Below are 71,506 nucleotides of genomic sequence, written 5' to 3'. Positions count from 1 at the left end.
GTTTCTAGAAAGCAGCCTTGATCAATGAGATCAGAATTCGATGTACACAATTTCGGCACCGGGACACCACGGCGGATATGCGCTACTGCAGCTAGCAGTCCGAAGATGACGGCTGTAAAGCAAGATATGAATCATCATGCTATCGAATTCCGTTTTCATACCCAAATTATTATTTTGTGATCCCGAGAGCTAAAGAGAATAATACAGTTTGAATACGCACAAAAAGCATGAGACAAGTAAAGCAGAGCCCTAGCTTTGTAAATTACTACGTAAGGAATTGTTGCTCCAGGGCAACGCCGGGTACAGCTCAGAACAGCCACGGGATGGGGAGGCAGATCACGGTATCTGTGATAGACACGTCACTCTGCTGCCAAATCCAAGCAGGCTTTCCTGTGTGAGAGCTCGCCTCCTCTAGCATTCCTTCACTTACATATTACCCACATTCATCAACACTGTTTGTACATCGTCCGTTATGAAACCCTACTTTTATCTTCCTCTATACCGCACACGAAGGTTGCACACAGACATTACTTGCAAAAAAGCGCCCAGTTCAGAAAAAAAATTGCTGAGGCTCAGCTTGGCTAAGCCTGGGGAATGCGAAGCATATTAGTGGCTAGGTTTGGTAATACATGGCTTTCCTTGGTTGAATACTTGGTCATTTTAATACAACCACTAGAAGCCTTCGTCGTGGGGGAAGACAACGGCATGGCTACAGCGGAACGCCGACTAACCCCGAGACGCGCGTTGGGTGAGCGCCTGGATTGCCACGGAAGCCGCGTCTGCCTGCCCGGTGGAGCGAGCGTTTCACCTACACCTAGTGTGAACGCGCGTTCGAAATGCGCGGGAATGCGCGGGTGTGACGGCTAGGGGTCCCACGGCGACGGCGCGAGGTGGAGGCCGGCTCTCTCATCCGATGTCACGTTGTGTGACGTCACGGTGTCACGTGGCGTGACGGCTAGGGGTCCCACAGACGGCGCGAGGTGGAGGCCTGCTCTCTCATCCGATGTCACGTGGTGTGACGTCACGGTGTCACGTGGTGTGACGTCATGGTGTCACGTGGTGTCACGGCTAGGGGTCCCACGGCGACGGCGTGAGTGGTAGCTCTTGCAATATGCTTGGCATAAAAGCACATAAATGCCACGATACACTTCGTAGTCATACGTGATCTCTTAGGGGCTTCGCGCATCGAAGCAAAGCCGCGCAGGCGCACAGGGGCCCGGGGGAGAAGCGCTGCGTTCAAAGGGCAAGGCATCGCGCCGAACGGGTGGTGGCGTTCCTCCCTTCCTTTACGGTGCGGTTTGGGTGTCCACCGAGATGGCAGAGAATTACTGCGCCATTTCCTTTCCTCAAGAAACCTTGGGTTCAAATGGCAAGGCATCGCGCTGAACGGGTGGTGGCGTTCCTCCCTTCCTGTACGGTGCGGTTCGGGTGTCCTCCGAGATGACATTAGGCCCGTAAACATTTCATGCTTACTGTACTCTCGGTTACGGGAGAGGCAGAGATTTTTGTCCTGATCGTTTGGAAGTCAATAAACTTCTCTTTATAGTATGAGACACAAGGACATTCAAGTGGTTGTATTAGAAACAACGCTCTTCCAGCCGGTGCTCTCGTTCTTCGGAGGATTCCATGGCGCGCCTTTGTCGTCTATAGGCATTCCAACGCTCCAAACGAGTCGACATACTACTACACTCACTACCGTCCACACTGATTGAAGCATAGTTTAACTCTTGCACCAGAGTCGATACACCACTGTCCGCACTGGTTGAAACACAGTTCGACGGCGCGAGGTGGAGGCCGGCTCTCTCATCCGATGTCACGTGGTGTGACGTCACGGTGTCGCGTGGTGTGACGGCTAGGAGTCCCGCGGCGACGGCGCGAGGTGGAGGCCGGCTCTCTCATCCGATGTCACGTGGTGTGACGTCATGGTGTCAAGTGGTGTGACGTCACGGTGTCACGTGGTATAACGTCACGGTGTCACGTGGTGTGACGTCACGGTGTCACGTGGTGTGACGTCACGGTGTCACGTGGTGTGACGTCACGGTGTCACGTGGGGGTCCCACGGCGACGGCGTGAGTGGTAGCTCTAGCAATATGCTTCGCATAAAACTCACCTAGTGTAGCAGCATGCCCGTTTAAAAAGCTAAGGTGCTTAAAGCGTCACGATAGTTTATTCACCTTCATGGCTCTACCAATACCTGCGAAACACAATGGCCATGAAGAATTAGGTAGCATGAGTATGGTGAAATATGACCCGAACTCGGAGAGTCAGAAATCCTTCGTATCACCATCCCCTTTGCCACTCTCGAGAAGCCCGGTCGGCAACACCTCATGCCGAAGTCAGAGTGCAAAAAGGGTGACGGAGAACACACAGAAGTACGAAGTGAAAAAACAGAATTAGTTTATTAACAATGCTACAGACTAAGCAAGACTGAGACGACTTCTGCACGAAGACTTCGACTGCCCACCAGGCGAGAAAACCTCCAGGCTTTGCCACCCGCTTCAATCACGCAGGGAGAAGCACAAAATGCGGCTGTAATAGAAAAAGAATGATAAAAAAGTGGATTAGCATTAAATAAGAAGCACAGGAGCTGAAATAGATGAACCCACATTGAGCATGCTTTCACCGAGGGTATTCTTATTCCTATCAGGCTAACGATAAAGCGCACTTCGCTACAATTGTCTTTCATTAAGCCGACATCACAAAGGAAAATAATAATAAAGCAGCACATGTACATAGCCAAGCCATCGACAGAGAATATCTGCAAGCATTAAATACGCTGAAGTCGAGGGATGGACGGAAACCCATTGTCGGGAGTGTACATGAAGCAGGCAGAACACTGACCAAAATAAAAATGAACACTTAAGCGACGTTTCGGCTCCCACGCGGGAGCCTTGTTCGCAAACATGTACGGACGTGAACAGACTGCCTATTTAAGCTTCAAAATGGGCCCTAGGTAGCGGGCTATGCACTAGGCATTCTAGTGCATACGCCCGGTGCCTAGGGCCCATTTTCAAGCTTAAATAACCAGTCTTTTTACGTCCGTATCTCTTTGTGAACAAGGCTCCCGTATGGGAGCCGAAACGTCGCTTAAGTGTTCATTTTTCTTTTGGTCGGTGTTCTGCCTTATTCTTCATTAAATATGCTACGGAACTGCGGTGCACCTACCATGCGAATGCCAATCAATCCGAGGATTCCCAGCTCTGGTCGCTGCTTCCGAAGATTCCAGAAGTGAGGTGTAGCTCGACAGACGTGTCTGCGAGCTCCAGCGCTCGTATGATCCGTTCGCGCTTCAACTGGCGGAGCTGCCTTTCACAGCAAACTGCACAGTCAGTACCGTTGACAGCGAAGCGCTGTAAGAGCGCAGGCAGCCCGTCGGAGTCGTTCTCCAGGCTATCCAGGAAACTCGAAGACACCTCTCTGCTTGACTGCTCCAACTCATTAGCAGAATCAACGCCTTCCGCATCACCAGCGCTTGAAGGGAATTCCTCGGAATCATCGCGCCCGCCTTTGTCATGATGCCTGCAACCGTCAGAGAATTGCAGGCGCCGACGGCAGCCGGAAACATATTCTTCTACGGAGATTTCCTTTGGCCGCGACGGCGGAGAGAGAAAGGATCCGGCCCCGGAGCTGCTCACTGAGGCGCCGTAAGAGTAAGTGAAAGGAAGAGCCGAAGACACCCACGAACTCGACGAACTTGACTGCTCCTTGGAATCGTGGTGGCTTTTCAGCAGCGGCGTAGACGCCCGTGGTGTGTCCTCAAGCATCAGGTCGCCTATGCTGCTCACCCAATCGCTGTAATGACCGGGGTCCTCCATGCTGTCACCTGCGAATCAAGAACAAGAATTCAGGCTCACAGATTTTCATAAGTGCACCCGGAAAATCGTTCACAGCTACTCCGTGTCAGGTACGAATATGGATGGGTTGTACTTACTGAAGTGCACATCAAATGCCTCTTCGTGAGGAGCGCAGTCCAACAGCGATCTACGATGTGCAGACGGAAGGCAATCCCAAGACTGGGGGCTGGGGATTTCTCTCCAAGTCGGGGCCTTTTATACCTCTTTATCTTCTCCCCTTTCCTGCTTACCCTCTCTCTCCTTTTGTGCTCAGACTTCTGGAACGCAAGGGGGCTCCACACGGGGGGGCACCACAAGCGCCGGCCCATGAAGACACCAAGCTTTCTGACAAGACAACGAACTCGCAACGCCAAATTGATAACTTGTTTATTTTATTTTATGATTTGTTCTCCGCAGACTTGATTGCAGAATTGAGTTTATTGTTCTAGCGGTCACATTATTACAGTCAGCCGCTAGGATTTTCAAGGATACGAAAGCCGTTTCCGCGTTTCAGTTTTCAGTATAGATTTGGCCACAGGCATAAACACCGCTAATTTTTTCCTGGCCGGACTCAGCGTTTACTATAGCACGGCGGCTCGATCTCCTGTAGCAGCTACCCGCCCAATGCGCCACGCCACCGGTGATGGCAGAAGTTCCAGTTTGAGCCGCCGCGGCAGCCATGGCGCTGGCTATCACTGACGAAGTTTGAAGCGCTTATCAGAGTAGCGACCGCATATCTAACCTAATTATCGGCTTTGATTTCGCAGTATACACTGCCATTCCCAACATCGTTTGATCTAGTCCACGAAATCTCTTCCGCAACCCTGCCAAATGGATGCCAGTGACTAACATAGTTGGTGTGATAAAATGAAAGTGCATTTCCACGCGGAACCCACTGGCTTGCGTGGGTCGCCCTGTTTCCTGCGATTTTGCAAAGAAAAAGCTTTTTGTAACGATTTTGAATACAAAGCAAGCCGATCATTTCATACTGCTCTAAGTGGAACAAAAAAAAAATGAACACGAATATGCCCACGGTTGATATTCGCATAGGCAGCTAATTTTTACACCACAAGAAGTTCTACAGGCGATGTAATTTGACGCATTGAGTTATTTATTGAAACTGTTTAGAGCACGCTCGCAAATGGTCAGTCTTTATTTACTTTAGCATAGTATACACACATTCTCTAGTTTCATTTTTTTTCCTGGGATAACAGTGCCTTATCAAATAATTAGACTTAAAATTGTTGAATACTACCGATGTCTGTAAAAGGTGGTGTTGCGACCCGGGTAGCATGGCCGGAGACCGGTGATGGGACGAGGAGGATGGGAGACTGGGTTCGGAGGAGGGTAACGAAAACTTTATGCACTTATTTACATTATTTACATAGAGCGACTGAGAACGACTCTCAGTGGAAGGAGAACGTCTTCGTCAACCGTAGACGACTGGATCTAGCAGGCTTCTCTCGGCCACACTCACAGCCGAGTTAAATATGGTTCGGATTCCCCAGAACCCTGGCTGGGGAATAATGTTCGAAGAGCACTGTCCAATCGGATAGACCGAAGGGGACGTTCATGTTACCACCCACGGCCGGGCAGGTGCGGGCTGTTCCACTCTCTCGCAGCTGTGCCGATGTGAAGGGGGAGATGCTGACTCATCCAGCCCGGCTGGAAAGGAATCTCCCGCAGTCTTCCAGCAGGTGAATGCACTTGCTTCCCCGTCGGTTGTCCAGAACACGAGTCGGGAACACAGCAGTCTTCAATTAACCGCCAGCGTGACTAGCGCCGCCACGTCGCCTCCGCATCCGCTGTGGTTGCTCGGACAATACCTCCTGGGCATCTCCTGCCTTCGTCGCCGCTGCCACAGTCACCTGCACTCCCGCTTCCCCTGGGGTTGCTGCTGACAATGGCCCCTGCCTTCGTCGCTGCTGCCACAGTCACCAGTACGCCGCTTCCGCTGGGGTTGCTGCTGACATTGGCTCCTGCCTTCACCGCTGCTGCCGCGGTCACCTGCACTCCGCTACACTAATCCATTTAGGCTCGGAGGGCGGCATTCCAAGCACCCCACTTCACCACCGCCGTCGCGAGGTTGTCGGCCTCGTCGATTGTTCACGGTTGCTGCTGGTCGGGCCCACGTGGCTAGAAGTACGGTCACGACAGTGGTGAGTACAAATTCAGCTTTCCGGGAATAATTTCAGCCAGACAAGCGCCTTTGTGCGGAGACAAGTTGATCAGGTTCTTGTAATGAACAACCTGATTCACTTGGTTCCGTACAAAGGCAGGAGTCCTTTTTATATCTTTTATTCCTTTGTTTGTCTGTTAGCCGGCATACTTCGGTAGCGAAACACTCGCCCGCAGCATGGCTTTTCGATTCATCTGGCAGCATTCTGCGATGATGTTCGCATCCCTCCGTTTTCCACAGTCGCGTCTGTGCGTCTACGTGCTCCTCAGCCTTCAGTGCATTCGACACACCTTGTTCTGATGCACCGCTCACGTGCGATTTGAGAGCGTCAGATCAGCGTTCTCTGGTTCTTTGAATGCAGCGGTTGTTTGTATGCTGGGTACAAACTGAAACGGTCGGAAACGCCTTTGGTTTCAGCACCTTTATGCTTCATTCCTTTCCTGTAGTCTTCCTGTTCGAAACGCATCGGGCACAAAACACCCCAGAAGAGTTGCAGCTATCACCTGGCCTTGCATCTGCCTTGCCGCGAAATTTTGCGCAGCCACAAATTCTGAAAGTTTTCGGTGGACGCCAGTTCATGGCAAGAAATTTCGGGGTTTCTTGGAGCATCAGATCTGCAGCACGTACGGCACGAAACGGTTTTCGGGCGGTCTAGGAAAGTCTGTAGAGGGCATGATAGAAACGCAATTTACATTGCTACATGGATGCGCTGACAGGAGAAGTTATCGCAGGGACGTCCTTTCGTCCTTGATGACAACCTACAACAGCACAGTCCGGCTCAAGGGTTGAAATTCGGGCCAGTTGGTACATTGTAAATTGAAAATAACTGAAAATACACTATACCAACTGTAGTCGTTGTGGCGTGAGCACTCCTTCTCTTGTCCTTTGTCTTTTGTGACTTGTTATTTTCAATTTACAAGTTCGGCTTTTCGCAAGAGTGGTGCCCGGCAGCATGCAATATTAACACAAACAAAATAAAGTTCTTTTAAACTACCGTTTACCGAATATACGTGTCCATTAAAGAATTAGGCATTGACAAGATTCAAAAATTTGGTAACCACAGTCGAATGCAACCAAAGAACGACACGAAAGGTGCCCCTCAAAATAGTCTCCCGGAAAACGGCACTGACTGATCTTCATCACATCGCAGTTAATCCGATTGAGCCGTGTTTAATCCCCTATCAAATCCTACCCCCTGCGTTGTCACGCTGTAAGTACATGGGGATTAATTACTAAATGATGAGAACCGGCAGAGGCAATCGGCTGGACGTGCTCCGCTACATCATTCACCAGATATTTTTTGTACGGGGCTTAGTTATCGTGAAGATATTTCCAGAGAAAATGCAACGTCTTTTCTAGAAATAGCTCCCCTTGCTTCACACGGTTCGATGCTGGAAAGCATGCGAGGATTTTGACTAATTCCTGTGTGCTTTTCTGTAGCTTCATTTCGTTTTCCTTTCCGTGATTTTTTTAGAAACCAACGTCGAGGGAAAAAGGCTTCGGAGCTATTGTCTGCTTTTACGGGTATAATGCGAAAGACTGAAAAAAGACTAGAAAAAGAAAAGAAAATCGATGACAACTTGAAAAGGGTGATTCGCTAACGCGGATGCAGGTGTTCGAAAGGAAGGAATGACAGGAAAATGAATTAGAGAGAAGGGAAGTTCCTTTCCCCACCGCCTCATGGTTTTGTTATATAGACAGGGGAGCGACCCTTGCGAAGTCCTTTATTACCTCATTTTCGTGATACCGAAATGCAGTAATAAGATACTTCTCAAGGGTTGCTCTACTGCACTGTCTATATAAGAAAGCCGTGAGGTGGTATATATATATATATATATATATATATATATATATATATATATATATATATATATATATATATATATATATATAAGGGATAACAAAATCTTCAAGGCAACTGATTAAAAATATAATAAGTTGGGGAAGTCACATTGAAAAACTTAACAGATTTATTCAACGTTTCGACCAGGGACTGGTGTATTTCAAGAAAAAGACCAGTCCCTGGTCGAAACGTTGAATAAATCTGTTAAGTTTTTCAATGTGACTTCCCCAACTTATTATATATATATATATATATATATATATATATATATATATGTGTGTGTGTGTGTGTGTGTGTGTGTGTGTGTGTCTGTGTGTGCGTGCGCGTGCGTGTGTGTGTGTGTGTGTGTGTGTGTGTGTGTGCGCGTGCGTGTGTGTGCGCGCGCGTGCGCCGCCGTGGTGGCTCAGTGGCTATGGTGCTCGGCTGCTGACCCGAAAGACGCGGGTTCGATCCCGGCTGCGGCGGTTGAATTTCTTTGGAGGAGAAATTCGAGACCGGTGTACTGTGCGATGTCAGTGCACGTTAAAGAACCCCAGGTGGTCGAAATTTCCGGAGCCCTTCACTACGGCGTCTCTCATAGCCTGAGTCGCTTTGGGACGTTAAACCCCAGAAACCAAACCAAACCTACACATATATATATATATATATATATATATATATATATATATATATATATATATATATATATATATAAAGAAGAAGATTACCCTTCTATTTAGCCGCGGCACTGCCATCTCTGCGCGTGCTGTGTCTCGCCTTGCCCAGGGCTGGGTAAGATACTTCAAAATTGTATCTTGGATACGATACTCGATACCTTTGAAAATTACCTGCGATACCGATGCAAGATACAGAAGCGAAATCGATTTTCGATACAGATACTCGATACTGTATCGTTGATACTTCGTTACAGCAGTAAAATATCAAATATAATACAGGTTATATTACGACTAACGAAGTTTTCTTAACTGAATTCACTGTCGAATAATGTCGGTAATATAATTGGCGAACTTAAGAAATGTACGCATGGTTCCTGTAACCTTTAGTGTATTTCTATAGAGCACTTTTCCTGAAAGGACTTATAAACAAATCCGACCGCATGGATCTGTTGAAGCTTCGCTGTCTGCGCAGTTGGCCTTGTTAGAACTTTAATTTGGGCGAAAGCCATATATATGTTGAAGCGATCGCAGAACCAATCTGTGAACACTTGGCTATATGAATAAACCTGAAACGTTTTCTGTTTTTGGTTCGATACTATAGCCTCCTGAGACCCGTGTATGGCAATTTGTCCAATATATTGGACATTAGCTTTTAAGCCAGTACTCCCGCGCCGAAAGATTCATCTTCATAAAACCCACCTGTCCAATACATTAGACAACTGGTGGCGCCATCTGTGCACCTTTTTTGAAATTAAACTGCTCACTTTCCCGCCAAAACACTTTGAAAAACGTAGCGCGAAAAACAATACACAGGCAAGGTGAAGACAGGACACGAGCGCTCTGTTCTGTTCTGGCCATGTGGGCGAAGGAAGTTTACCAAGAAAATATGGTTGGTTTAGTTGGTTTATGGGGTTTAACGTCCCAAAGCGACTAAGGCTATGAGAGACGCCGTAGTGGAGGGCTCCGGAAATTTCGACCACCTGGGGTTCTTTAACGTGCACTGACATCGCACAGTACACGGGCCTCGATTTTCTCCTCCAAAGAAATTCAACCTCCGCGGCCCGGATCGAACCCGCGTCTTTCGGGACAGCAGCCGAGCACCATAGCCACTGAGCCACCGCGGCGGCAAAAGAAAATATGCGTTCAGCTCTGACGAGGCTGTGGATTCTAAAATTGTCGTCTTAAAAAGGGCACCGCCCGTCAGTATACTTTTCTTTTGTACTGCTGAGTACCTGCTAAGATGGGTTCAGTGTGGGTGTGGCACCGTGCATCGGCCACGTATCGGCCTGGAAGCTCTAGGAAGCTTGGTAATACATACATTCGCTTCGCGAAGTTTAGCGCTCGCAAAAAATGTAGGTGGGGAAATTAAAAATGCAGTCATGAGTAGAAAGTAATACGATACTCGGAGAACATCAGTACAGGTTCAGAAGGAGCAGGCGCTTAGATGATAGCCTGTTCGTGCTTACGCAATGCACAGAAATAGCTAAGGCGGAGAACAGACCTCTCGACATAAGCGGTGCATACGACAGCGTGAACAAGCTGCTGTGGTAATCTATCTTCTACAGGAAGTATACCAAGATAATATAGTTGAATTTGCAGGGGAGGGTATAAAATATGTGACAGCTATCGAGGTACGCAAACGATTAAGGCAAGGTTGTGCTCTACCACCTTAGCTCTTCATGCCTTATACATTCCACAGCATCCGCTGGCGGCGCTTGTATGCCGTTTCCACTTCACACCCCGTCCAGTCGCGGACTCGATACGCAAGACCATGGCCTGAAATCCGCTCCCTCTGCCTCATCGATAGAATTACACCTCCTTTCTTCTAAATTCACCAACACCTCGCTGTCTGTACATCTAACTTGATTTTCCTTAGACATATCTTAGCCGCAGTAGCAGTAAAGTAAACAGGAAACTTTAAGCAATATTGGTGAGCTCAATACCACGCGCCCGCACGTGTTAAATTAAGCAGCGAACCTTGAGCCCAGCGTGGAAAAGATATAGCATGCCCTTACAAAGTAAAATTCAGCCTGACAAATCACTTCCGCATTGCCCCGCCGCGGTGGCTGAGTGGTTACGGCGCTCGACTGCTGGCCCGAAAGACGCGGGTTCGATCCCGGCCGCGGCGGCCGAATTTCGATGGAGGCGAAATTCTATGGGCCCGTGTACTGTGCGATGTCAGTGCACGTTAAAGAACCCCAGGTGGTCGAAATTTCCGGAGACCTTCACTACGGCGTCCCTCATAGCCTAAGTTGCTTTGGGACGTTAAACCCCAATAAACTAAACCAAACCAAATCACTTCCGCATTCTTGAAAATCGCAGAAGGGGGTTCTATAACCTGACGGCTAGAACAACAAATTAAACTGTGCAACCAAGGCTGCACCTAACTAACCGTAACAATTACAATAACTAAATAAAGAATGTCGTTCCGCTTATGTAAGGCCCCGTGGCGCCTCCTCGTGTTGCGTCTCATCGCAGGTAAGGAGGGAATGGGGAGGAGATGGTAAGGTATAAACGGCGTCGCCTTGGAGACAAGCAGTGCTGCCAACCCAAGGGATTTTCCCCTAAATCTAGAGAATTAGAACGCTGTTTAGGGGAAAAGAGATTTTTGTTTACTTTACTTTATGTATGGGTCGTTTGTAATTTTCGGTGTTAATCGGCTCCTTGTTCACCGTTTCATCACCACCTTGATTTTGAGATTGTCAATGTGCCATCTGCACGAGGGGAAAGCGTTGTTGGGATCGAGGTAGCAAAGTCGGGCCGGGAGGAGGTACGAGGATGACGGCACTCAGGGAGACTTTGGGGTACAACTTGCCATTCTAATTACATGGCGAACCAAATACACCGACTGTACAGAAATGATGAGGGAAGCGCAGGAGACAAGAGCTCTTGAGACTCGATGAAGCCCTGAAACAGGACGTTGCCTTCGGTTCCTGCCTTTTTTTCCCGCCAAGAAGCAAATCTGGTGGGTGCGGTCCTTCGACAGGGTCGATGACGCATCTGCCCTGGCAAAAGTTGGGAAACTTCCTTTCCTTGGAGTTTGCAGGTCAGTTCCTGGAACAGTTCCAGGTCAGTTCCTGGAAAACCAACTCGCCCACTCAATTCCATTATTCCATTATCCTGGAGCAATCTAACTTCAGGAGTGCCAAGAAGCACGCTGGCCAAGAAGCGCGGTTCCTCGAAACCACGGCTGAAGGAAGTTGGGTGTGACTCCGCAGTTCCCATTCTTCGGCATGACATGCGCTGCTTGTTGGAAGGGCTGGTCTAGGTTGGGCTCTCCTGGCTGGGTTCTGGTGAATTCCTGTAGAAGTGGATCTCGCGACGAGTTTTCTTAGAAACAGTCCCCGTGACTCGCTAGTTCAGGGTTAAGTGGTTAACTAGTCTTTTTGAGCACCAACTCGACCCGGATGCAAGCAGAAAGAGTCTACTGGTAATTGCTGGAATTACAGGTCCATGTTCGTTCACAATAGCGTAGACGACTTCGTGCAAAGTCTCGCAGGCTTGCTAGCCGCTCTCAAAGTCAATGTCACCGCCAGAATGTCGTCGTCGTCCGACTGTGACCTGCAATGCCCGCAAGCGCCAAAGAAAGCCAAGGTATACGCGCAAAAGTACCTTGAAAAATGGGAAAAGTATAGCAAGTACAGTGGCTGGCTGATGAAGAACAAGAAATGACCGCCGCTTTTCTACTGCGAGTCGTGTGGCGCTGATTATAAAGGTGGAAAATCTGAATTGGTCAAGCAAGTAGCACCAGGCAAGCTACGCTGGCATGGTAAAGACGTAAACGCTTTTTGGCATGCCCTGTTTCAGCGCAAACTCAAAAGTGGAAAAGAAAGCCAAGGAAGGGGAGATAGGTCGGCTACTTTCGCTGTTCAGCACAACCTTGCGCGTGCCATGATGGACCTCCTCGTACCGTTAAAAAAAGCGGTGTGCTCAGATTCCGACATCGCGAAAAAAATGTCTTGTGGCAGACCGAAGTGCCGTCCAATAATTAAGGGAGTGCTAGGAAAAGACGGCAGCGAAAAGCTCACATGGTAGTGGGCGATTTCTTCACAGCAGCAGTGATTGACTACAGGAAAAACATGATTGGCTTTGCAGCCGACGGCGCTGACGTAATGATGGGGGCTAGGACCTCTATGGCTTCCCTCCTCACGGGCGACATTCCCGGACTGTTTAGAATGAAGTGCGTGTGCCATTCCTTTCACCTGCGTGCATCATATGCATGCCAGACGCTCCCCAGGGGCATTGGAGGCTTGTCCAGAGGCATTTGTAACTATTTCCTGTCGTATAAGCAAATGGTGGCATATCACCATGTCCAGGAGGAGATCCTAGCTGTGCAGCATCACAAGCTTCCACACCCCTCTCATACACGTTGGCTTTCCTTCCAAGCTGTTGTGAAACGGCTTCTCGAAAAATACCCTGCTCTTGTTGCATTTTTTTAGAGCCAAAACAGCGAGGACCGACTTTAAGATGCTGAATCCATCTTGAACAAGCTGAAGAGGCCCTCAACAAAGCTGTATCTCCAATTTCTCGACTATGCTCTTCCGCTCTTCACCACACTAAACAAGAAAATGCAAGCCGCACAGACAAGACTGCTCAAGCTTCATGACTCCATATCAGCGGTATTGAAGACCATTCTCGAAGCGTATATAAATTTAAACTGTTTGCGTGAGCGTGTACCGTACAGAGACCCAACAAACTTCATACCTCTTGAGGAGATATACCTCGGCGTAAAAGTGATGTCGGCACTGTCGGGGCCTCACAGCATAGACTGAACCATTACTCATAACGTCCGCCTGAGATGTTTAGAATTTTATATTGAAGCGGCAACCCTGATACTAACCAGACTCCCATTGGACAACATCCAGATGACGAGACTGGAGGCAATCGACCCGCAAGTTGTCATCGAAAAGCGGACTTCTTCAGTAGCACCATTTGCCACGTCATTCTCTTCGGTGCCAGAAACGGAAATGAGAAAATGACGCAGAATAGAGGCCACTCCGCAATACGAAAATGGACGTGCCGGAAGATGTGAACGTTCAACGCTCTTGAAAACGAGTGAGAGACGCCAGGCAAGGGGACGGGAGCCCAATGTCTCCTCTTTCTTGAGCGACTTTGTCTACAAGTTCTCTGTTTGCCGCACTCGAGCGAAACAGTGGAGAGAGTTTTCTCTCAGACCAACCTGATCGAAACAAAGCTAAGAACAGCTTGGTGACGCACTGCGTGGCAGCTACTATTTACGCCAAGCGGGTTCTAGGAGGAGCCAACTGTTATCGCTTTGCACGGAAGGAATGCATAATTGGTCTCATGGAAAAAGGACTTCTATATGCATGAGTGAAACACAGCCGGAATGCCACTCGAATGACTTGTCCTCTCCCTGTCAAAAATTCCATCAGCTTGCCGGTCTGAAGGAACCCGTAATTTGGGCATGATGGTGATGGGTCTGATGGTGATGGTCTGATAGTGATGGGCCTGATGGTGATGGTCCTAATGGTGATGGTCCTAATGGTGATGGTCCTAATGGTGATGTTCCTGATGGTGATGGTCCTGATGGTGATGGGCCTGATGGTGATGGGGCTGATGGTGATGGTGACGGTCTGAATGTATGCTCAGATCGGTGCTCGGCAGATACTAGGCCTAACTTCATATATCTTCACGAGCACGCACCATTATGTATCGCATGAAAGGTGTATGACACTGAAAAGCCTACTGTCCCACTATGCCAAGCTTGCTAGCTGGTCAAGAGGGACAGAAGAGCATTACAATACATCTTTAGGAAACCACCTAATTTATACAAATAATTTATTGATTCTCGATCCTGATGCAAATTACAGTTGAACCTGTCTATAACAAAACTCCATACAATGAATTCCTTGATTTTACGAAGTTTTTCCATTCCCCGTCGCCAGTCCCATAGAAGCCCATGTATTTGTGACCTCAATGTAACGTAGTGGCTGGTGGAGTGAACCTCGAAATAACGAAATTGCCCCGTCGACCGCCTTGCCTTTTTTTCCCATATTTTAAGAACATAGAGCTAAATTGGGCAAAATGTCTTCGTTATCCGAGAATGATGAACGCATAAAAAAACATTCGCAGCGGCGGCGAGCGAGCATCACCACTCTCCCGCTCGGTGGTGATGATGATAATGCACAGGCACCGCTTGCTTTCGTTCCGGCAGCGCCACGCTTTGGCTGCAAGAGAAGTAACTTCACTTCGTATGCATGACACTAGGTGCCACGACACGCGTTTCTTGAACTGTTTTCAGTTACCGTTTTTCGAGCCTTTGTTCCGTTCGCCGTGCCGGCGTGTGCTCTTCGATCTCGACTTCGTGTGTGTGTGCGCCGGGTCGCCGTGTTTGTGCGCGCCGGGTCGCGTTGGTGCTTTGACGCATCGAGAATGAATACGTCCACGAAAAAACGGAAAATGTTGTCTCTTGAGGACAAAATTGCTATTTTGGACGCCATTGCTGCAGGCGAGAAAAAGAAGGATGTTGCTGCCAGGTTTCAAATCCCAGCCAGCTTTCTCTCTACGATTCTCAACGCGAAAGATGCGATTGGCAGTGCAGTGGAGTCCGGTGCTAGTGGCAAAAAGAAGAAGCTAAAGCCATCAACCTACGCCGACGTAGACAAAGCGGTGTTCACGTGGTTCATGGACATGAGGGCTAGAAATCTTCCGATCAGCAGCACTCCCTTGCAGCAAAAGGCACGGGATTATGCCTGTATCTTGGGATTTGATGACTTAAAAGCCAGCAATGGATGGCTTCAAGAACAGGTATGGCATCGCTAGAAAGCTTGTAAGCGGTGAGTCCTCTTCTGCGGACAGCGATGCTGCAAATTCTTGGGTAGAAGAGAAACTGCCAGCAATTTTAGAGCGCTACGATGCGTCCGAAGTCTACAACTGTGACGAGACGGCCCTTTTTTATGAATTGCTCCCGAACCGCACCCTTAGCCTGAAAGGCAACATCTGCCACGGAGGCAAGCAGAGTAAACTTCGTATAACTGTTTTGCTTTGTGTTAACTCAGACGGGTCTGACAAGCGCGTCCCACTGGTTATCGGTAAGAGTGCCCGCCCCAGGTGCTTCAAAGGAACACACCGGATGCCCGTGAAATACGTGGCTGACACGAAAGCGTGGATGACGCGGGCCATATTTAGTGACTGGTTGAAGGCGTTCTATGCAGATATCAAGAAGCAAGGCCGCAGAATTTGCTTATTCTTAGATAACTGTGCTGCGTACCATCATGTTGAAGGCCTCGACCTTTCAAATATTGAACTGCAGTATTTGCCCGTGAACTGCACTTCACTAATTCAGCCCCTCGACAAAGGGATTATCAAAGTGCAGCTACCGGCGTAGACTGATCCAAAAGTTGCTTCTGAACACTCGTCTTCAGCGGGAAATGAAAGTGGACATTTTCCAAGCAGTTCAGATGCTTGAAGCATCGTGGCGAGAAACAAGTGCGGCCATTACCGCCAACTGTTTCAGAAATGCCCGCATAATCAAAGAAGTTCAGGCTGCGCAAACTGACGAAGAGGAGCCCTTAGGAGTGGAGCCTTCCGGACCGCCCGATCTCGCCGAAGCTTGGGGCTTACTGCGCGTGAGTGGAGCAGCCCCTGATGACGTGAAGCTCTGTGACTTTTTGTATGCGGACGACTGTGCCGTGACTACTGAAGAGATGTCGGATGAGGCGCTGGTTGAAAGTGTCCGATGTCAGACCGGCGATGGTGATGGATCTCCAGAGGTCGTGTCAGCATGTGATATGCCTTCTACAAATGAAGTGTTGGATGCCATCGACATTTTTCGACGCGCTGTGGGCTCGCTGGACGATGGCGGTACAGCTTTAAGTGTCTTGATGTCCTATGAGCGATCAGTGGTGCCAACCCTCGTCAACAAACAGCACAGCAAGATCACTCGTTTCTTTTCAGTGCAATATATGCATTCTGGGCGAGTTCACTGGCCTTGATTTTCACCTTAGTTTCGTTTCTGTGTTTTTTGAACTTTCTCGCGGAAACTGCGTATAATGAAAACCTCCCTATAACGAATATTTTTCGGGAATCTTCAATTTCGTTATATCCAGGTTCAACTGTAATGAAAATAATGAAAAAAAACTCAATCGCGGCACGGTCCTTTCCTCTGCATGTCCCCCAGCTTTTGGGACAGGTGTTTGCGGACAGCCTTCAGCCGCTTCTGCTGCAGATCGGCTGGCACGTCGCCCATGTACACGTGGAATAGAGCTGCACAGAATCAAATATATGATGCATTAGAACACAGCTTTATATACAGCTGGACATGTGACAAAAGCAAAATTGTGGAGCAAGTAAAATATGGCAACATTTAATTTGCCCTATCAATGTGAAAATGAAACAGAAAAGCTGGAACTAGAAGCCACATTTCCAGCATTATACTTCATCTCACAAGTTGTTTGCAGCACTGTGAAGGCTGCAGTTACCTAAGCCAATTTGAACGGCATGCTCTGCAAAACGTACACTGCACCCTTCTTGCAGCAACTGGTGGCTCCCTCCCTAGGGAGGAAAGAGTGCAGGAGACTCGGCCGAATCCATTTTTAATAATGGTGATAATACTTCGAGGCAGGCCTCCGCAGTGCTGTGTTCATGCAGATTTTCTCTGCTAATTTAACCCGCGACTGAAACGTTTCCTTATACTTTCCTTATACTTTCAAAACATTAACCAAACCTGACTTTCCAATTACTGCAATAAATGTTTGGAAAGTTGTGACAACACTGCTCAAGTATTCGAGGGACTATTTGTTGCTTGCACTGGCCAATTGAACGAGAGCGATACTCTTCGCAGTGCTGCAAAAAACTTGAGATGAAGTATGCATGCATAAATATTAACAAAATTGGCACTGCTGTCCTTTGATATTCCTATAAAAATCGTCTCAAGTATGATTTTTTAAAGGGCCATTGACCAGGGTTTGGACGTTTTTAGAAAATAAGCCCAGTGGTTAGATCAGGCATGGAAGATAGTCCCTCCAAAACACTAGAGAGGCGCGCGCCCCGGAAAAGAGTAAAAAATTCAACGCAAAGCTCTATCGCTCTTCTCTTCTTGAAAGCGACCTCCTTGAGTTTGAACCCCTGAATGTGACGTCATGCCCGTAGGCGTTCCATCGGTTTGTCGGCGAAGGGTGGGTGTAACCCAACGCCCCACGTCCTCTCCTCGTTTGCGGTTCTCCATCCCGCATTTCGTTTTCTTTTTCCACTCGCGTACATTGCCGCTGTCGTGGTATTCCAAAGCGCCATAGAAAAACAGAAAAGACACAAACTCACAGGAGAAATACGCACAAAGACGCGTCTGGAGGCTTGTTTTCTAAGAAAAGCCGGCGGTGTCCGCGGGCCCGCATTCGTTCGCGCGCCCCTCTGGTCATAAAACGGAGGTGGGTCTTCCGGAAACAAACATACATGCATGAAAAGTACGAAGGGACGACACGAAACTCCACCCCTGTCGCTAACATCGGAGGAAAGGCTTGCGAGAGAGAAGGACCTCGGAGCAAAAGACGAAGGAAAGGAAGACGCATTGGCACTTTGATTTCCCCGGCTTTAACTCCGCATAACTCCAGTATTAATGCGTCTATTCAAAAAGTGTTTGCGGCCACGAGTTCGGGGTGACGATGCCTCACAACCACCGGATTTAGGCCGGGAGGAGGAGGAGGAGGAGGTAGAAGAGGAAAGGCAGTTAACCGAAAGAATAATCGGTTTGCTACCCTACAGGGGGGAAGGGGGTGAGGGGATAAAAAAAGAAAGAGAGAGGAGAGTAACAGAAAATTGAAGTCACTATAAAACGTCACTGTTCGTTAAAGTCACAGCCTATCGTGCAGGCCAGGAGTTCTCAAGAAGCGGAGCAGTGCCTTGCAGGCCTTCTCCGCCGACGAACGCCGCGGCCAGTGGGGGTGGTCAGTGGCCCTTTAAAAGCGCAGCTCTTAACACCCATTCATGGACTGAGCCGCGGCACCGTAACCAAGCGAACCAACGGATTAAAGGCAACCAAAGCGAAGACATCGCATGGAGGAAAGCAGGGGAAGATAGCAAAAACAAGAACGCGTGAAGTAAAACAGACGATGGTACAGTGCCAGCGTGAAATGGGCTGGTCGCCAAAGACGGCATCACCGAGGTTTGTGTGGCCACATGTGCAGGCGCTAGAGTACCGCCGCTCACTCAGATATGGCGTCCAAGCGGTGCATGCTGTGCATGCTGTCGTCTGCTGCTGTGAAACTGCACTACTTCCCACAATCTCCAGATTAGCAAGGCAGTCGTGATACACGACATCCACTTGCGGCGGCCGCTGCTGCTGCTGTTACGCGCTACATGAGACATTCCTGAATGCAAGCTTTGCTTCAATCAACATTTTTTTTACTGTCTCGACATTACACTCAAAGCAACTGAAAAACCCCTCTCACCTTTCAGCGAGGAGACTTTCTCTGGAGAAAGTGCCGGTTTTGCTTCTGTCATCCCAAGTGACCTCGATTTATTTGAGATGACTCCTGTCACGCTGCGGCTTCTTAACTGGTCTGGCGTCCAGTAAATGAGCGACGCAGCGCGACAGAACATGGAGTCTGTAGGCGACCGCAGCAAAATATCCCAGGCACTGCGGTCCAGCCACACGCCGGAGCCTGCATATACCTGCAGCAAATTCCCAGAATTTTATGTGTGCACACTGAGAGCAGTCATCAAAGAGGACCTAAATTAAATATCACTTGAAAACTGGATAGAAAACAACAATATGGACAAAGAATTTTTTTTTACAGCAGCAGTGTGTCAAATCATGATCAAAACCCTCTACCTGCTACACCATGCCCATTACAGAAAAAGAACTAAGCATCTGTGCACAACATTAAAATCAACCTACACTCGACTTCTCAAAGTGAAAGTAGGTTCATCGGCACAAAATATATTGAAAAGGCCAAACACTTTGAAAGATATGTGGAAGCAGCTGCGTCCTAGTCAACAGAATTGGGGTGGCATCAGGGTCCATCCACGACGTTCACAGATACCGTTTTTATTCGAACCTAGGCTGATACTTAAAAAAAAGGTATCGAACTCTTAGGCGGGCTTAGATTCAAGGATTTCATTTCAAGGTTTCATATTCATAAAATACAAAAAAAGTTGCACTTCAGTGGCGCCCCTACAAAATGTCCGCAAAAAGGAGCACTGTAGCCGTTACTATCCGTAGCCGATGCCGATCAGACCTCACACGAGCATTCGCTGCCATTTTGGCCTTGTTCTCTCCTCGTGTGGTGGCATGAGCACATTCAGCGACAGCGGAAGTTTTCATACGTGGTTTTTCTCACGGACACCATGGCACCAACCAGGCGGTTTCGTTATACAGTTGAACCCCGCAATAACGAAATCGCCGGGGAAAGCAATTTTGTTCGTTCTCGTGAGAATTTCATTATTGCGAAAATGAGAGAAAGCAGAGAAAAAAATTACAAATACCACAGGAACCACGTTTTACTGAAAAAATTGCGTAATTTTGACCTGCCGTCCACGGCCTCGGAGGAGTTTTAACACTCGATCCTCACAACTCAGAATATCTTATGTGGCCACGTCGTCATCATGCGTCGCGAGGAATGACCGCACGGTGAGTGCATCAAGCACATCTCGCGGACTCGCTTGCTTGGTTGCGGTTTCGTCGCCGTCATCGCTCTCGTTAGCGGCGCGTACACTTCTGACTATGGCATCGTCTGTTAGTTCCTCGTGGACGAACAAACCGTCGGCAACGCACAGGAAGTCGTGCAGACCCAAGCCGTGCGGCGCAGTTTTGTCCACACTCAGAAGAGCATCCCACGCCTTGCTCAGTGTGGAAAGTTCGCTCGCGTCACCAGACGCACTTACACCTTCTGCTGGTCACTCAGACTCTGGCGGTGCAGTTGGCACCTGCTGGTTATTAAAGCCAGTGTTCTATTAAAGCCAGATGGCTGTGGCCATAGACACGTTTGTCTGCAGCGCGTAACGGACCGACTTGCATAATAAACCCACCCACCACTTCAGTCGTTGAGAGCTTACATTCTTTTTAAAGCGCTAACTTTTCTTAGCTCTTTTCTGTTTCAAGCTGTTTCCGCCATCTGCGGACTTGCTTGCGCACCAAGATATGCTGCGCATGGCTAGCACGGCGTGTTGCTTCTGTGGAAAGGAAGGGAGGGGGCATTGAAGCTGGCAGAGCGCCAAGATGCCGCGTGCCGATAACGTCACAGCGCGTTTACAGTTCGATGGCGGAGGGGTTGTACGCTCGCTCGGCTAAGTTGGTAGCGTGCCAAGATTTCTTGCGCCGTGACAGGAGCGCCGGTGACCGCGCGCTTTTGTTGACGAACGAACTAACGCACCAACTGACAGACGGCTGGCCGAGCCAGCGGGCGGATATTAAATTTTCACTGTCGCAAAAAAATCTTAAAACTTTTTCCCGCGCATAATGAACCCTCCCACAAATTGGCGTCAACTTTTCTGGAAAAAAAGTTGGTTCATTATGCAAGTATATACGGTTGGTTTCTAAAATGCCTAAAATCCGTTTTAACACATTTTTAATCAGGATTTCACCTGGATTCCACTGTTTCTATGTTATTTTGAGATCGTGCAAAGAAAACTCGCGACCCGCTACGGCCGAAATTTTCGTTGTCGCGGGGCTACCGGTTGAAGATGTGTCGTTGTTGAGGGATATGAAATACATGTAGCCCTACGTACCTCTGCCGGGGACTCCGAAATATTTTGTTGCGAAAATTTCGTTGTTGAGGGCTTTCGTTATCTGTAGTGTTGCCTTCAAGCACGAAGTTATACTCGCTGCAGAGCAATCTTCAGTTGTGCAAGCCGGGCTGGACTTCAGCGTGGATGAAAAGAATGTTCGCCATTGGAGGAGGCAATGTAATGAAATTTTTGCTTGCGCCGCAACGAGAACGGCTTTCACAGCCCAAAGAAAGGCCGCCATCCCGAATTGGAGTTAGCACTGGCCGAGTTCATGAAGTCGCAGAGGTCAGCAGCACTTCCAGTGACAACGGAAGTGTTACAGGCCAAAGCAAGAGAGCTGGCTAGAGAGCGAGGCATTCTCCAAGAACAGTTCAAAGCTGGCTGGGGTTGGTTGCAGAAATTCATGAAGCGCTTTGGCTTCAGCCTCCGACGTCGCATGTCCATCTGTCAAAAGCTGCCGGGCGACTATGAAGAAAAGCTGATAGCATTTCAGCAGTTTGTTATAAAGAGGGTGGAGCAAAGCTACGTAGTAGGGCAAACGGGAAACACCGACCAGACGGGTGTATGGTTTAACATGCCAGTGGCGTGCACAGTGAATGAAAAAGGTGCAAAGGAGGTCAAAGTGTGCTCAGCCGGATACAAGAAGCAGCGCATGACAGAAAAGTTGGGCTGCACGGAGGAGGGCCACAAGCTGCCAGTGTACGTAATTTTCGAACGGAGGACTCTTCCAGCACGGAAGTGTTCACAACAAACGTGACCGTCCGCGCCAATGAAAATGGATGGATGGCGAGCGAAATGGTTGAGGAGTAGATAAGAATCATTCGGCAACGGCGTCCAGGGGCCCTCTTGGCCAAACATTCCCTCCTCGTCCTGGACTCCTACCGTCGGCGCCTGACCGATGGCGTAAAAGGTGCGGTTGCCAAGGCCAGTACTGAAAACACCATCATACCCAGCGGCATGACAGGCCAGCTGCAGCCTCTTAATGTATGCCTCAATAAGCCTTTTAAGGATCAGCTGCACAAATACTACGTGGACTGGCTTAGTGAAGACCGCGATCTTACACCAACAGGTCGCATTAGGCGCGCATCGCTAGGAGTTGCGGCCAGCTGGACCGCTGCAGCCTGCCTACAATCGCAGCAAGTTTTTTTTTTCTGTGGCCTTCAACTTCTGGGTCTCAGCTTAGAATCGTGGTCTGCCTAGATTTGAGTAAATACGGTGATTCAACCCATATGCCCAAAATATTTCATCCAATTACCTTCCCATCGTCCCGGGTGGCACCTTTGATATCTGCTCCAGGCAGCTGTAAATCGCAGCTGCCACCTTCAGCGTCAATATCCGCATCTGAGGAGATTTTTGGGAGGCATGAAAACAGTTAACACTTTCTATAAACCCCAACACAGAGCTCCATTGATTCAGCTCCCTTAGATTGAGCCTGCTGGCCACATTGGCTGTGATGCAGAAAGCACTGAAAGAGGGTACTGCTCACATGCAGTAAATTCATGGAGCAGTAACGACAAAGTATGCTACACAGGCCAGAGTTCCCTGCCTACCATGTCTGCTTGGCACTGCAACATATTCAAGCGAAGTGGTGAGTAATGACATAATTAGGTTGCTGATAACAATAGTTGAACAGCATGTATCACAAGATGATTCGCTCACCGTACTCATCCTGACTCATAGCCGCTCCGCTGGTAGACGGCAGTGCTGTAAAAATGATACACTTTGAGTGACATCCACACACCACAAAGCTCATTTAAGCAAGGCCCCTAAAAGAGGAAGTACCGGTTCTGTGCTACAGCATCTATATATCATTTACACCTAAATAGCCAGCTTACTCGATCTACTAAGCCAAATAGCCGCCGCAACTTATCACCGCCCTTGCAGAAGTGTTTACTGGTGGCCCTACAATGTACAGATTTGCAACTCTAACACAAACTATTTCACCTCACCAAGACAATCAGCGTGCAAATAACCTTTATTCTAATATAGAGCCTACATATTTCAATTCAGCTCATTTGAAGGCAAGGGTGCCTGCCTGCCTGCAATGTGTTTGGCACAGCGCCGCATCCAAGCCAGGTAGCAATAAGGCAAAATTAGGCTGACGATAACAGTAACACAGCATGCCTCACAAAAGGGTTTGCTAACCGGGCTCATTTTGGCCACTATTGCCAGCCACTGCGGTGGTCGATGCTGTTGAACGAGGCAGCGCTGTGAAATTGATACACATTGAATGCACATTCACACACCACAGAGCAAATTTAACTAAGGCCCTTAAAAGAGGAAGTACGTGTTCTGTGCTACGTCTCTACATCTTTCACATCTTTAAAATGAAACTTACAAAGGCTATTAGGCGAGCCAAAAGGTAAGAACTTATGGGGCTGAGCTACTCTGCAAGTGTAACACAGCACATATTGCAAGCATCTGTGTTCATATAAATTTCTCGAGCCACTGCAACTCATTACAGCCCTTGTCAAAGGGCTTCCTGGTGGCAGAGGATTTGCATGGCGACGTCGGACAGTCCCTTTACGAGTCGTTTTTGAACGCTTGCAACTAGAATGTTTCCATCACTGGGCCAATTCTTGCCGCAAAAGTGAAGAAGTTTGCTTTCCTTGAATTGCTTGTTTGTTTTAAGAGGTTTAACGTCCCAAAGTGACTCAGGCTATGAGAGACGCCGTAGTGGAGGGCTCCGGAATTTCGACCACCTGAGATTTTTTAACGTGCACTGACATTGCACAGCACACGGGCCCCAGAATTTAGCCTCCATCGAAATGCAGCCACCACGACCGGGATCAATCCTGTGTCTTTCGGGTCAGCAGCAGAGCGCCATAAGCGCTGAGCCACCGGGCGGCCTTACATGCCGGAATAGCTGATGGGAAAATAGACCACTAGGGAATGTCAGAGCACGCTTCCAGACCTCCTGACATGAAGGTGACCTTGTTAGAAGCGGTGCAGTTTGTGTACAGTGTGTGGTACGAGGTCAGGCAGGCCACAATAAACAACTGTTCAAGAAAAGCAGGCTTTGTGCTCCATAACTGCACTGTCTCGGAAGAGACAGATGACTTGCTCCCCAAAGCTGCCAATGTGGGTTGTGATGTGCGAGTGGCGCAATGGTGTAATGTGGTCTGCCGTTACTAATGAGTGTGGCACTAATGATTGTACAGGTGTGTGTAAGGCTGCTGCCGCATATCCTATTGGAGTTTGCGTGTGATGCACACGGGGCGATGACTGGCACACTTGAAATTTTATGTCTCACCTATGCAAATGAATTACTCGTGAACAGCTTACGCTCTGCTTAGATGTCAATGCAGAGAAAACTAGAACCCCTAAGTCTCTCAAGTCTCTTAGAAAGCAATAATAAAGAAAGGAGGCAGTCCAGAAAATTCAGAGGATTGAATTAAAGCAAAGCAATGTATATAGGTTTTAACACACGAACAATGTGTTGGGTGAGCTGGTAATGGCTGCAGGCTCTAGCAAACAAAGTGAAGACAACACAAAAACAAGCCAGTAGCCTCTCCTCTCTTGCGTTAGTGTTTTCATAATTTGCGGCCTCGCAACAGTGGCTCAGTGGTTAAGGCACTCGGCTGCTCAGCTGAGGGACACAGGTTCTGCTCTAGCCGCACCGGTCACGTTTTGATGGAGGCGAAACACAAGGCACCCATGCACTGTGTGGTCTCAATGCACGTTAAAGAACCCCAGAGATCTGAATTAATCCATAGCCCTTCCACTACAGCGTCCCTCATAGCCCATGTTGCATTGGGACATTAAACCCCATACACCAAACCACATTTTGCGCTAGGTCGTGCATATAGTACAAGTAGTTGCATATAGTAGCAAGTTTATAAGATTCGCCATTGTAAAGGCAGTTGAATTGAGATGCGGTTAGCTACAGGTGGGCTTAGCCTTGCTGTTTCTGCCAGCAATTGCTCCACAGTAGCGACACCTACAATAAATAAATCACATAATCCGGCACTGAACTCACAAACAGATAATAGTCACTCCTGCAGTCACCATGTGGAGACTAGGTTTATGTCCAGTAAGTTCTTTAAGAGAAGACGTGAAGCCTCCTTTCTGCAGAATTGGTCCCCACGCGGGGAAACAATGTCCTGAAGGGGGGTCCTGCCTTCTTGAGAGAACAGGTACTCGTGACTGATTTCTACCGCCTGGGGTGCCTTCACATGCACTGAGGGCGCACAACACGAGTGTTTTTTGCATTTGGCTGAGTGTTTGGCTGGGACTTGTCCTCCACTTTGTGCTCAGCTGCAAAGCATGCCCACCACTGTGCCATCCCATTAGCTGAATGAGGTAACCAAAGTAACAGATGCACTTTAAAAGAGGTCACTTGCCTCTGTTTTCCTGTATGCGCAGTTGTGGCACTGCGTTTACCTGCACGTCCATACTTGACGCGCAGATAAGTCTGCTTTCTGAAATGTTCGACATAACAGGTCGCATTAGATGGAAAAAAAACAAAAAACTAAAACTTCACACCACATTATCATCCTCAGCGAAGATTATTTTACCAATAGTTAAAGCTCTGCCCAAGTATCGCTCTTCTCTCACCCCAAAGTAAATACATGCCACTGCTGCCATATCTTTTTCACAACCTGTTTTCAAGTGCAGGCAAACCCTAGGCCTTCCGACTGTTATGACCACAATTATTTTTAAGATTCTGATTCCAAGTGCTCTTAAAGGGACACTGAGGACAACTCTAGCAATTTTTTTTCTTAGCAAAATTCGATAGTTGGGCACTTCGTGGCTTAGTTGTCGCTTGTGCGAAAGATGCATTTATTGCTGAGAGATTTGGATCCGAAGTTGAAATACTTTTTCCCGCCGCTCCGATTCAAACGGGCGGCTCTCTTGTGACGAAAGAGAGAAACAGTGACGTAAACGCCGACTCCGTGATTGCTGGCACAGTGTGGTGCGGTCTAGCAGCCGAAATAAAAGCTACCGCCGGCTGGGCGCTTAAAGCAGGAGACACATGTACGAAGTCTGCAGCAGCGCTGCGCGCGAACTGTCGCAAGCGGTTCACCATCGCACAGCAAGCAGGGACACATGGAGCGGCAGCGACGAATGCGTCGCTCGGCTCATCCTAAGCCCACAGCCGGTATCGCACTGCCACCCCGAAGGAGTGTCCGACAGCTGCCGAGGTGTACTCCACATTCGCATTAGTAAACACAAAACAGCCTTGTTATCAGAAAGACTGCTTGCTATATTCGAGCAGCGGCAAATCACGTCTGCGCAAGTACCGAGCTTTCAGCAACGGCGTCGATCGCGGGCGCGCCGGGCGACGAAGTGAGCTGTTTCCTGGCTGCAGTAGTCGTCGCTGCCTATACCGTGTTTTGCATCGAAGACACAGCGGACAGCGCTGTAATAAAATTATACTAGTCTCGTCATTGCTTTGATATGATCCACCTCTCACAATAACAATGATATGTATGATTTCCACGACACCAGCGCAGGAAGCAGCAGACGCCAGGCGAGGCGCCCCGAGCAGCAGCAGCAAAGCGTTTGTGGGAAGAAATATGCATGTATCGCCGCTACCACTGCTATCGGCAACCAAGTATTGGTCAACGATCCTCAAAAATGCTCTATTTTTGCCAGTCCTCTGCATCAGGCTTTGTTATGCCCGCGAATAAACAATTTTAGCCCCTTTTTCTGACGCCGGCGTGCGGCATCCAGGCTTTCAAGATGGCCAACACGCCGGCCCCAGCAGCGCACCTATACGTCATCGTGACGTTACAGCTCTCAGCGCTCGCATTGGCTGCTGCCGCTTGTCGTTGCGAGGAAGGGCTGCGGCGGGTCGTTGACATCTAGCCTGTTGGACGCAGGCGGCGAGCTGTGATCGGACGTTGCGACGATGTTCGTTACCGATCCTGATCACGCAACCCTGTCAAAGAATTCCGGCCTGCACTTCAGCGGCCTCAGCCCCACAGAGCGTGCGATGCTTTGGGGGGCAGCGGCGGCTGCTTTCCGCGAAGAACTGAAGCATACCGAAACTGAACTGGCCGCCTGTGGCGCCGCCAAGTAGTTTTTTTTTCTTTTTACTTCCAACACACCGGTTGTATTTTCTCCGTCTTCCTTCCGTGATAAAAGTTCACTAGCGGCTATGAAGCAAAACTTAATTCAATTTTCACACATGTAACCTTCACGCCCATTTGTCAGCCTCAGAGACGCGTGGTGTTTCTCTATTTCGTCATCCGCCTTGTACTTGCGAGATTAGGCTGTGGCGGCGACACCTGTATTTTAGCGCTTGGTCATTTCTACCTTACAAGAGCTCTGTTTTCGATAAGACTGGTGTTTTTGTGATTAGGGGCTGGTATTCTATCGATACAAGCCAACTTCAATTTCTCCTCAGTGTCCCTTTAAAGCCTGCCATTATCTGCTTGACTGCTCTCTTCTTGCTCCCATCTGTATGTGACCAGATTATGCACTCACCAGATGAAAATATTTTCAGTAGCAGGCTTTTCTGCAGGTCCGCGTTTAGTGCGCGAAGTTCTTTCACTTCCGCTTTAAGTGGCTCGCAGCCCCCATCCCTGCATGTGCAGGTGCAGTGCGGAACAGCATGGGCAGAATCTTTTTCTGCCAGCTTTCCTTTAAGGTCCTCAATCTCCTGCCTCAATGCCTGGAGTTCCTGAAGTGCAGGACAATGGCAAGCAGCTTCCACCTCTCCTGCCTGGTCCTGCATTTCCTGCAAGAGGTCCAGCTCATGTTTTCGCTGCACCTCCTTGCGCAGCTTTTTAGCTGGTGGCGTTACCTGCAATTCAAAATTCAGCAAGGCCAACCAAAACTTCAAAATGCCACAGCAACGTATTCACAGTTTTCTACGGTTGGCTTCTTGAAAGCAAAATCAAAATGACTATATACCCCCAGCACCCATTATGAACAAGCTACAATCCCATCTCATCCTTCGTGCTCCCATACAGTGAAGCTGAAATAGAGCTTACTAGAACAAAAAAATCTAAAACACCAAGCATGAAGCTACACCTACCAATAGCAGCAGGTGCATGCCACTTCCTTTCCTTATGTCTGTACAAAACTATAAGTAGAGCTAGACATTATGCTCTTAACCTCTTATCACATAGCCTATCATGTGTGACACAGCATTCTACTTCTTTCAAGTAGTCACGAACAATAAAAGAAGTATTCATTATTTTCCAGGGGATGGTTGCCAGACAGCACACTGTGCTGTGACGTTGGCGCCGAGGTCTGGCATTGACAGAGCCCTGTGTCTCCATGCGTAGCCTCCTAATGCCACCATTTCAGCTCCAGCAAAATGGATAGACGAGACACTGGTGCAACGCAAGACAAGTGTTGCCGCTTAGTGGTTTTGCCTTAAGATTTAAAACAAATAATACGTAATGAACAAGCCGCAGTCACAATACCTTTTCTTTGTCCTTTGCGCTGCTGCGTTTCACGCTAGCAGGCACTAGTGGCCTCCTGCGCCGCTTCTCAGAATAACTTTTCATCTCCTCTTCTGTTTCTGCAATTGCAGAGAACAGGACAAGATGACCAAACAAAGCAGTGCTTCTACAGTGCTTTTTTTACAGTTATGGCAAGAGGTATATTTTGCAGCATTCTTCATCAAGTCTCACCGGGTGAGCCAGCATGGTGTGCAGTGCTCTGCGGTGGTGGCTGAGAGTGGCGTCAAGAACAGCGGCAAAGGGCGCCCACCAGAGATTAGACCTACTGTCACCTAGTGTAGAGACTGATGGCTAGCATGGCATCGTTCAGGCCAGGCAAGTATGTAACCACTAAGGCATGCCAGCCAATTACTGGATGTTCCAAACCTGGAACAGCTTTCAGAATACTTGTGCGCATGCTGACACTCACCAATTTCCAGAAAGTGAAGAGACACAGCAACATGCCATAGAAGCTACTGCCTAACTCCCACTGTTCAAACTTAAAATTTCTGAAAACCTAGAGGAAACAGAAACATATCTACCCAGTGCACCTTGTGTACCCATGGAATACAAAAATACACCTGTCGAGAAAGTGTGTGAGCGTACACACATGGCGGCAGCAAGTAAGGAACTGCACCTATGACTGGTAGCTTTAAATGTGCTCCAAGACCCTTTCATCCCATCGTGCTGTGATAGACAAAACAGACATCTCTGTAACGTTTTTCAACTTAGACGCTGTCCTGAACAGTTTTCCCTAAGCACTGCATAACTTTTCAACCTCATCCAAATGCACTTGACGAGCGGTGACCGAGAGCCACATGCCTCTGGGACCTCAGCAGGCCAGTGTAGGTCTCGGTTGGCTGGTTCAGTATGCTTGCTGGGATTGCTCTCCGGTTTCTCGGTGTGTAGCGGGGCACCTAAAAACTGTCCCAGCAGGGTGCACTTCCGATCAAAAGTGGCCAGTGCAAACTAGTGTTGCTGATAAAGGATGAAAGTGCACACCAAGGCACACCCCTGTGGATGATCAAGAATGCTACTACACTCATCTAGACCGTGATTTATCATCCTTACAAAGGCAACTGAAAACATCACATGCCATGCTTTCGATACTACAGTAATGTATATCCCTCAAAATCACTCTGAAGATTAATTTAGCAGCACCGATATACATAGCTTGCATGTGACGTCATGTCAGAGCACTCACCGCTGCGCCAACCATGCTTATGAACCACTGGGCTGCCGCGCATGCATAGATGCAGACAAAAGGCCGCATTCCGTCCTGACATGACCTCCTTTCTGCTTTTTGAGTTGAAATACCTCCAATTTTGACTGTGCAAACCTTTCACGAGGGTTACATATCGCAGCTATTCATATATTCATGAGAAGTTGACCACCCATGATGCATCAGAAACAGAAAAGATCTTGGCGTTAGGCTGTTCCTCAATGTGACATGGTAGCATTGTGAAGTACCTTATTGTTCCCCATGAATGAAAGCGTACAACTCGCTATAACTGCATGTTAACTTCGCTGTTACTATGGTGAACTTGTCAGTAACCCATCTCATAGAGGATGTTCGAAGGGCTCTCACTTGCGCAATGTTTTTTTTTAATGCTCTCAGCCAGCTAACTTATCTCGAGCTGTTAATGTAGCATTGCTGTTAGTGATCATCCCTTTCTAGCTTTCTGGATGCTAAAATGCAGTTCACACAAATACTGATATCTTCAGTAATCATCATTCAGGCAGCACGACAGACGCATGGCAGGATCACTACCCTTGGCACACAAGCCTCGACATGCTATTTCAGGAGCTTAATTCACTGGTTTTCAGTCTCTCGTTATTCACTGTGCGCTAGTGGCATGCAGAACCTTTATGCTTGCCACTGTACTTACAAAGTAGAAGCGAGCAACGGTGCCTCTTACGGGTAGTTCAATGGGTGGCCGTCACTCCAACACACACAATCGTGCTATACAGCAAAGGTTCCCTTGTTTCACCATCATGACACTGTTGACAGTTGACTAGAAATTCACGATTCTCGCGGTCGCAGTTGGCACTTCTAATGTGCACATTCTCCCACTCAAACTGGTGCTGTGGGATCCTCCGCTTTCAGCAGAACATTGTGTTGGTTAAGTTTCCTTTCCCAGCCATCACTGTGCTTGGTGGAACCTAGTGTCTTGCACACAGCTGTACTCAAATGAGGCAGCATGCAAGTTGTGTCGGCTAGTGGTTCATAAGCATATATATAAAAGACCTTTCTGCACTTCACATTTTTCTCCACCTTGTTACGCTTGAAAATGAATAGCTTAAGAATGGAATACATTACAGGGAAGCATAGTTAACAGATGCAATCGTTTAATGCGCGTGCTGGAAAGACCTAATAAATGGTATACGCAGGCGCCTGGTGAGCAGCGGCAGTTCAGAAGGGCAGTTCAGTAATTTCACTGCCAATAACAGTGACATGAACCGTGTTGCAATATATTTCACGCTTATTGGGAGATTTTTTCGCCGTTCATGCATGACTACTCTTTGCAATTTAACAATTAGAGTCTGCATTTCAGCTACGAGATTAATCTGAAGGAAGCGTTTCACTATCACACAGGACTAATGCAATCGAAGTTTATGCAGCACAGGCGTGCATAGGCCTGTCTAGAGGGCCTCAAAACGCGGGTGCTGCATTGCAGGGGCAGTTCTAGAGCTTGAACACAGCAAGAGACATCCAAACGACAACCGAAGTACACTGCTCCAGCCTAACAAGGCAGCTCACTTCTGCACACGAGCCTGAACTCCAAGTGTGCCCGACTCGAAACCCCGAAATCGTACAGGCAAGGTCAAGAGAAACACAAGCTCATCATTATCCGCGGACTGCACACTTGTGCAAAAACAAAGGGATACATGCGCAGTGGCAACTGCTATGAAATGCACTCCGAACCGCACTGCACACCTGCCGTAAAACGTTTACGCACATAAAGAACTGGTAGTGAATTGCAAAACGCTAGCACAAACCACTTACCGGTGAGATGAAGGATTTTTGCGTCGTAATAACCACCTTGGGTGGCATCGTCGCCGCGCCAGTAGGCCTGGTATAGCTTTCCAGGCTCGAAATCCGCGACATTCTTAGGCGCGAAATGTTCGATGTCGCCGTGCTGAATGGTCGCGACTGTCAGGTCACACACATATTCCACAAGGACGAATATTTTTGAAGTGACGCTTCGGTCCCACGCACTTTGCAAGAAAAATTAATGACGTCTACACTCGCACTATGATAACTCGGACCAAAGCACTCTAAGGAGAGCAAGTGAAGGCATAGGGCGAGCATGGCGAGCTGTTGTGCGCGAACCACGCATGCCGGCACATCTCATTGGCGCTAGCATCGCTAGCGCTATTTCATTAGCATCGCTAGCGTATTTAAACAGACAGAAATATGCCTTTTGTTTTTGATACAAAAATTAAAACGCAGCAGTGGCTTCATCTGGAGGGGAATTATCACACACTAGTTGGTCTGTATGTCTTTGCATTCGTTAGGAATTACTGTTGCAGGGCCCGACGGTGTGTCCATCAACGTTTGTCACTGATTTATTTGCGAGTTTTATTTCACTTATCATTACATGCAGACAGCATCCTAGAACTTCGAGTAGCACGGACATTCAAACTCCTTTCCTCATTACAGCTTTTTGACGCCTGTTTGACAGGCTAGCCTTGTCACGTTTGCTGTACGAATAGCAGGTAGCAGTTACCTTGTTTTATCGTACGGCGATCCTAAAACTGCCTAAAAAATGCAACATGGTCGTTTGCTTAAACTGCAAGGAAAGGAGGGTGGTCACTTAGTAACAAAATTTGTCCCAGTAGACAAGAAAAAAAACAGGCCCATCTTGTCCTTTCCCCTTTTTTTGCATGGACCCTTATTGTACTACGTAGTAATAGCAGTGTTGAGGCCCTAATTATTTCAGAGCAGGAACTAACATGTCTTACATATGCTATTCGATCGTATCAAGCACAAACTTCTGAAATGCATGGCGAACTGCTCTGTCGATCTAGTGTTCTAGAGATCGTCCCAGATGAAAAAAATCTGGCTGGTTTCAATTGGTTCTAACTGGTTTCAGCTGGGATCAGTTGGTCCCAGCTGGGGCCAACTGGCCAGCAGTTGGGACCGACTGGCCTGCAGTTGGTGCCAACTGGCCTGGAGTTGGGACCAACTGGCCAGCAGTTGGGACCGACTGGCCTGCAGTTGGTGCCAACTGGCCTGCAGTTGTTGGGACCAACTGGCCTGGAGTTGGGACCAACTGGCCAGCAGTTGGGACCGACTGGCCTGCAGTTGGTGCCAACTGGCCTGGAGTTGGGACCAACTGGCCAGCAGTTGGGACCGACTGGCCTGCAGTTGGTGCCAACTGGCCTGGAGTTGGGACCAACTGGCCTGGAGTTGGGACCAACTGGCCAGCAGTTGGGACCGACTGGCCTGCAGTTGGTGCCAACTGGCCTGGAGTTGGGACCAACTGGCCAGCAGTTGGGACCGACTGGCCTGCAGTTGGTGCCAACTGGCCTGGAGTTGGGACCAACTGGCCAGCAGTTGGGACCGACTGGCCTGCAGTTGGTGCCAACTGGCCTGGAGTTGGGACCAACTGGCCAGCAGTTGGGACCAAGTGGCCTGGAGTTGGGACCAACTGGCCGGCATTTGGGGCCAATTGACCTGCAGTTGGGGCCAACTAGCCTGCAGTTGGGGCCAACCGGCCCCAACTCAAATCCGCGTAACTGCATTTTGATTTAAGTTAAAAACGTGGTTTGTCCTGACTATTACCTCAGTCCTGTTATTGATCACCTGTGTTTAAAGACACTTTTTCAGATCTTACAATAGAGCATCAAAAATCAGGCAGAAATTTGCACACTGGATATGCAACAATTCACATCTGAAACGAAAAACTGTAAACAAAGATTTATTTCAAAATTGACACAGCAGACTTTATCATTAGTGAAAGTTTGATTTTATAGCATATATGCAAACGAAGATCATATTCACTGCAAGACAGCATACAGTAACAGGCAGTAAAAAATCATCTCTACTCTAGACAGCAACATTGCCTTGGAAGTCTAGATGTGGCCACTTCGTCAATGACATGAAAAAAGTGCGCACCTTATTAAACAATTGTCCCCGTTGCATTTCATTTTTATCAGAAATGATGAGGATAGGCCCAGCATCAATCTTCGTCAGAAATCATGAGTACCCCACACACTTCATGATCGGCTCGGTGTGGAGTCGAGGTATCGTTTGTGAGGCCGTATTATGCTGTTTTGATAACGCGACTAGGACATCAGAACAGATTGCAAAGCAGACATCAAAACATGCATCAAAACAATCAAAATAAACCATGCACGGAGCACACTTCAACGCGCGGCCATTCGGATTCGGATATGTGGTTTTCCCTTTGTATCGGGCGGTCCTTACAGAGAAAAACCTCCGAAAGTGTCCTAGCCTATTTTGGAGTCTTCCTCGTCTTCATGGAGATTTCTCTCCACAATGTCAAACGACGTTTGGTTTGTTTTCACCGCCAATGCTGATGTTGATGCGGCTGAGGATTTCGCCGATGTCTCCCCAAAAAGTACAATTTCTAAGCATATTCTAACAAGTATCTTTAAACGGTTGCTGCAAAACCTCACGACAAATACGAAAAGTACTTATATTTTTTTGCGCATTAGGTGCGACATCTCGCATTTTGTCTGGCATCGTTCAGCCGCGTTGAAACTTGAACATAACCAGCGGTAGCCATCGCCATCGCTGTCACTGGCCGCACTGGCTACGATTGTGTATTGTCTGTGTGTCATCGGGTCTAGTGATTTTCCTAATATATTCTGAGCAGTAGGTATGTTTTAGATTCTTTGCCCCATGTTTGCCTTAATAAGATTCCTCGCGGATATCGACAAGAAGCCGCACGTGGTGCCAGCGTCCGATATTGAAGACTTTCGCCCGACGACAACAGAGGATTTCGGCAAGTCTGTCTACTTGGTCTTCTTCAGAGACAAAGAAGGGGACGGAGAAGACACTGGCTACTACGTCGCGCGGGTCCTCTTACTAGCCGGTAAGTTTTAACCCTGTGTTACGACCCGGCACTCTGACAGTGGCTTGGCGTTCGGTTACTGATTCTAAAATCGCGAATCCCGCCTGCGGCGGCATTTCTTTCAAGAAATGCAAAAACGCCTGTGTACTGTGCGATATCAGTGCACGCTCAACTATCCAAGGTAGTGTAAATCAGTCCGAGCTCTCCACTATAGCCTCCCCCATAGCCCACGTTTGGAATGTAAACACCACGTACTGTACACACTATGTGACGTGTCTATCGAGACTGCCCTTGTGGGCCTCTACAAGGCAGCTCTCAACCTCCCTATCACTACCTCTACCACTAAGCTCTTTGCCACAGGCCTCTTCCATCCTCTTCGTTCTCTTCTCAGTCTCCATCGTGACTCGCAGCTTGCTCGCGGCTTTCCCTTACCCGTCAGGGTCAGTGGTTATTGACTCAAGCGGGTATCTCGCCCATTCCAACCTCCCCGTTTACCTCTCCTTATTCCCACCCCCGCCCCCAATCTTCGTATCCTTCCCCTCCCGACCAACATGTCCCGCGTCCTGCACGCCGGACGTCGTCATGCGGCCGCACAGCACCATTCCCCTCTCTTTGATACCCAGGGTGTAGCTTACACGGATGCCTCCTTCGTGGCTCCTCGAGGTTCCTGCGGCTACGCCCTGTACCATCCACACCTCCCTGCTCCTGAAACCCACACCAGCGGGCCGTATCTACACCCTCCAGACGCATTGTCCCTCGTGGTCCTCGCCATTGCGCATGCCCTCCAGTCATTTGCTCTCCTTCCCTCTCTCCAAGAGTACACAGTCTATTCAGACTCACAAGCCGCTATACACCACATACAGAAACGCACCCTGACCCTTTCTCTCCAACAGGAGGTCGAACGAGCGGTCTCCGCACTGCAGCCTTCCATCGTTTTCCTCCGCTGGGTCCCTGGGCATTCAGGGATTGACGGCAATGAGCTGGCCCATCAGCTCGCCCGCGACACACTTTTCCGGGCACCGTTGATCCCCTGGCCCAAGCCCTCGGAGGACGGTGGGAGACTCATCCTTCGCCGCACCATAAAAGAGGTCTACCTTGAGCTCCGCCTCGACAAACGCCTTTACCCTCCCCCTCATCCATCACTCACGCTGCCGGAGTCTCGCCTTCTTCGGCACATTCAGATGAATGCAGTCATCACCCCGTCCCACCTCTTCCTCTATCGCTATCGATCGGACCCTTCCTGTCCCAACTGCCCCTGTATCTATGCGGACCTGGCCCATTGCCTCTCCTATTGCCCGGCTGCTCAGCAGTCGGGTTCCTTCCCCCCACCCTCTCTATCCATCACCACCTGGCTCGACCGGCATGGCGCTGAAGAGGAAGAAGTACAGCGGCTTCTGGTCGCCAAGGCGGTCGACATGCTCGGCCTATAAATTATGGTCGAATAAAAGTCTTTTACTACTACTACTACTTATTTTAGTGAAGCGCAGCAGCCAGCACCAGCAAGAACTTAATTCGCGCTGCGATAGGGTGTCAAACACGTGTAGCGCTGGTTCGACGAAGCCAAAGCATGCTTAATGGTATTAATTCCTTTACCTACTAGAGAACTGAAATTAAGGGCATATTGCGATCTGAATAGAAAAATACGTGTAGGCTGCAGAAACACGGACATGGAAGTGGATTACGTGGGCCATGCAAATATGAAGCAAAAGACCTGGTCTGTTTTATTTAGGTTGGCTTGTTTTCGTTGCTGCTTCCCGTGGCGTGAGATTAAAACTAGTGCAGATGTGTGTGCACACTAGTTAGCTTAATTTTGATGCATCCCGCCAGCCGAACTGCCGTGGCTGCTTCTGTTAGCGTTTTTGGTAGGTCATAATATATTTCATCTGTTTCAATTATCTGCGTAATTGTGAATGTCCTCTGAAAGGGCCAGTGCTGATCTTGAGCTAAATTTTCAACCAATTTAAGTGTTAACTGTCTGCTGAGCAGTGCACTAGTCGGGCAATGCATGACTGTGATTGCTCACTACTTCAAGAAGCATGGCTGTTTATTTTGAATTATTTGGCCCTTTTACCACGCATGCTGTATCGTACATTGATAGCCATAAGAGATTAAATATCCTTGCATATAATATTTTTTAATGTTCTACAATCTCATTTTCCCTTTTCTCTGTAAAATTTCACACAGCAGGCGATTCCAATTGTATTTGTAACTCGCGGCTGCATTTGTGCCTTGTGTGACAATTTTTATCGAATGTAGAGCTGGAATTTTGCATTTTCTCATGTTGCTGCCCTTCCCAACTATTTAGTTTGGGAAGGCATACACCAGCAAGACTGCTGAATAATGTGCACGTTGACTTTAAAGTTTGTTTTTTCCTGTAATTTTTAGATACAGTCTGGCTGTGGGGCTCCCAAAAAGGCGTGGATGTGGAAGGGACTGTGGCCATCATCCCGGGACTCCTGACCGAGAAGATTTAGGATGTGAAAAAACCTCTCCTCAGGAAGCTTGAAAGCACCTAAGTGCATGCTAATAAATAGTTTTGACACTTTTCATGCTTTGGGCAGTGTGTTCTGACTGGAGGGTCACTGCCTGCCTTTTGAGCGGCTTTTGACCAGCCTCGGTGCACTGTGGCAAAAACAGCACCAGTAGTAACCATAACCAGCTGGCAACTGGTCCCTGTTGGGACCAGTTTGCAATGGGTCCCAGCTGTTGGGACCAGTTGAACTGGATTATGGAGTAATTCCCAATTGGGACCAACTGGGAGTGGGTCCCAACTGGGCAGCTGGGACCCATTGTCAGCTGGTCCCAGCTGGGAATTATTCCATAACACAGTTGAACTGGTCCCAGCTGGCACCAGCTAGGACCAGTTGTAATTTCTTCATCTGGGGTGCAATGCGTCACAGTTTACAATGAGGTCATGGAATCACACGAAGACGTGTCCAGTGCAGATGCTCTTGCATGCAGTCCACTCCTTAATTGACTACGCATAAATTGCTGATATATGCTCCACGAAAGCAAGTTTAATTCTCTATATCGACCCTGCCTGCCTGTATAATCTAGTGCGCCATAGGCACGTACGCTCTCCCGGTGCATTACACACCTAGGCGCGCTGTGGGGTACCCAATCGACGGTGCCCAAGCTACACACACATATACAGGGTGTCCCAGCTAAATGTAACCAAGCTTTTAAAAAAGGCGAAGTGCCCTAGTCCAGTGAGACCAACTGAGGGTTGTTGTCAGTCGCGTGTCCTAGTCTGCAGTATTTTTTATTATGCAAACTTAATTAATTAGCAGAGAATAATTAGCTAACTTTTTAATTATTGCATTCAAGAAGAAAGTGTCAATGCAAGAATTGTAGATCCCATAGTAAGATAACCAGCTGCCGTGTTTGCTACCAAGTACCACTAATACAGCTTCTTTTATTTGCCCTAAAAGAAAGCCCGCGAAATACAAAAACAACCACGTGATAGGGAAGCAGTATCAGCGCTCCCAAACGACCGGTCAAGCAACGACATCCGCTTATGTTTGCAACGCTGTCCCGAACAGGGTTCGGCGTTTTGAGGTGGAGGCGAGATATGCGCCAGGAACTGCTTATGCGTCATGGAAAGTAAGCGGGCGCTGCTTTTCAAGGAAGTGAAGCGCGGCTCGCATGGAGCGCTTGTTCACGCGAAACCCCCGCCGAACTTGCACCGTCACGCGCTTAAGACGCGGTCACCATGCGAGAGGTGCTGGCTTATATCTCGCAACCATCGCAAAACGCCGAACCCCGTTCGGGAGAGCGTTGCAAAGACAAGCGAATTTTGTTGCCTGATTGGTCGTCTGGGAGCGCTGAAACTGCTCCCCTATCACGTGGTTCTTTTTGTATTTCGCGGGCTTTCTTTTAAGGCAAATAAAAGGAGCTGTATCAGTGGTACTTGGTTGCAAACACGGCAACCGCTTATTAAGCATGAAATGCTTTTAGCTCCCGTTGTCGGCAGTGTGGTGACGTCACGCCGAGACCGAGAGCCATCATCCGGGCACTGAAATCCACTCATCCGGGCACTGAATTCCAGTCATCCGGGCACTGAAATCCACTCATCCGGGCACTGAATTCCAGTCATCCGGGCACTGAAATCCACTCATCCGGGCACTGAATTCCAGTCATCCGGGCACTAAAATCCACTCATCCGGGCACTGAATTCCAGACATCCGGGCTCTGAAACGAGAACATCCGGGCACCGTACGAGACTTAACGAGATTTAACGAGACTCTCTAAGCCCTCCTACGCGACCGGCATGCAAGCGCCGGTTGGTCTCCAAATGAGACAAAAAATAACTGCTACCAATGCCTTCTCAATGTTTATCAAGATATCAGTGGAGCTGTGGGTTTGATAATGCACGGAATTATAATTTCCGATTTCTAATAACACGTGCAAAAAGCACATAAATGCCACGTTACACTTCGTTGTCATACGTGATCCGGGGGAGAAGCGCTGCGTTCAAAGGGCAAGGCGTCGCGCCGAACGGTTGGTGGCGTTCCTCCCTTCCTTTATGGTGCGGTTCGGGTGTCCACCGAGATGGCAGAGAATTACTGCGCCATTTCCTTTCCTCAAAAAACCTTGCGTTCAAATGGCAAGGCTTCGCGCTGAACGGGTGGTGGCGTTCCTCCCTTCCTGTACGGTGCGGTTCGGGTGTCCACCGAGATGACATTAGGCCCGTAAACATTTCATGCTTACTCTACTCTCGTTTACGGGAGAGGCAGAGATTTTTTTTTTCTATGGGATCTACAATTCCTGCATTGACACTTTCTTCCTGAAGGCATTAATTAAAAAGTTGAGCTAATTAGTCACTGCTAATCAATTACGTTTGCATAATAAAAAAAATTCTGCAGACTAGGACACGCGACTGCCAACAACCCTCAGCTGGCCTCACTGGGCTAGGGCGCTTCGTCTTTTTTAAAAGCTTGGTTACATTTAGCTGGGACACCCTGTATAAAAAGCACCGTGATAGAAGTATCCAGATTAATTTCGAGTACGTTGCACTGCACGACATTTATCGCACAGTATATGGCCCGGGCCTTTAATGTATCTCGTCTCCGCGCTGAGAAGCAAGCAAACGCCCTGCGCATATGCCGGATGTGCGAGGGGCACGCAGACTAGTCCGCCACCTGACAATCAGCAATTGCGCTCTCCCTGGCTTTAAGACCGAAGTTTTTCATCAGTGACGAATGGATATGTGCCGTCGTCGCCGAATACGCGCATCTTGGAATGCTAGGATCGAATAATAGGAGCTCAATACAAAGCCCGCAGAACTACCGGTTGCGATGCCAGCCGGGCCCGTAGGGTTCTTCCAGCAGCACAATGCAGCACATACGGCTGTCGCTTTGCTTGGAAAAAGTTCTGAGAATTTGAGGGAGACCGGCGGCGACCGTATCAGCACGCGCCCGGGGTGGCCACAGATGCTTCGAGCAATATGCATCAACATGAATGGCTTCTAATAAAGGACGCGATGCAATCAATCAATCTCACTGAAACGTGGCCCGCTGGGGTGGACCTTTTATCCCGTGTCCTCGCGGTAAGCATCTAACGCCATGGCCACTGAGCCATATCGCGCCAGGTGAATACATGTATTAAAATGATAGTATATGTTTTCGTACACGACGTTCACACATTAGATTGTTGGAAGCTAGGGTGCACTGTGCGGCGCGTTCGTTGTTTGCTGCTCAGAGATATAATCTTTTGACATATGTGTGACCCACACAAATATAATACAGCCATGCACGGCCACCGTGGTTCTTGCATTTCTCGTCTCGGTATAAGCCACGAGCTGTGGAACTGTGGTAGGCTAGTCTAGCCACCCTAGCTGTGGACCAGCTCGCGTCTACCGCACAGCCAAATCCATATCCTTGTCCACTCACGCGTTCTGGATTTCCTTTTCTCTTTCTCTGAATAGTGAGACTTCACCTGAGATAAAAGCGCGCAAAACGCTAGCTTCAAGGGCTGGCGTTCCGAGGTGGCTTCAACTGATATCGCGATGTCAGGAAAGCCACGACAGCGCTACAGGCGTTACCTCGAGCAGGGAACCTGCGTTCAAGTTCCTAGGCAAACTGTGTCCAATGTAAACAAGAGAGCCAGGACTGCAGCTATTGTTCAGGTAGGTGCACATGTGGTGCAATGAAGTGCTATATGCAAGGCCTCCGGAGGGAGGAGAAAGAGGGGAAGGGGGCGTTCTCCCCCCTTCCTTCCTCCCAACATTTTTCCACAGGCCCCTATTGTATCTCCAATTGCGAGCATGGTCAGGTCTCTGACAAATGCTTACATTCCAGGGCTTATTAATATAAAGCGCAGTGAAGCTGACCTTGTTGGCTTCATTGACCACTGGATCATAAAACTTTCATTTGAGTAGCCTAAAGAAAATGTACCATTTTTAACATGGTCGATCACTCTTTGTGTGGATCTTAAGCTGCCTATTTGAATGTAGGTTTTATATGCATTAACAAATAAGTCTTTGAACAATGCGAAATAAATATATGCAGGGTCAAATGTATAAATATCTAAATAAAACAAATAATCAAATAAAACAAACGAGGTCTTGCCCCTCACTCAAAAAATTGTTCTGGAGTCCCTGTACTTATGAGTTTTCAGCAAGAAGTTTGCATCATTTGCACTCCTTTGCATCACTGCAATTTACTAATTCGGCCATGAGTGCGCATGGAAAAGTGATTTCCTAGGGAATGTGTACTGAAGTGGCATACACTTGTGCCAAATCAACATCACCAGCTTGCTTGCGGTCACAAGGCGTTCAAACTCACTTTGCCGGCACATTTGATACAGGCAGTTGAGTGCCTGTGAACAAATGTTTAGAAAATATTATTTAACGGTACGTTCATGTACTCAATATTCATTTCACATAGCACGTCTGGTAATAGTTAACAGGTGCAGAGTAGTATGGTACCAAATGGGAGGCAGTAAACAATGACAGAAATTTAAGCATCTCTACCATTTGGCTACTCCCTGTTCCATGACTCATAGACCACATTGTAACAATTGCGTTAGTCCACTGACATTTCAGTGTTTACAGTTTACTGTATCCTAGTAGTAACTGAAGCATTTTATCAGTATGTTTGTCCTTTTGGCTTTCTTGATAGACTTCAGAATCGTTTCTTTCTCACCACTTGAATGATTACACGTAATTCTGTGACTGCAGCTGACGGCTTTTTTTCACGTTTTCCTGATCTCTTGATTTGCACTCTTCTGCCTTTCTTTCTTCGAGTGCATTCCCTATGGAAAGCACCATTTTCAAGTTGTATACAGCTGGATAAAATCTCATGTTCCTCATAAAGAGAATGTATTGTTATTGTCTGCATGGCTACACATACTTCAACCATTGGGAACTTTCTTTATTGGGCAAAATGCAGTTGGTGAAGGATAAAAAGTTGGATAATCTATGCACACACAAATTCAAATTGTTCATATTTATTGCAAGCCACATGATGTTTATTTTCATTTGCAGGACAATCAGAACCAGGCAGCTGGAGGTTCAAGCCAGCGTGAAGGCAGTGAGAGTGAATCTCCGAGTGTTGGTGGCGGTGAAGGCCCAAGTACAGGCTTGACTCATATCAGCCCAGGGACAGCCCCAAATGATGCTGCAGATCCTCTTACATATCAAGATGAAAGTGCTGCCTTTGCCAGTGATGGTGGCCAGGACTGTCAGACAGGCTACAGCACGGACACTTCAGACAAAGAATGTGTGGAATACACCGTAAATGAAGACATGGGAGAAAACTGTGATGATGTCGAGGGAAATGAAACTGACAACCCAGACTTCTCTGACGACTTCGAGGCCTACCTTGGAAAACTTTCTCAGGAAAAGCTGCCGCATCAGTCCAAAACAAAAGCACAAGCACTGCTGTTAATCTTAGCGTACATCGTGACAGCAGGGCTCACTTGCTCACAGGTTAGGGGCCTCCTTGTCCTTCTCAACGCCTTCTTTGGAGAAGTGGTTGTACCACCAACTACATATCTACTAAGGAAGGTCTGGAAGGACAAAAAACAAGCACTGAGGCTGCATCTGTTCTGCTGGCATTGTCATGAATATCTTGGCATTACTGATGAAGTCCCTGCCAAAAGTGAAATAACATGTAACAGATGCAACATGAAGATGAGTGTGAAAAATTTGATAGCAATGGGAAGTTTTTTCGTCATGTTTGACCTCAAACAGCAGCTAACAAATTTGATCAGGCATTACAGCTCCGTCCTGTTTCAAAATCTGGAGAAGCTTTCGACAGCGATTCGTCAGCCAGGAACCTACAAAGATGTCACTGATGGTGACCTATACAGAAGCATTCGGCGACAACTCAACATGTCATGGAGTGACATCACACTGACTTTTAACACTGACGGGGCGCCTGTGTTCGAGTCGTCCAAGAGTTCCATCTGGCCAATTCAGGTCATGGTAAACGAACTGCCCGTAGAACTCCGGTGGAAAAATGTTGCACTATCAGGGCTGTGGTTTGCAAAGGACCACCCACCTATGCATATTTTTATGCGCAGGTTTGTTGACGAGGTCAACAGTATTGGGACAGTTGTTTGGTCCCATGCTGGAAGAATTGTGAAGTCATCTGTACATGCGGTTATGTGTTGTGTGGACTCGCCGGCAAGAGCATCTGTTTTCAACATTAAGCAGTTTAATGGGTATTACGGGTGCAGCTGGTGCCTTGAGGAAGGTACATGTGTTGATGGTAAGTTTAATTCACACTTTCAAAGGGGGTTCATTTCTTAATGGGTCCGCAGCAATACTGACTAACTGACAATTAGGTGTCATAGTGGTATTATGAAAGTGTGGATTTAATCGTAAGCAAAAGCAAAACACTTATACCAAGCAGCTAGGCATTCATTTTAGGTCCTGTGTACAGTGCCTACTTATTGCTCTGTAACAGATGCATGAGGTTTGTTGTTAATCACATGAGCAATGTTTTAAATGTCATAAAATGCATGTTTCTATGTTCTGGAAAAGCTAAGCTCCTTAATTACTGGAAATTTCTTGTGCAGCTAAAAATATAAATTGAACATGTCTTTCTATATAATACAAAAAGTGCTGCAAGCTTTAGGTGCAGTGTTGCATTTGGAAGGTTTAGGCTGAATTTTGTGGGTCAGATTATTAACGAAAAGGAATTGAAGCCTACATGCAATTTTACAGGCACGGTCAAGTACCTGTACCACGGCCAGCTAGCCTGTGAACGGACCCATGGGCGTGTCCTGGAAGCGATGCGACAAGCAGGGGTACAGCAAGTAGCAGTCGAAGGTTTTAAGGGGTCATCTTCGTTCATAAAACTGAAGGGCCTTGACCTTGTGTGGGGCCTACCTCCGGACTACATGCATTGCATCCTCGAGGGTGTGACCAAACAACTTGTTGACCTATGGCTGTCGCTAACAGGCTCTGCATTCTATGTCGGGCGGCATGTCAGGCTGTTAGATTCCAGATTGCGATTTATAAGACCTCCCATCACCTTCTCGAGGATTGGGCGACCCCTCTCGGAGCGTGCTTACTGGAAAGCAACTGAATGGCGTTACTGGCTTTTGTTTTATAGTGTTCCATGTTTATCCGATCTCCTGCCTCGGCCATACTTGGTACACTTTGCACTCCTTGTAAAGGCAGTGTTTTTGTTGTTAAAAGACACTGTAACTGAAAGTGACATCTGTGTAGCTGAAAGGTTGCTGTTGTCATTCGTTGAACAGGTAGCTAGGCTCTATGGAAATGCAGTGATGACTTTCAATGTTCATCAACTGCTTCACCTTTCCAAAGCTGCACGTATGTTTGGCCCATTGTGGGGAATGTCCACATTTCCTTTTGAAGATGGGATTAGCCATGCACTGCGGCTTGTGTCAGCAGCCAAGCTTGTTCCCATGCAGATTGCTGAACGGTGCATTATGCACCAAACCTATCGGAGTTTGGGCAGGCACCTGCAACTTCCAGCTCATTTGTCTGGTGCCAAAAAAGATATTACTGCTCAGTACAAAAAGAGCCACCAAATATACCCTCTTGGCATGCCACAACCTATTTCAGGTTGTTCTGAACATCTCAGAACTGTTTTAAATTCACGCTTTGGCTGCATTCCTGAGATGTCCAAGTATTTTCGCGCGCAAATCGGTGGCATTATTGTACACAGTTCAGATTATTTAACACCAAAGAAGACATGTTCTTGCTACGTAAAAATGGTGGATGGTTCTTATTGTTATGTACATGGAATTTATGTAATCACAAACTGTATATATTTGCACTCTCAAAGATTGATTACCTCGCCACTTGTGTTTGATATGCCACACATTAAGCGGTGTCAACATCCACCAGGTGCTCAGAATAATTCTTTGTATCGTTTTGATGATGTGGCTCTGCAATGTGTTTTCTTTAATGTGAATAATGTCTCGTACTTGTGTGATGTGCCTAATCAAAAGGAAAGGGACTGATACAGTAGTCAAGGTGGTTTCAGTGTAATATTATTTTTGTTTACCTTTCGATACCTCATTAGTGTGTTTATTTTTTTTTTCAAATTAGTTTTATGGTTTTATGGGGTTTAACATCCCAAGAGGACTCAGGCTATGAGGAATGGCATAGCTATAATAAAGGGCTCCATATAATTTTGACCACCTGGTGCTCTTTAACGTACACTGACATCGCGCAGCATTTCACCTCGATCAAAATGTGACTGCCACGGCCAGGATCAAAGCCACATCTTTTGGGTCAGCCGCCAAACACCGCAACCACCAAGCCACCTTAGAGGCTATTTTAAAATTTGTGGCCACAAAACTCATCACAGTTAATGATTATGCTGCTTCTTTAGAGTGCGACAAAGGTCATTTCATAAGAACTCAAATGCCCAATATTTACATAAATGCATTAAAGAGGAATTTGTGAGATATATGTCTAGAAAGTAAACAGCACAAAAATGTAAAAACAGCCTGCATGGCTGTGTAATGCTCCTATTCAGCACAATCCAAAGGTAACCACATTTTTTCATTTTCCCACATATTTTCTGCATTATTCAAGCCCTCGTTTAGGCTGCCAACCAACTTCTGAATGCCATGGCCATAGAATTAACACTCTGCCAGCCCTGTAAACCTCATCATACCTTGTGTCTCTTTGTTTTATCAGTGAACCATTTTCCTGCAGGATGTTTCTTCACATAATGGAACAAGTGAAACTCACTGGTCGCCTCACCCATGCTACACAGGGAATGTTCCAGAGCACTTGAATATTACCAAAAGCGAGGAGAGGGTATGCATGCTGTAGACCCTGGCATTGTTGAAGCAACTGTAGGCACATTGTCATCAGTCCCCTTCATTATGATTGGAATACCACAGCCATTCTAAATTTCTGTGGTTTATAGCGGCACTACTTTTGTCTTGAGGCATGAAGTTTACAGACACAATGCCAGTTTATCCCGGAAGACTGTGACCATCAGCTGCGTGGGATAGAACTCTTGAATACATGTTCTTTTGGGGAAAACACGTGCTGCACTGTTTCTTATTTGGATATAAGTGTGTGGTGGAAAACCATTTTCTTGCCCGGCCTACATTGAGTCCAGTGATTGGTCTCAGTATTGTGAAGAAAATCAATAATGGCACATGGCCTCATGCTCTTTTTTTGTTTGCCTGAGCATCCAGTCTCCTTTCCCATTAATGATTGCACTATTTCACTACATTGTGTCTATTCATAACATCACTGCAAACACAAGCATGTCTGTAATGCCCGACAGTCTTTTTATTCATCTGTACTAAAAGCCTACTATGGATTGCACCTAGCAATTGGTGGGAGTCTGGATCAGTCCAAACAATTGTAGTAGCTGCCGCTTATATGAACTGTTTAATAAGGCCAGTTTTTCACTTGAAAGTGTGTAGTGCAAATAATGTAAGTGACCACTTTGTTCGGCCCATAGGCTATATAACATGAAATCCACTGATTGCATTTATATGATACAAGATTATTATACACCTTACCTTGCATCCTCATAAGCTGATTATGCTTTCTCCTTGTTTTGTCGTGTGTTTGAGATGTTTGCTGTTTTATTTAATTATAATGAATGCATTTTACTTTTCATCATAATTTGCTCACATATTCATTTTCAATTCTAACATGCTCATTTTCCCATTTATTACTTCCCGATCTGCTTTGATGTTGTGATCCAGAATGTGTAATAAATCATATTTGTGAGTGTGGAAAACTCAAAACAGTCTGCAGAAGCAAAACTGTATTACTGCTGTGAATGTATACTCTGGAGCTAAATACACATATGCAATTAACTGAAACATGCTAGGGCAATTAAATGGGTCTTAAATGGTGTCCAGCCGATGGTGCCGGCCGGTTGTTATGACGCGCTGGTAATCCCTATTCCCTGCTATAGTACGTACATGGGACACATACATGCGAAGAACTAGAAATTAAGTGCAGGGGCCGGATTATTTACAAATCCAGCGCCATGGCAATTTGTGGTCGATGGAGCTAGGGCCTCCTTTGAGGGGCATTTGTTGCTGTGATCTTGAGTTACATCTCACTAGATAACTGTCACATGGCATGCAATTTTAATCTTTTCGTCAACGCGCCTTCGGGCGTCATTCACGATTAGCTTAATCTGTATGGCTGCATGTCGTACTCGCCTCGAAGCGCCTTCGATGCGCTCGCAAGTTTAAGGGTCTCGCCGCACATTATGCGAGCCAGGAATCGCCTGCGCCGTAATGCGCATTACGGCGCAGACGATTCCGGACGGCGCAGACAATTCCGGGCTCGCATAATGTGCGGCGAGACCCTTACACTTGCGAGCGCATCGAAGGCGCTTCGAGGCGAGTACGACATGCAGCCATGAATAAGGAATCCGCCAAAACCGGGTTTCCGTCAAAGGGCGGTTTCATTTGCTGCATGTAAAACGCAGGCGTATGCTTCAGCTGAAGCGATCGAACGATTACCTGGGCTTGCATGACACGCGCGGTCGAGCAAGGTATATCACCGTTGCACTTACAACGAGACAACAGTTACCGCAGTGTCCAAGGCGCACAGTTTTATTGCAGGCGAGCGAGCAGACGAAACGAATTAGATCGAAAAACCGCTGCAATTACCGAGAGTGCAAAATGTGCTCCATCACGACTGGTTCCGTTCGTATGCAGGACAGATGCCCTATCGGAAGCTCGTTCATACTTAATGAGTGCTAGAAACAAACGTCTGTGATCGTGCAAGTTATGTCCGTAATATATAGAACGCTTACCGATCGCGATCGTATAGCTGCGTGCGCGCGCATATGCATCCAGCTGGCTTGCTTTCTGCCATTTGTGAGCAGTCGTGCTGGTACTTCAAGATATATGCTATACAGACTGGTATTCGTGCAATTAATCTTAGATGCTAGCAGTATTATTTTCGTGCCTAGAGCGACACAGCCTGCAGACGGAGCCCAAAGAGGGCCGTCAGAAAGGCTCCATCAGACAGAGCAGCTGCACTCAGATTCCTGTTGGACCGCCAGAGTCACGCCGGTTCAGCCAGGGCTGTCATTGAAGATTCCTTCAGAACGTTCAGAGTCATGCCAGATTTCTGCAGGACCGTCAGAGTCGCGCCGATACAGTCAGGGTTGCCAATGGAGATTCCTTCAGCACGTTCAGGGCCGCACCGGTACCGTCAGAGCTGCCAATGCAGACTCCCTGAGGACATTCAGAATAACGCATGCGCATGTAGAGGTGCATTCAAGAAATCTTGAATGACAGTCAAGAATCCTTGATGGAACTTTGAAGGATTTTTTCACCGGGCTGTAAAAGCGTTTGTTGGTTCACGCCCACATTTGAGCACAAAGTGGATGGATTTGTCTCGCCCATTGACTGCAGTCGGTGAGCATAAGTGTTCACTGCGAGATTTCCATTCATTTCTCGGCTTAGCCCAGGATTCGTTAGCTTTTGATAACTCGAATGTTTTTCTTACTCATGATCGTGGTACGCGAGTTTGCATGGGAAATTAATGGGTTACTGTGTTCAAAGTTGCTACCAAAATGTGGTAAAAGGGTCCCTGCGGAATAAAACAGTTTGCAGTTCAACTACGCACATTTTTTTCATGCCTCAATGTTATTTTTCGCATCTAGGGAAATCTAGAAGACTCTGAGTGAAAAACTGGGGGAGAAGAGGCTTTCGAGGTTAGCAGCACTGAAGAGAAGTCCCAGTTGTCTGCGAACGAGTGGGAGTGCCGACCACCTGGGCACTTATCTTACGTCGTCGTTTGACTGCGCTCCTCACGAAGAGGCTTTTGACGTGTGCTTCTGTGAGTATAATCGGTGCATATTCGTCGCTTAAACGGAGTAGCAGACAAAGATTTTCCGTGTGAACGTCTCAAAAACTGTGAGTCGTAATTTTTGTTCCTTCATTCGAAGGTGACATTATGGAGGATCGAGTCGACTGCCGCCAGGAATGCATCCTGCAGGACTCCGGCCAGTACAGCGAATGGGCAACCAGCGGCGTAATGCTCCAAGACACACCTCGGGCGTCTACGCCGCTGCTGCAAAGCCGTCATGATTCCAAGGGGCTGTCAGATTCGCCCAGTTCGTGGAGGTCTTCCGCAGTTCTTTCCACGTGCTCTTACGACGCTTCAGTCAGCAGCTCCGCGTCTGGTTCCGTTCTATCTCCGCTGTCACGGCGAAAGGAAAGCCCTGCTGCAGAATCTGTGTGTCAGTGCCGTCGGAGGATACAATTAACCGACTGCGATCACCTTGAGGGATTCCTTTTATGCGCCGATGCTGCAAAAGGCCCTCTTTTTGCAAATGAGATGCGACAGTCAAGCAGCGAGTTGTCTTCTTGTTCCCTGGAGAACGTGGATGACGACTGCGAACAGCTGCCTGTGGTGTTCCAACGAATCGCTGTCAAGGGTACTGCGTGTGCGATTTGCCGTGAACGGCAGCTCTTCCGTTTGCAACGCGATCGAATCGTACGAGCGCTGGAGCCCTAAGGCACCTCTGAGAAAGAGCATCTCACTTCTGAAATTATGGGAAGCAGCGAGCAGAGCTGGTAACCCTCGGATTGATTGGCACTCACATGGTAGCTGCACTGTACTTGTGCAGCGTATTTAATGTTTGCGCATATTACGTTTCGTAACTGGGTTGTTGGCACGTGCTGCTTTTAAAGAATTTTGTTAGGCCCGCTTCACGCAAAGCAGTTGTTACAAACCAGTTTTATCCTTTGAGCGGGAGCTTAGGAATACTCTCGGCAGAAACATGCTTTATGTGGATTAATCTGTTTGAGACCAGAAGTTGTTGTGCCGAGGGTAAATGTATGCTCACACTGCCGATTATAATGTTAAGTTGCATGTTTGGTTGCCTGTTCTTACTGAATCTTAATTCCCCTTCTTAATTTTCATTCCATTATAGCCGAAGTTTTCTTCTCCTTGCGTCACTAACCCTGGTCTAAGATTGCATTGGACGTCTTTTTGACGTCCATTTTGATTTTTATATACGGCGTTGAGTTTCAGGTACGGCAAGGCGTTGGGCTGTTGTGTCGCTGACGAGCGTTGACACCACGCTGAAGGCATGGACCTCGACGTCGGTGGTATCCACGGCGGTGCTGTCTCCAGGAACGGGTGATCTTTATAGCATGTCTGCCAGGACCATCTGCTTGCCAGGACGAATAACGATTGTGTAATCATACTTTAAAAGCCTCAGAAAGAAGTGCTGCACTCGTGGTGGCCTATCAGCTATCGCCTTCTTTGCTATGTCGATAAGGGGCTGGTGATCGCCCGTAAACGAAGTGATGAAATCGTTAACAGCCATAACAAGCGCCAGAGCTTCTCTTTCAATTCGAGAATAGCGCTGTTCTGTCTCAGCTAATGATTTTGATGCGTACGCTACTGGCTTCCATTCGTCATCAAGCCTTTGAAGCAAAGCCGACCCAACGCCATATTGCGAGGCATCTGATGTAACTTTTACGTCCAGGTTTGAGCCGAAAACTGCGAACAGCGGAGCTGCGCTCAGCGCCTCACAAATTCCTCGCCCTTCAGTTTCACGGTTAATTGGCAGTCCACTGAAACCGCTCATATTGCTTGAGAGGAGACCTTATCAATGAAAGGCGCTGTGCCAAGCTTGGCGCATATCTGCTAAAATAGTGGTCCCCAGCAGTCTCTGTACTGCTTGCTTGTCTTTTGGCCTTGGCATCTCGTGAATGCTGCAAATTAATCCTGGATTCGGCGCGATGTCTTTGCTGGAAATTATGTCACCCAGAAATGCGATCTTTGGTTTGCCAAACTTTCACTTTGCAGCGTTAAAGGTAAGCCTTTCGGATCCAGCTGTTTTTACTGCACTTCGTAGGAGCTTTTTATGTTCTTCTCGGGTTGGGCCCCAAATCAACACATCGTCAACATACACGCGAACCCCTGGAAGACCATCAAATACCTCGTTTAGTGCTTTCTGAAACACTTCACTGGCTGAGGCAGTGCCGAAAGGGAGACGCAAAAAACAGTAACGCTCAAAGGGTGCGGAAAAAGTGCATATTTTGGATCAAGTCTCATCCAAGGTAACTTGATGAAAACTGGCAATGGCGTCTAAACGCGAGAAAAATTTTGCGCCTGTTAGCTCTGCCTCAATCTCCTCTCGCCTTGGCATCTGGTAGTGTTCCCGTTTCAAACTGTCATCAAATTTTCTCGGGTCAAGGCATACCTTTAGCTTGCCATCTTTCTAACATCACGAGTGGACTTACCCAGTCCGTCGGGTCGCTCACTTTGAGAATAATGCCCTCTTGTTCCATTCGGTCTTGCTCGGCACGCAGTGGCTATTGAAGAGACAGGGGCACTCTTCGAGCCGGCAGGACGATGGGTGTAGCATCCTCGCGAAGCAAAATCTTGCATTGCCTCCGGAGGCGTCCAGTTCCAAGAAACAAGTGCGGGGACTGCTGGGCAGTTTCCTCACAAGTGGTTGTGGCTACAGCGTCGATATTCCGCAGAACGAGACCAATACGCTCGATGGCCTCAAATCCAAAAATAGCGTGGTGTTTGTTTTGTTTTTTGTTTTTTTACCACGAAGAGCTCAGCACTTTCTTTTCGATTGCCAGTGACGACGAGTGTCGAAAAGGTTCCTCAGTGCTTGACAATTCCACCGTTGTACGAGCGCAGGGCTGCTTCGTTTGACCGAAGCCCAGCGACATTAAACTTTCGATAGGCTGATAACGGGACGAGGTTCACTTGGGATCCGGTATCAACTTTGAATGTGACGTTCTTTCCTCCAGTACTGGCTTCCACGAGCTAGTCGCGGCCACTCGGAATGCTATCGACCGCCACATCTAAAACTTGGAAGTTGTCGTCACCATCTTGCTACACCTCACCAACATTAGTTCTCCCTCTGCAACACGAGGTAAAATGGTTTGGCCTGTTGCACGAACGACGTTTCTCCGTATGCCGTGCAGCGCATTGGCGGATGTGACCGGCCGCAACGGGGGCACGTGGCTGTCTGATGCTCTTTCTTTGAAGTTATTGCATAGACTTCTGTCTCTGTCTTGAATCATATCTCATTTTGGCGTGGGGCGGTTTCAGCTGCTTTGCATAGTCACAGCTCTTCCGAGCGCTAAATACTTTTCTCTAAGCATTTGCTCTCGTAGCTTGGGAGAGTTGGTGCCGAAAACCACTTAGTCCCGTACCATATCGTCAGTTAGGGCCTCGAAATTGCAAACCTCGCTGTTTCTTCACCTCTCGCAAAAATTGTTCGAAAGGTTCTGCCGGATACTGCATGCGTGTACGAAACATATACTTTTCGTGAACTCCGTTCTTCTTTGCGGCGAAGTATTCCTGAAACATGGCGACAACCACTTTGCAGTCCTGTTTGCCTTGTCTCCAAGAACGAGAAATTGCTGTAAATATCCATCGCAACTTCGCCTGCTACGCTGAGCAAGAGCGCCGTTTTCGCCGCTTCAGCCCTTGGTTTTTCAGGTGACGTTGCCTCCAAGAAGAGTTCAAACCTTTGGTGGAACAGCTTCTATCTTCTTCCGGCTTGCCCGGACGCGTGTTCGCCAACTGCAGCCGGTACAGCCAGCGATGACAGCGCCGCCCACCGGCAGGTAGCAGCCACATTAAGGCTGGTTATAAATATTCATTCAGAACGACGGCTTGACATCGCCGCTATGGTGCAGTGGATTAGAGGCACGTGTTGCGTGTGGAAGGTCGGCCGTTCGACTCCGCTCTCTGTACTGTAATTTTATTGTTTTTTTAATTTCATTTTTTTCCATTTTTTCCCTTTTAGGTCGCAAATCGTGATGCTTAGTGGCATATGACGCCATTTAAGAGGATTTATTATCCCTTTTAGGTAAGCCGTTGTGACAATCTTCAGTCACCGTGATCAATTCACCGTGGTTTCAAGCCTTGTGGCTGTACAGGCTGCAGTTGGCGAATACGCTGCCCGGACAGGATCAGTGGTTCTGGAGGCTTGATGCTTTCCATGTCTGCAAAGCTGCTCCGGGTCGTCCGTCGGCGGGTGAGCACAACGAGTGGAATCCGCGAACAGCAGGCTCGAGGATCATCCCACTTCTGACACCAAGCATCATTTCACCACTGGCCGAAGTCAAACGTGGACGCAGCCACAGAACACTGAACGACCTGCTTTATTCAGCGACTGTTTTTATAGCTCACTCGGTGCGTAAGAGGGCGAGTGGGTTATCGCGCATTAGAAAGCGGCATGCTCCCCGGAGCTTGGGCGGTGGTTAGTGCCCGTGCGTTCGACACGACTGAAGATCCGATACACAAACGCGTAACCTTCATGCACGCTGGTCAGCCTCAGAGATCCATTCCTTCTTTTCAGCTATTTCGTCACCGCACTTGTGCCTGCGAGATGGGCCTGTGACAGCGGCACCTGTACTTCACCTTGCAAGACCTTTATTTGCAGGTAAGAGTTACCTTTTGTGGTTAGGAGCTGGTACTCTATCGATACAACATAAATTCCTCGTGCGTCCCTTTAAGGATATCTAGTTCAGTTTGTTGAAGCATAGAACTTAAAAAATAACTAGCGTTCTCAGAACACAATGCCTCCAAGCTTCACCGGTAAACGATCCAAATGAATGCTCGTAATTCAGCAGAGTAGAATTTGGGGCCTGTTGGTAGTTCATGAGGAAGTTAGAGCGCAAAAAAAAACAAAGACAAAGTGGAGACGTGGACGGGACAAGCGCTAACTTTCAACAGCTGCTTTATTGAAGTGCGGGAAGGGAACGAAGGGAGGAAAATAGCTAAGATAATACACATAACAAAAATCGATGTTCTTTTGGAGTCATGTGCACTGAGGGCGTGCTGATGCATAGATCGTTCTGAGCGATCTTAGCGGCTTCAAACAGCTCACGTTCGAGCCTACCTTGATGCATCCTGATTACCGAGGTGCTTTTCAGCAGCGGTAGACATTTGCAGTCCTTACAATGGGGTGGGAGGTTCGAGCCGTAGCCTTTATCTAGTGAATTGGCGTGCTCCCTGAATCTGTGTTTTAAACATCGACCTGTCTGACCGATATATATTTGGCCAAAGCTCAGAGGGATATGATAACGCCTTCTTTAAAGGGAACAAATCTTTCTTCGTGCTTCTTATTGCACCCAGGATTCTTTCGACGCTCACCAGTCACCATGGGACATAACTTCGATAGCTTGCATGGCGCCTTGAAGATAACATTAACCTGGAATTTAGCCGCAATTCTCTTCAGATTATGCGACACGCGGTGCACGTAGGGCATGACAGCGAAGCTTTCGCTCATTTGTTCCTTCGTGCGCCTTTGCAAGGGTGTTTTCATCTTCTGTATCAGCGTTTCCGCCACAGCTACGATCATTTCGGCGGGGTAGCCAGAGCTACCTAAACGCTCCACTTGGGTGTGGAAACTTTTTGTTTTATGGTGACGAGACTTCAAGAGCTCTGCACGAAGACATCATGTAGCTATCACTCTTTTGACTAACTCGGAGTGAGCTGAGTCAAAACGAAGCAATGCCTTTTTAGAACGTGGCGTGTACGCCCAGCACACATGTCCAGGGTCATTAAAAAACAAGCGAATGTCTAAAAACTGTAACGACTCAGATTGAGGTAGTTCCAGGGTAAATTTTAGGCTTGTCGAGCACCTGTTAAAACATCTAAAATCGAGGCAGCCAAGAGGTGTAAAGTTTCCCCCGGCTTCACGTTAACAAGAACAAGAAAGTCATCAACGTATCTACAAACTTTTACAACAGGTAGGTCGTTAAGATTGTCTAGAATCAAGGAATCTAATTTAGCTAGATAAATTCCACATAATATAGGTGCAATACGAGAACGAATGCATATTCCGTCCTTTGGCAAAAAACAAACATCTCGGTACCTCACCAAAGCACAACTTAAGTAACAGTCCAGCAGTTCCAAAAAGGCTTCCGCTGTAATGCCACAGGAGTTCTGGAAAGCCACGGTGCCAGTCCTATCAATAACTTCACTGACGGCTGTCAAGAGTTCCTCGCGAGGTACAGAGTAGAAGTGGTCCTCCACATCCACTGAAAAGGCGCAGTTCGCTCCGGGAAGACCTTCCTTGAGCTGTTCAACCAAACGATCTGCACTTGCAATCTTGTAGGGATCGTCCACATTAAGGCTGTTCAGGTGTGGCAAGAGGAACCTGCTGACGTGCTCTTGCCAGCTGCCCCTTTCGGACACGATTGCCCTAAAAGGACAAAGCGGTTTGTGTGTCTTGGCAGCGAAAAATAGTTTCAGGACATCAACCTTGGTGGCACGAACACGTTTGGCAAGTGAATCAAGGCTGAGCTCCTGAAGCAGAGAGAGTGCTTTTGATTTCGCTCTTCCTGGCCGTATACCTGCTGGCTTGAAATTCTTGCTTACAGCCTGCGTGGCCCTTTCCTCGTATAAGCCCTGCGGCATGACAGTAAAGCCGCCCTCATTGTCAGATAAGAGGAGTGACAAGCCGGAGTCCTGGAAATGGCTAGTAATGTCACGTAGGATAGGACGACCACCTTTCTTCCTGGGGTATGTTCTTTGCAATGCGTCAACGCCCTCTGAAATGCAGCGTCCCTTCTCCTCTACTGGTGCTTTGCTAGCTATGTTATGAACAGTTGCTAAAAGAGTCACGTTGTCACCTGGGTCTTCCAAGCTGAACTTAGGACCTCTTTCCAGTACGCGTTGAACTTTGTTTCGGAGTGAAACGTCGCCCAAGGTGTTCACTGGAACGATGCCAGCTTTCTTCTTGTTTGACCTAGGCAAATTGCGGATAACTGTCTTCCAAAGGAATCCAGTTGCATCTTCAGCCGTTTTCCTGTACTCTCTGAAGCGCTGTTGCCCAGAAAAGCCAAGGCCGCACCACTTGAAGCAAGCCATCCGAAGCCACTCCAGCAAGAACCGCACTTGGCGCCAACATTCAGATTTTATGATTTTGCAGATCCTTTTCCAATTCCCCAGTGAAGGTAGCAACACCCCGAACAAAAGGGCGATATCCGGGGGACACTGACCTTTCCTGACGCAGAAGGCGAGGTAGCGGGCCTTGCACGTTGAAGAGGCAATGAGACTATCACAAACGGAACACTGCTCGCTAGGGCGTAGGGAACACAAAAAAGAGCCCAATGGAGAAGAAATATAATTCAGCACAGTAGAAATTGGGGCCTGTTGGTAGTTCATGATGAGGAAGTTAGAGCGCAAAAAAAAACAAAGACAAAGCGCTTGTCCCGTCCACGTCGCCACTTTGTCTTTGTTTTTTTTTGCGCTCTAACTTCCTCATCAATGCTCGTAACTTTGTGAATAAAAGTAACGAGTATTCTAAAAACGTGCTGTACGAAACTAAGTAAAAATTTACCCAATAAATACCCTATAAATGCTGTACTACATGTACTGACAATATGAATGCGCAAAAAAAAACACGAAACAAACACCTAAACCGATACAAGGAATTTGAGATGCCTCGTCAAATGTGCACAACAAAATCAGCGTGCCCAGTGAACGCAATGAGCGATGCTGGCGGGGTTCTTCTCAGAAAGTCGTGGACACCACTGTGGTGTCGGCGTTCTTCGTGATCCACGGGTGGGCCAGCACCTCATCCAAGGAAATGCGGTCTACGGCACGTATCCGGACCAGCTGCGAAAATAAGATATGTTGCAGTCGTCCGCATATTTAAAACTAAACAGCATGTCCATCTCCCTACCTAACACACCTGCTTTCCTTTACGAACCCCTACGCATCGTACCCTAGCCTTAATACCCTTACGTATATTATCCACAATTACGTCCCCTCAACTATTCTACTTACCCTCATTAAACTGCCTACACTACGGCACCATAACCTGTTAACCTACGTGCCTTACCAACCCTACCGTACCCTACACTCCCACCTACCCTATCATACCTTAACCTACCTACCTCTCAGTTTATCTACTGCATCTATCAAAAACTGAATATATTTCTATAAAGTAAGCGCTTTTTCGACTAACAATACCTATTGCCACATTCGCTGCTTCTGAACAAGAAAACCGTACAGGCACAGGTATCTTTCAGTGCAATATGCCAGCATTGCTAGACAATAAGTGCGGCACAAATGTGAAGAGAACACAACTCTGCTGAGTCAGTACTGTATCTCCGCAGTGCGGAAAAGCACAACAAACGCAGCACGTATGCTTCACTGACAGACACGGATGCAACATGTAGCCAAAGGGGGTACACTATTTCGCGCAATGCGTGCTTCTAACCTTTCCGATGATGTCGCGAGCATCGGCACTGACATGGTGCGGGAACTCAAGCTTGGCCGCCATTATGAGCTCACGGGTCTTGTTGAATGAGTCCGACTCAAAGGGTGTGCTGCCCACCACCATCTCGTAGATGAGGATGCCCAGACACCAGTGGTCCACCTTCTCGTCGTATGCGAGGTGCATCACCATTTCCGGCGGCAGGTACTCCACAGTTCCGCACATTGTACGTCGCCTGCAGGCCACAATGCAAGATTCAACATGCGTACATATATTTGCAGCTTGCACTAAGAGGCAATCTATCGCTCGGTATTACTAGTCATGTGCCTACCAGCTATCAACAAACAGTTAACAACAAACAGCGGTTTTGCTGTTTTTTTGCAGTCACTGACCATCGCTCGCAGGTAGTTCTTCAAGCCACTTTTGGTTTCTTGTTTCCGCATCGTGAGTCGTGACGCGATAGCTGCTTTGTCTAAGCAATGAAATTGCTGCAGTGAGGCTAACCGAAGAGCGCAGCTGTACTAAGTAGAAGCAGTTAATTTATGATGACACTTCAGTGATGAAAACATCGCATATGCTCCTTGGTTTCAGTGACTATCGGCTTCCGTCATTTGTGTCATAAGAAGCCCTATTTTGCCTTCCCTTGTCTGCTCTATAGCTAATGAAGGCCTCGATTTTGGCAGTCTTGATACCATACGCAGCATAAGAGGGTTCTCGCAAGCTTCTACCCTCACCGTTCGATCACCTTCCTACGTGGCCCTCGCGGTAATGCAGGACGTACTGCGCCCGCCGCTATGGATGAGGGTGGCGCTGGTGAACACTCTCAAGGTCGGGTTACGCTTAAAATAAATACCCCGAAAGCAGAAGATTAGACAGGCGTCGCCTGCGCTTAGTCGGTAGAGCACCGGACGCGAAATTCAAAGTTCCTTGTTTCGGATACCACTGGCGGTATGTAGTTCTTTCGTTTGCTTTTTAATCAATTATCTTTAAAATATATCATTTTAATCTCAACTTCACGAATACCAAAGGTTAAAAAACACCCCCAATGCTTCTTAGTATGAGTGACTGTTTTCCGTCATGCTAGTCATAACGAGCCCCATTTTTCCCTCCCCTTGTCCGCTCAACTCCTATAACAGTACAATTTTCATTTGCCGAACCCTGTGTTCATCAAACTTTCAGTGGTTTCAAATCAAATCAGGTTCGTTCTGCACGACAGTGCAATGTTGATGGCTTCCCTGACAAAAAAGCTGTGACCACAGCTTGACTAGGCTGGGGAGCCATTTTGGCAGCAGTGACTTTACATAAACAGTAAAAAGGTTCAAATGCGAGAATAAAATTACAATATGATATATGCACTCCGCTTATCGATATAATTATGCTGCAAGAAAATGAAGGACTTAACAATAAACCTGCTCTACAAAGCAGCAGCATTCTGTTTGTATAGCGTCGTACATGACGATCCAGGTGGAAAGGCAAACACTTTGCATATTCATTAAAAGAATTTGTGCGACAAAATAGGTGCAACGTACTAAGAAAACTGTCAAATAACAAATATGCCTTGAAATGCTCTGCGAGTTATGTCAATGAAAAAAAAATGGCCTGGCTTAGCTTATGGTTAAGCCTAGGATGCGAAGCATACCTCCGGCGGAGGCTGCGCGTCCGCAAGCGAGCGCACGAGTTGAGCCCCAGCTTTCACAGCTGTTGTGACGTCATATCACGTGGTGCGCCGATGTAGGTCAAGTGGTAGGTACGCGGCCGCGCGCGGCGCAGCAAGGAAGAGCTCGGTTGCGCGGCTAGTATGCTTCGCATAAAAACGTCTTTTGAGCTTATTTGTAAGAAATGGTGCATAGTATGTTGTGTCAGAGAATGATTTGTGCTCAGCCGTGGCACAAACAATTTTTCAGATGACCAGGTTCGATGTGCGTGAGTTTGCAATCTGAGACTACACAATTTCTTTAAGAATTATTGCTAGCATACCCTCGAAAAGCGCAGCAGTTATGGAAGACAGTAATTGTAGATTTGCTCTATACTAACTATGTTGGTTTATGGTTTATGGGGGTTTAACGTCAAAAATAGACTGCGGCTCTGAGGGACGCCGTACTCAAGGGCTATGGAAATTTCGGCCACCTAGAACGTGCACTGGCACCGCACAGTACACGGTCCGCTAGAATTTTGCCTCCATCGAAATTCGACCGCAGCTGCCGGGATCGAACCCGCGTCTTAGGGAACAGGAGCCGAGCGCCATAAACACTGAGCCACTGCGGCGGCACTACCTATCTTGAATTGAGCAAACTGCTCTTGAGTGTGGTGGCAGTATAGAACATTAGCAATGCAGCGGACAGTTTCTTTTTCGAGCCTATGTAATACTGTTATCTTTTTTATTAATATTGGCCCAAATTAATGTGCAATAGTTAATGTGGGACCGAAAGAGAGAGTGAGAGATTTGACTTGAAGCATAATTAATGTTGGTTAAAAAAATGTCTCAATATCTTGGTGGTAAGCAAACAGTGGAAGAGAGCTTTTTGACCAGTTACTTAATATGTGCATCCCAACTCATAAGGTTGAGATGCCAGCCCTAAACGTTTGAGCTCTTCCACTGTATCGAGTGGAGAGCTGCCGAAGCGCAGTCCACAAACCCAGCTTACTGGTTTGTTTTTTTGAAGCTAACAGTATAGCTTTCGATTTTTGCCCTAAACGTCTCCTTTGGTACTTTGTTCATACGAAGGAACTGTATACAGGGTATTCCGTATTTATCAGTCCGGGATTTAAAAATTTCTCCTGCTCAAACTACAGGCTTACTTCGTCCCAGGCATAGACCACAGGGCAGCTTGTTATGGTCTGCGTTTTTCAATAAATAATTTAGCCCCGGAACTTACCTGTATTGACAGAAGTCGACGAAGAACTGCAGTTGCCTGCGTAGAGCATTTTCGTCGAGTCGAGCGGAGTAGCCAATTTGCGAGGCTGCGCCATCTGGCGAACTGCGAGAAAACCAGTGACCCTGCTTGGATCTGGGGCAGGCCTCACATTACCCCAGATGATGCAGCCTCTCAAATCGGCTATTTCGTTCGCCCTCACGAAAATCCTCTACGCAGACGACTGCAGTTGTTCGCAAATTCCAGTCAATCCAGGTATGCTCCGATCTTAAATTATTTATCGGAAAACGGAGACTGTCATAAGCTACCTCGTGGTTTGTGCTTGAGCCGAAGTAGTCCAGTAGTTTGGGCAGGATGATTTCCAAACCGGACAGATCAATATGGTACACCCTGTACAGAGCATAGTAGGCAGATATAACGAAAAAAACACCACAGTACTGTCAACGAGTACAACATCTGCTGACAATCGAGCATCCCAAGTGAAAACTAGCCAGTGTGGCCACCTTGAAGAGGGCGCGTGCACAGACCAGCCGAAGTCGGCGATCTTTATCTCGCCGTTGAAGCCAAGGAGCAAGTTCTCCGGCTTGATGTCCCGATGGATCATCTTGCGGCTGTGGAAGAACTTGAGGGCCTGGCACAGCTGGTAGGTGTACTGTGTGGGAGAAGGTGTGCGCGCTTTGTAACAAAAGCAACTACATCGATCAATCGTACAAGGGATCGACAATATGCAACGGGTCGACCAGTCAGGGAGTAAATATGGCATTCATGTAGATCGATACTCTAATGAGTTCTGTAAGTTAAGTACGAAGTAGGAGTTTATTCTAGTCATTTAAATGCTTACTTTCTTCGAGCGTCTATTATGAAGTGCATTATGATTGAAGAAAGCTCCATATTGAACTCTAAGCTTTTTCTTTTATCACGTAACTTTTAGATGGTGATGGCGCCAATCTCTTCAGAGAGGTTATTCCTGCCTGAAATAGAATCGTAACGAGTAGCACGTGGAAAATTGCATCTCTTTGGCCTTCACTAATCTCTATTGAAATATAAATGATTAAGGAAAAAGCAATAACTTAGGGAAAAATGCAGGAATTTTTACTGCATCATTGTAAGGAATGACAGCCGCAAATACTAATTCTTTGGTCTAAACTGGCTATTTTTTTTGTTACACAAACCAAAAGCTGCCCCCCCCCCCCTCCCCCGCGCGCCCCACAGTATGCTGCCGAGATCGGACAGCGCGGTATTGAGGCTTGAGTGCAGCAATCCGGTCCATTTATCTGGCGACATTCATATTGCTCATAGTCATCAGCATCATCACCACGAACCTGACTGCACCCACTGCAGGGCACAGGCCTCCCCCATGTGTCTCCAATTAACCCTGTGCGTTGCCTGCTGCATACAACTTATCCTCGCACACTTCATAATCTCACCCACCCACCTAACTTTCTTCCGCCCCCAGCTACGCTTGCGTTCTCTGGGGATTCTCTCCGCTACCTTTAGGGACGCGCGGTTCCCTTGCTTTCGCATTACATGCCCTGACCAAGCTCATTTATTCCTCTTGATTTCGGCTGGCAAGTCATTAAGTCACAATTGTTCCCTTACCCACTCTGCCCGCTACCCATCTCTCAGCGTTACACCTGTCATTTTTCTTTCCATAGCTCATTACGTTGTCCTCCTCAACTTACGCTGAACCCTCTTCGTTAGCCTGCACGTTTCTGCCGCATAGGAGCGCACCGGTAAGACAGCTGTTTTAGTTGCCGATAGCCCTAATTAGGAACGTATAAAACAGCTGTATCATACTGCTCATACTTGCCCAACAAGTCTGGACAACGCGGCAGGGATGAGGCAATTTTAGCAGACCGTGGCTAGATGCCCGATCTGGGTGGCCGTGGCTCATACAGCTTTCACCTCACTCCTCGATGGAGATGCGGCGATAATTTAAGAAACCTTCTTGTAACTATAACATGACTGCCACAGAGGCAGCAGTTTTCCTTTACGTATAACATGATGATCATAGAGTTATTACACTGACTTCGTGATGCGTCCTACTTTTGGAGATCAGCCTTGCGTCCCTTGACAGCTGCAGCTGAAACTGTAGCGCAGTTCTGCAGCAGCGCCGCTAGCTGTTCGTTGTTTCGCACGGTTATTAATTTTGTAAGGATGTTGAATTTGGCAGACAATATTAGAAGTATTTTTTGTCGATTGGAATTCGGTCCGGGCGTGAGAAAATTCCAAGCGCACACCCATATAACCACTACTTTCTCTGAAGGTCAGCTCAACACCAAAACATAGGGGATGTATGAATTAGCTGTAGAAATGGGAAGCTAAATGTGGTCAGCCTTCTTTCTCAGCCCCATCATTTAATTCGGCCTATTACGTGTCCGCCCTAATCTGCCTGTAAACCTTTTATAAGCGTTAACATTGTGGCTCCCAAACAACCACATTGTTCGATACCCCTTTCGTTGACCTGTTCTTCAACGTTATCGAGAAGAACCACCCGCCATCAGTAACCAGCCCTGAAGATCAGACTACTGGCTTGTGCCCAGAGGCACAGCGCTTTTGTCACATCAGAGGAGGGGTTGTGGCACCACTGAAAGCTGTGGTGACGGCAGTGACACACGACGGGGGTGACACACGAGTGATAAAAGGACAGGGCACTCACCGTGGCTGCTTGCTGGTCGGTGAACCGCCCTGCGTCAAGAAGTCGGGGGTACAGCGCCCCCTGAGGTGCATACTCCAGGATGAGGTAGACACGGGTGCTGTCATGAAACCAGGTGTAGAGGCACAGGATGTTCGAGTGCCTGCAAGGGAAGGCCCGAAGTGGTCGTTGGGCATGTGAACCAGTCTGGCATCGGTGGTCACTCGCAAAGCAAACGCTGTGTTAGCGTGCGCTGAAAGATGAAGTAAGGCAAGGCAAGGCAAGGGAACAAAAGCGAAGTATTCTGATCATATGTTTTAACAGCCCCGTATACATTTTACAATATTATCGAACTGTTTGAAAATTTTGAAGAAATGTTGAAATGCATCTGAGTTAAAGGCTATTCACAAACAAGCACTGTCAACAGAGCAGCCACACAAAACGACAGAACAGATTGACGCTTAAAAATCACTGCGCAGTGAAAAGGCCTGGAGAAATTTCAAGATTGTTTTATGTGTGCATTTCCTGCACTTTCACGAAAAAAAAAAGAACGCCAATGGGCTTGTTTTGCCCGCCTAAAGTCCTTGCCACAAAAGCACACTTCACCGTAGTTCAGGTAACCCTTTTTTTCGTTAAGCGTGCTTCCCTTAACCGAGGTGAACAATTAGCCTTATTCTGCCGTGCGAACAGCAGCACCAAGCTTAGCGAAAACCGTGGTTACTTTAACCGAGGTTAAGCAAGTCGGTGCATCACCGTGACTGCTTTTCATGAGAAGTCAAAATATAAAAATAACCAAAGAAATAGAAGTTGCGAAGAATGACGGCATTGATTTCTCGAATAACAACTTTTTCATCAAAACAACTATGCTTACTGTACACAAGTGCGCTTCATTATGACAGACCTCAAGCCATGGAAGTTATATGTGAAATTTACATACGCATGGCTTCTGGTGCTCTTCTCATTCTAATGATGTACCACTGCAAAATTTATTTTAAAATTGCTTGTGGAGCCTGTCTTGTGTAAAATTTAAAGCATTACGTGGTACTTTCCACTTTGCTACGTCGACAATAACAAAATAACCACGCCAAATCTCCCTTACAAAATTACGTGTGGTATCTTCTCTGAGAGCCACCACGCTACGTCCAGAACGCATGAATTCTTCTTCCTCAAAAAGGCTGAAGAACCAACATAACAGCAGCATTAGTATTTCGAGCGCCGACAAACTGAATGAAGCGTTCACAAAAGAAGCCGTGTGCTGGAGCTGGGCTGTGAAACGCCTTTCTCTGTAGAACCAGCTGACTTCACTTGCGTGCAGTTATCAGTTTTTCACTTCTTGGCTGGCTGCATTCTGATGTGATTTTGGTAGGTGTGTACTTTCAAAGAGGAAAAAAAAAGGGCTCACAAGGCAGTGTCAGCAGAATATCCAACATCTTCCGAGCTACATGGCGTAGCAAACAAGTGATATACTTGCAGAAGAAAAAACTTTGAGATCGCTGCCGCGACAGGCATTGGAGCAATGCGAAAGCAAAACGTCCACATACTATATCGACGTCCATGGCAGTTCTGACGTCCGTGTACTATATCGACGTCTAAGTGTATTTCTATGAGTTTTATCGTGTTTAATTAATTAATAACACCTAATGAACCAAATTTTTCGCACTGAAGCATTTTATCACATAATCTGCGTCACAATAACACTTTCACACATTTCTCATCAGAGAACGACGTCATTGTGCAAACAAAACTTCGGACGCTTTTTGCTCACGCGACATAGCCATATAAATCTCTCGCACTTAAGAAAAAAACAAAGATAAATAAATAACTGCAGTTAAAGAGTTAATCAGCGTGCTCAGGCCATAACTGTACCGACAAAAAATATTGCGGACGATTACGTTAGTTCCTAATGCGAAATTTGAGCGGAGCTCATCAGCTGTTTCAACTTTTCGATAGACTGAGGCAAATAATTCAAGCAAGACATATATGTGCAATTACAAACAACTTGTTATTTTTTGCATATATTCCTTCTTCAAGAAACACTGCACTAACAGTTCTTGATTTTCATGAAGGAAGCTTTGTGGTTGGAGAAATAGATGGACATATGCTCGACATGCTGCACCAATGCCTGGTTCCCAAAGACGACGTCTGTAGAGATATTTCGCGATGTTGTCCCAGCCGTGGGAGGCGTTACGGACGAGAGGTGCAAGATGTTCTCCGGCATAAGGCGTGAGAAATTCCTGTTTGTCTTGATATCTCCATTACAAGAACCCATCCACCCTGCCACCATGGCAGGTGGCAGTTCGCTCACCGTTTTGAGCGCTAACGCATGCAGCCCACATCTATATCTCATCACCAGACGTACCAATAAGCATGATTCAGGCGTCCACTGACCCAGGGAGCAAGTAATGCGAACTTCCTTTCCTTAAAATTATCGGTGTAAAACGCGGCCGACGACAATGCCACTGAAAACAACGAATTCCGATGGCCTATGGCTTCAGCGCCGCGTTTCTGGCCCAACGTTTTCAATCCCACCGCATGCAGTGCACATCTGTCACTACCGCCACGTAGCTTAAGGCACGATTGAGGTGTCCACTGTTCCAAAAGGGCAGTTGTGTGCCTTTCCTCTGGTTCAGGTTTCCACCGAGATGTGTGAGAGATACTGTGCCGTTTCTTTTCCTCAAAACAAAATTTACCAACTTTACCCACTGCTTTCCAAGCTCCCGCTGCATTGATTTCGCAGCGTAAAGCGCGGACAAGGTGTCCATTGCTTGTTAAAACAGACAACGGGGACGGCGACGCCGCGAAACGCAGAAACAACCGCCAAAAAGCTGCGCTCTAAAACAAGAACACAAAGAACTTGATAACCTCCCGCAAGAATGTAGCACAACGAAGTATGCTCCAAGGTGTACTCATGACAATGTAATCTCAAAGCAAGCAAGCTCACCTTAGCTGGGCCTGGATCCCGGTTTCCCTTATCAGCGGACGCTCCATATTATACCTCTGCAGCTTTGACTTGAACATGACCTGCACGCACAACGTTGATGGTGAAGTTTGTTGGCAGCTTTTAAGGGAAGATTTGGACAAAAAGCGCTATGGCGAACGCTATTTTCATCGGGACAAGGTGGGTTCAAAGACCCATTTTGCGGGAATTTCACCCTAGGAATTTCACACCAGGCAAGGCGAAAGCTTGCACGAATTGGAAACTGATGGTTATGCCTGGCGGCAGTAGTGTCTGAATTCCGCACTTCTCCCTCGCGATGCGGATGCCCCAACCGCTAGGCCACTGCTGCTGGCTCACGCACAACGTTTACACACCATTTCCTCGTGGGATTAGGGCGTGTCTTGCAAAGAACACTCTGTCTGAAGGCCTTGCATTTTTAACAGAAGGCGGGACAACACCAGAGCAGCAAAACCAATGTCAGAAACTTTCCAACTTGGATGATGTGCAGTTGTAGCTGTGCTCAATAAATTAAAAGAATTTCGGTTGGCAGTGTTATTACAGCCATCGAGCACTGATCCCTTTCGTTGTGAATACTGAAACATTTATTAAGACGAAAGAATTTAATGGCTTCTCTTTGTCCGTCCATCCGTTAAAACTGTCACACTGTAGCTCTCAATCATCCTGATGACGTCATCAGTGGTGCTATACGTCGTGAGCAAAAATCATTTAAATCATCGTAAAATAAAAATAAGAAAACGAAATAACAAATATTAATGTAAGATTAAGTAGAACGTGTTGTCGGGCTAGTTGGTTGAATACTTCAGACATGGCAGTTGCGCGAAACACACACACACAAGACAGGTTACGGGACGAGCGCAAACTTACAACTGATTTTATTCAAAATACAAGGCACATATTTAAAGGAAGAAAAATAGAATGCACTTTGAGCATGCGCATCGAGATTATACATAATGTGGCAATCAGAAGCATACCAAGGTCTGAACTTACATCGTCTTATCGAGAAAGGCTACCTCACTATTGTACAGTGCAACCGAAGAATCACTGATACATGCTTGTCCTCTTTTCTTTATGAAATACGCTTCCATCACTTCACGTGCAATTGAATCTCGACTTTTGCCCAGAACTCTGATCTCATTAAGCCGTGGCCGACAGTGACTGCAGGACAGGCAATGCTTTGCCAAATTTGATCCCTCCCCCGTTGTTAACGATAACCCATGTTCCCGTGCGCGATCGTTCAAGCAGCGTCCAGTCTGGCCTACGTACGTTTTTCCACAAGTCAGTGGTATTTCGTAGACAACTCCGGCGGCGCCGCATTCTGCAAAGGGCCTAGCGTGCTTCTTGTCACAACCACTTTTCTTTGTTCCTTGATTGGTGATGCGGGGGCATAGCTTTGCCAGTTTGGACGGTGCTGTAAACACCATTGGCACATTGTACTTTCCCGCCACCTTCTTCAGGTTGTGTGACACCTTGTGCACGTACGGCATGACTACTGGTCTTGCTTTGCTTTTCGCCCTTTGCCGCGCTTTCCCTTTCATCTTTTGCAGTAGCGTCTCAGCCACAGCCGCCACGATCGCACGGGGGAACCCGGCAGATAAAAGCCTGCCGACCTGATCATTAAAACTTTCCTGCACTTATGAAATCGTGTCCTCACAGAGTGCAGGAAAGTTTTAATGATCAGGTCGGCAGGCTTTTATCTGCCGGGTTCCCCCGTGCCATCGTGGCGGCTGTGGCTGAGACGCTACTGCAAAAGATGGAAGGGAAAGCGCGGCAAAGGGCGAAAAGCAAAGCAAGACCAGTAGTCATGCCGTACGTGCACAAGGTGTCACACAACCTGAAGAAGGTGGCGGGAAAGTACAATGTGCCAATGGTGTTTACAGCACCGTCCAAACTGGCAAAGCTATGCCCCCGCATCACCAATCAAGGAACAAAGAAAAGTGGTTGTGACAAGAAGCACGCTAGGCCCTTTGCAGAATGCGCCGCCGGAGTTGTCTACGAAATACCACTGACTTGTGGAAAAACGTAAGTAGGCCAGACTGGACGCTGCTTGAACGATCGCGCACGGGAACATGGGTTATCGTTAACAACGGGGGAGGGATCAAATTTGGCAAAGCATTGCCTGTCCTGCAGTCACTGTCGGCCACGGCTTAATGAGATCAGAGTTCTGGGCAAAAGTCGAGATTCAATTGCACGTGAAGTGATGGAAGCGTATTTCATAAAGAAAAGAGGACAAGCATGTATCAGTGATTCTTCGGTTGCACTGTACAATAGTGAGGTAGCCTTTCTCGATAAGACGCTGTAAGTTCAGACCTTGGTATGCTTCTGATTGCCACATTATGTATAATCGCGATGCGCATGCTCAAAGTGCATTCTATTTTTCTTCCTTTAAATATGGGCCTTGTATTTTGATGCTTTGGTTTGGTTTATGGGGTTTAACGTCCCAAAGCGACTAAGGCTATGAGAGACGCCGTAGTGGAGGGCTCCGGAAATTTCGACCACCTGGGGTTCTTTAACGTGCACTGACATCGCACAGTACACGGGCCTCTAGAATTTCTCCTCCAAAGAAATTCCAGCCGCCGCGGCCGGGATCGAACCCGCGTCTTTCGGGTCAGCAGCCGAGCACCATAACCGCTGAGCCACCGCGGCGGCGCCTTGTATTTTGAATAAAATCAGTTGTAAGTTTGCGCTCGTCCCGTAACCTGTCTTGTGTGTGTGTGTTTCGCGCAACTGCCATGTCTGAAGTAATGTAAGATTAATAACAAAAATAATAATAAATAAAATCGCAAATGATAAAAATTAAAATAAGAATAATAATAATGAAAATGTAGATAAACAAAAAAGAGAAAAGGGAAACTAGAAAGAAATGCTAAAGGAAACAAAAATTTAAAAATGTAAAAATAGCAACAAAAATAAAAATACAAATTAAGAAAAGCTATTGCCGCCATCAATTATGTAGTATCTCGTAACCAGTAATGTACTGCGCATACGTGTGACGCCACATATGACGTCACCACCACAGCAACGGGGGCAGCAACAGAGGAGGAAGTGGCTTTCGCTTCCCGTAGAATTTTGATTGTTGGCTGTTGTATGTAGTATTACAATGAATTTACAAACAATACAGCGCAACCATATGAAAATCAACCAGTCAGTTTAAGCTGTCAAAATATGGTCTAGTATACTACAGGCAGGCGGTCGACAAGGAAGACTGGCAGAACTCCTTGAAACTTGAACGTTGTTTATTGTGCTACCCTGTACCCGTAAATGACTACAACTCAGTGACGGCGACATCAGTAAATGTGCCAGCTGGTTGACGAAGAAAAGGAGCACCGTCGGCCTGATACAGCGCTCAGTTTAAAGAACTTTCAAGCTAAGGGGCGAAGCGCACCTACGGCAACTTCCAACATCAAAGAAGCCATTGCGAGCGGCTACAATATTTCCATTAATATCCGGTCGCCTCTTGCGTCGCGACTGATAAGACCACGTGCCGTTGTATTCGAGCATTCAAAAACGTTACAAAGTTTCTCGATAATACAAACACTCCTGAAGCATGTAGACGGTATGGTACCGTGCGCTCTCAGTTCTCACTTCAGGGAATTTGTTTATGCACTCAAAAAGGGTTTCTAGAGCTCTTAAACACAACCTTCTTATTATGTCAGAAGATATCTTAGCAGAAAGCAGCAGCAGGTGTCGGAGCGGCAGCTCAGCTTTGTGGAATTCTGATAGGCCATGGGCCTCTGGGTTTGAATGCATTATACGCACAATGTTCTCGTTCTATTAAAATACCTACAGAATGGAGGAGGACCCTGAAGGCTGGACAGTTGCCGAAAATCAAACAGGTTATTTTTCACGCCATACAGTTTGATCCGCGCACTCTAATACGCTCAAGAGCGCAATACTTTCGTCTTCTCAAGATCAACATTTCGATCTTACCACAAAGACGAAAATGTCTTCCATGGGGAGAAAACTGCGGCTGCGCGCGGCTGCATCTGCAGCTGTTGATTCCGAAAAGCGTCTAAGCAGTTTCTAAAAAAATGACAATAATCTTCTGAAGCCTAGCAGAGGTAACGTTTTCCCTCACACAAGTCAGAAGTATCGCAATCATTCTGTAGATTTATCGCATCGCACATCTCAAGAAGGTGGGGGCAAGATACGTTAATATAGTTTCTCTACCCTCGGTAAACATACAGATGTGTACCTGGTGATTCAGAGACTGGGGTAGGAGAGTAGCGTTTGTACGCGAGGTGTTTACTCTGAGAAATTCCAAACAGTACGGGAGCGAAGCTGACTGTCGCTAATGCAGAGATACAGGTTTTCGTGGGGCGGAACGCACAACCAGAAAACAGGCAATTTCATGAACACACGCCTCATCAAGCATGAATATGCACACGTGTTTTCTTCAATGCGCCTAGGTTGCTGGGTGTCGCAGCTCGTAAACAAGACTGGTCTTTCTAGCCAAACAATTGCGCACTAGTGAGCCCACGACAGCGTCAAGGCTTCGCCAGTGTGTGCAGCTATCCATCTATCTCAGTGTCGGATAATGGGTCGTACTATGGTCTTCTATACAAAAATTCGAAAGAATTTAGAAAAAGCTGTCACTCTCTCGCTGTGTGCCAACAAATGTCTAAGTCGCGCCAAAATACTAGCGCCTTCGAGACGCTCGCAGGCAAAGCGACCCCTCAAGTGAACATAACTAGTCGAAACAGCCAGAATACGTTAGCTCACAGCGCCGAGGGCAACATCGTTTTAGAAATTCGATTTACTCAGATATATATTACTTAAGATGAGCTACACGCCTCTTGATAAGGAGACTACTAAAAGTAGTTAAAACGTTAACTATTCAGTATTAGTCAACCAGCCTACTAGTTAAAGCGTCTTGGGTGTATAGTGATGCGGTGCACAATTGATAGTCTGCATCCCCCGGTATATAAAGAAGGAAATCGAGCCCCCGCTGATAACACATGTCAACTGCTGTCGGACAGCAAAATGGGGGTAATATGGCAGCAATGACGTGCTCTAAGAAAAGAAATCTCGCTAAATGAATGCAATGCTGTGACACCAACTGTACATTAAATGATCTCAAATCGTACTGATTACTCACTTTACGAGCAACGATAAATTTCGTCCTTTTTTCTCGGGCGAGGTAGACGTTGCCGAACGTGCCCATCCCCAGTCTCCGGCCGATCTCAAAGTCGTCCAGGGACCAGATCTTGACTCCGTCTTCGGAGCTGCAATCCGACGCAAATTCTTATAAACATGGATAGCGCAGCATAACTAACAAATGCCCCTAATAAACGAGTGAAAGGCCACAGAGTCTGAAGAACTACGAGAGCACGAGTGCTATATCTCCTCTAAGGTTTGCTTAAAATGATGCACGTGGGCAGGAAAAAAATGACATCATCCAGGCTGGTGGCACCTAGAATCTTACGGCACATGTGCTATTCTCAGCTGTTCTTGAATAGATTCCCCAGTGAAAAAAAAAATAAATAACGGCAGTACAAGAAAACTTCGTTGGTTCCCAAATAATAGGCGCGAAAATCCTGTGCTATGGCCCGTAAAATTGCATTCATATGGATGCATTCTTATACATTCCACAATACGGCTTCCAGGCAAATGCGTCCGTAACTCTGCCAAACTATGATCGTGTGGTAAGTTTAGGCACTGATAGAAGGCGCTCTAGCGTACAAACGGGTCCAGCATGGCACAAGCGCAACGGAAGTCAACTGCCAAGGTGGGTTCTTCACAATGCATATCTGCAAGTGGGCA

The 71,506-nt window shown here is 47.4% G+C and overlaps 3 protein-coding genes across 3 annotated transcripts; 1 reads left to right on the top strand and 2 right to left on the bottom strand.

Annotated features, from left to right (window-relative positions):
• Positions 1-16,612: 16,612 nt before the first annotated feature.
• On the bottom strand, positions 16,613-31,905 carry LOC149356554 (BEN domain-containing protein 5-like). Its single transcript, XM_089576372.1, has 8 exons — positions 31,871-31,905; positions 31,600-31,811; positions 28,575-28,672; positions 27,628-27,946; positions 25,539-25,616; positions 22,451-22,536; positions 18,918-19,140; positions 16,613-16,737 (listed from the first exon to the last, which is right to left on the bottom strand). Exons 1-8 carry the CDS (start codon positions 31,903-31,905, stop codon positions 16,613-16,615), a joined length of 1,176 nt encoding a protein of 391 aa, XP_089432498.1.
• A 10,178-nt stretch (positions 31,906-42,083) lies between these two features.
• Positions 42,084-45,076, top strand: LOC149356553 (uncharacterized). The gene is made up of 2 exons (XM_089577793.1): positions 42,084-43,350; positions 43,809-45,076. Exons 1-2 carry the CDS (start codon positions 42,384-42,386, stop codon positions 45,074-45,076), a joined length of 2,235 nt encoding a protein of 744 aa, XP_089433919.1. The 5' UTR covers positions 42,084-42,383.
• An 11,473-nt stretch (positions 45,077-56,549) lies between these two features.
• LOC149356552 (aurora kinase A-like) lies at positions 56,550-65,805 on the bottom strand. The gene is made up of 5 exons (XM_089577792.1): positions 65,729-65,805; positions 62,812-62,950; positions 60,656-60,804; positions 57,283-57,514; positions 56,550-56,675 (listed from the first exon to the last, which is right to left on the bottom strand). The coding sequence occupies exons 1-5, from the start codon at positions 65,803-65,805 to the stop codon at positions 56,571-56,573; spliced, it is 702 nt and encodes a 233-aa protein (XP_089433918.1). The 3' UTR covers positions 56,550-56,570.
• Between the last annotated feature and the right edge of the window lie 5,701 nt (positions 65,806-71,506).

The sequence above is a fragment of the Amblyomma mixtum genome, chromosome 3, assembly GCF_055824585.1.
Source record: "Amblyomma mixtum isolate Tamu chromosome 3, ASM5582458v1, whole genome shotgun sequence".
Taxonomy (NCBI): Eukaryota; Metazoa; Arthropoda; class Arachnida; order Ixodida; family Ixodidae; genus Amblyomma; species Amblyomma mixtum.
This window is presented reverse-complemented; position numbering and strand designations above follow the sequence as displayed.

Bases quoted from the DNA above. Each gene is read 5' to 3' on its own strand.
- LOC149356552 (XM_089577792.1), bottom strand. From the start codon at position 65,805: ATGTTCAAGTCAAAGCTGCAGAGGTATAATATGGAGCGTCCGCTGATA. The intron at 57,515-60,655 runs GTGGCCACACTG...TGTGGCCTGCAG, and splicing joins GTGCACGCGCCCTCTTCAAG to GCGACGTACAATGTGCGGAA. The intron at 56,676-57,282 runs GTTAGAAGCACG...TTATTTTCGCAG, and splicing joins CTCGCGACATCATCGGAAAG to CTGGTCCGGATACGTGCCGT.
- LOC149356554 (XM_089576372.1), bottom strand. From the start codon at position 31,905: ATGCTCGCCCTATGCCTTCACTTGCTCTCCTTAGA. The intron at 27,947-28,574 runs GTATTGTGACTG...TTTGAATTGCAG, and splicing joins GCGCAAAGGACAAAGAAAAG to GTAACGCCACCAGCTAAAAA. The intron at 25,617-27,627 runs GTGAGTGCATAA...CGAACATTTCAG, and splicing joins ACTGAAAATATTTTCATCTG to AAAGCAGACTTATCTGCGCG.
- LOC149356553 (XM_089577793.1), top strand. From the start codon at position 42,384: ATGGGAGAAAACTGTGATGATGTCGAGGGAAATGAAACTGACAACCCA. The intron at 43,351-43,808 runs GTAAGTTTAATT...GCAATTTTACAG, and splicing joins GGAAGGTACATGTGTTGATG to GCACGGTCAAGTACCTGTAC.